The sequence below is a fragment of the Juglans regia genome, chromosome 6, assembly GCF_001411555.2.
Source record: "Juglans regia cultivar Chandler chromosome 6, Walnut 2.0, whole genome shotgun sequence".
Lineage (NCBI taxonomy): Eukaryota > Viridiplantae > Streptophyta > Magnoliopsida > Fagales > Juglandaceae > Juglans > Juglans regia.
Window position 1 is genome coordinate 7,699,899 of NC_049906.1, and position 72,089 is coordinate 7,771,987.

Genomic DNA, 72,089 nt, shown 5'->3' on the forward strand with positions numbered 1-72,089 from the left:
TTTTTGGTGGGGCCAAAGGGAGAACAAATCCAAGATGCACTGGAAGAAGTGGAAAGAAATGGGTAAGTCCAAGAAGGATGGGGGACTAGGCTTCAGGGATTGTGAACATTTTAATTTGGCCTTATTAGCTAAACAAGGATGGAGGATACTTCAAAGCCCCTCTTCTTTGGCTGCTCGAGTTCTACAAACCAAGTATTACCCCAAAATTGATTTTTACTCTACTAAGGTAAAAAGCTATGACTCATTTGTTTAGAGGAGTATCAGCTCAGCTAGACCCCTCTTGACTGAAGGACTAATGTGGAAGATAGGGAATGGAGACAAGGTGAAAATCTAGAAAGACAAGTGGATTCCATCCCCTAGCTCTTATAGGATCCAATCCAACCCAAAAATCCTTGAGGAAGGAGCAAAGGTGGTTCAGTTAATAGATCAAGACACACTGCAATGGAAGGTTAATTTGGTCCAAGAAGTATTCAGCAATTCTGAAGCAGAAATCATTCTTAAAATGCCTATTAGCTCTTGTAGAAGCCCAGATATGATGACTTGGAGAGGCACTCCTAATGGCATATTTTCAGTGAAATCTGCATAGCACCTTCAAGGAGCTATTTCAGAAAACAAGATGGGTCAATTCTCTTGGAACATCCCAACAACAGGTCTGTGGCAAAGCATTTGGAAATTAAAAGGACCTAACTCTGTCAAGATGTTCATTTGGAAATCAGCCAAGGAAATACTTCCTACTAAACTCAACCTACATAAGAGGAAAGTGGTTTAAACCCCTACCTGTCCCATATGTTTATGCCATCTTGAAACTGTAGCTCATGCCATGTGGTGGTGTAAATCAACCCAAGCTGTATGTAGTCTAAGCTCGAGGAGAACTTAGAAATGCTACATCATGGATACCTCTTTTAAGGAAGTGTTAGACCACCTCTTCTCTACTCTATTTTAGGAGGAACTCACTGAATTTGCCATGACAGCTAAGCACATATGTCATCGTAGGAACACTTGGGTATTTGAATCCAAATTCACTCCTCCTCGTCAAGTCTCCTTTTTAGTCACAATGAACCTAGCTGAATTTAACATATGTTGTGACCAAAGAACACAGAAACTCCACTCTACCTCGACCCTCATGCACTGGTGTTTGCCTCCCAATAATCACTTCAAAGTTAATTGAGATGAAGCCATTGACAAAGTTAGGTGTAAAGTGGGTGTTGGTGTTTGATAAGAGACTAGAATGGGAAAGTAGTTGCTACCTCAATGTCCTCTCATGATCTTTTCCCTGAACCGCAGCTGGCTGAAGCATTTGTAGCCTTGAAAGCAGTCATTCTCTGCTCAAACTTGAAGCTTCCCAACATCATACTAGAAGGTGATTCTCTTCGTGTGGTCTAGGCCATCAATGGTACTACAAGCAACTGGAGCTCGGTGGGTCTATTGATTAGAGATATTAAGATTTTCTTAACTTGTATTCAAAGCTAATCTGTTGGCCATATTCCTAAGATTATCAATGCAGTGGCACATTGCCTAGCTAAGAAGGATCTCACTCTTCTTGATGAGAGCATTTCTATAGAGGATTATACTCCTAGTATTCACAATCTCCTCCATAGGAGTTTTTAATGAAAGTGATCCATTCAAGAAAAAAAAAATGATATATGGATTGAGTATAGTATGTGTGCGGGTTCCAAGAGATTTTTATATTGTGTTATGTGAACTTAGTGTATGGTGTTTACATGGAGCAACAAGCATGTTAGTAACTTTATAAATTAGATTGTGCATGTAACATCCCATTCCCGGAAGTCCGAAGAGTTAGCTCCTAATACTTAAAAAATCTCCAATAATCAATAATAAATAAACAGAAACTCCACATAATACTTAACTTATTTGTTCGATCCAAAACTTTGTGTCCCTCCACAAAAACATTGAACAAAAAATCTAAATAAAATAAAATAACATCACCATAAAGACTCAAATTATTCATAACTTGACATACCAAAAACCGCTAAAGATAAAACTACTAAATATAATCCTCCCAAAAAAAAATACTTGTACCCTTAGCACTTATTCAATTATGATCATTAGACTTTTCCAATACTTCCTACTCTTGTTTTCCAGCTGAACTATAAAATATCTGGAAAATTTTATAGAGATAAGAGATGAGTTATCAACAACTCAGTAAGTAGAGAACATATACTAGTATGTAAACATATGCTTGTACCCTTAGCACTTCTTCATTTATGATCATTAGACTTTTCCAATACTTCCTACTCTTGTTCTCCAGCTGAACCATAAAATATCTGGAAAATGTTATGGAGATAAGAAGTGAGTTATCAACAACTTAGTAAATAGAGAACATATGCTAGTATGTAAACATGAACATTTTCATAGGGTTCAAAATGCAGAAACAAAACATTTCAGTTTCAATATGCAAATCTCAAAAATACATATTATCAAAAAATCAGAGCGACACTTCAAACATTTCATATCTAGACACCAACTTTTCATATTCAAAGATCCATTTGGCACAACATGACTGAACATCTTCATCTTATTATATCATATCAGAGCATCATATCATAACAGAGGTCATGTTTAACTCCTATGCTAGGGTTGTGCATTCTGTGGAAAGTCAAGTAGAACATAAATCACCATGTTATCAAAGCGATTGCACTCAGAGCAAAGACCATTATTATATTCCTTGGTAGGGCCAGAGGTCACTATTATATCCTGTGACAATGCTAGAGGTCACTATTATATCCCATGACAGGGGTAGAGGTCACTATTGTATCCTGTGATATGGCCAGAGTTTACTATTATATCTTGTAGCAGGGCCAGATGTCACTATTATATCCCATGACAAGGCCACATATCAAAACAAAACAAAATCAGAATCACCATATCAGAACCAGAATCAAAATCAGAGTCAGAACAGAATCAGAAAGTCATGCCAAAAGTTTTTCAGATGCCACATCACATCAAAACCGAGTACTGAAATTCAAATCATTTCACATTTTCCAAAACAGATTCAGAACATCTTCACGTCACATGCAAAAATTATCAAATTTTCATATTCGCTCATTTTTCTCAGTTCAATATCAGAATGCCAAAAGCTCATTTTTCTCAGTTCAATATCATAATGCCAAAAATAAACTCATGTCTACATCAGTCATGCCAGAAAATACTTTATTCTTATACAAAATTTCATGAGTAATGTAGAATAAATAACTGTGGTCGTTTTAGATTTCTTCTCGTAACAAAGCATGCATATTTTTCAAAAATCAACCTCAGCCCATTTTATTTTTATGCGAAGTCTATTATAGGAACCCCGCTTACCAGAATTTTTTAGCTTTTTAGAGATTCTTCACAATAGCACTAAACAAAAATCAATCGTCACCTATAAAATATACACGTAACTTCCGTAAATCTCAAATTGAACATGTACTTGATAATTCAAACCCGAAATATTAAAGAAAAATCTCTATTTTCCTAATGACTAAAATCCTCGAAACCCTAAAATATCTTTATCTTCCCAAAGTATTTTGATTTTTATATAAATTCTCCAAACAAAAAAGACAATTAACGCCTATGATCATATTACTCCATAAATTGGTCTTATTATATTGTCCATGCGAATACGTGATCTTGACCCCAAAGTATACATGGCCCAACACTGAAAAAACACCCCAGCCCATTTCGATATACCCAACCCATCATACAAGCAAACCCAACACAATAATAGATCATGACTGGAAGGGCAAGATCGTAATTACAGCTAAACTTTTCTTCTATCTAATATTTGCGTAAGACCCTAAGGCAAAAACAATTTAGTTAAAAAAAAACACCAGGTAGTCATTCGTGGTGGGTAGAGGGCAGCTGTGGGCTTACCATGATCAGCAACGAGCGGCGGCCAATGATTGGGCACGACGGGAGTGCACTCTGGAAGTAAGAGAAAACGTGTGGAAAGAGAGAGGGAAAGTGATGAAAGAGAGGGAAAGGGAGAGAATGGTAAGGAGGCTGTGGCACTTTGTGAGCTTACCAGGTAGTGGTCCCGGCGGACCTCGGTGCACGACCGGCATCCTCTAGTTGTTCCCGCTTGAGGCTAAGCAGTTGGCGGCAGCATTGTGGTTCACTAACGGTGGCAAAGAAAAGCTCACTGTTTGGAGAAAAAGGCTCTGATTTTGGGTATAGAAAACAGAGGATTTTGGCTTGGCAAAAGCCGTGGGTTGCTGTTTCCCATGGCTGTGGAACTTGGTTTCCAGCGGTTGCTCTAGGCATCGGTTTTATGTGGAGATGGAGGTTGGGGTGGACAAACCGGGCGGCAGTGGTGACGCACACGTTTGGGCTTTCGTGAGGGTGTTGGATGGCAACCGGGATGGCTAAAAGGTGTAGAGATGACTTTATGAAGCAATCATGTGTCGCTGTGCTAGCAGGTGTTGGGACGCAGCGACTAGGAGACGTGGGGTTCACGGTTTGCCAATGGGCTAGGTGGTGGGGCTATCACACGACCGTTTTTTAGTGGAAGACAATGACAATTACGCGAAGGAGATGATTCACTGAAAATAAAACTAGGTTGTGACAACTTCTTTTGTAGGAGAGAAAAATGTGTATTTATAGAGTTGATTGAAAAACCTAGATGAGAACAAAAAGAAAAAAATAGGAGTAACCGTGCATGGGAGATGTGCATGGCATGAAACATGAAACATGAAACGTGCATGACGTGGAAACTGGTTCTTGGCTTCATGAGCTTTGATTGGGCTTTTTCTTCGAGTTTTAAGCTCTCAATTCAACCTCTAAAATGATCTAACTTGTCCCACCAATTTTCCCTGGCCCATAAAAATATTTTACCTAATTGAAAAATATTTAATGATTCTAACCTAAATAGCAAGTCCAATAAAAATATAAAATTTGGGCCCATAATCCATTCCAAAAATAGTACTCGTTAAACCCAAAAATTTTAGAAAACAGCTTGGTGCTGGACTTGGGTGTTACAGTGCATATGGAAAGTATGAAGAGGAATTTGTGAATTGGTTCTAAGTAGTCAAGTGTATCATGTAATGAAGCAACTACTGAAGTTTGGAAAACAATGTATATATGTTGATGATTGTAGTGTGGACAACTTTATATATGTAATGTATTCAATATAACAAACTAAGAAGAAGTGACTTGTTCTTTTGGATTGCAATGGAGTGAGTGATATGAATTTTGACATATTTATATTATGTGCTATCTTGGTGTATTGTCATGTTATTTATGATGCCAATGGGCTGTTTAGCGAGCTAAAATTGATTCAATTTCAGGGTTGGACATAATTGTAGTTATTATGCATATTGTATATGGATAAAGCTTGTAAAACAAATGAGTGCTTGAAATGCATTGTATATTGATCTGATGTGATAAACGTGGTAAGGTACATGTGTAAATTGATTGGTTGCATATATTGGACAAATTTGTGTACTTTGACTTTACTATGTATGAATGGAGCTTGTAAGAACAAGTTGATACATAGATGGATTGTATATGGATCTTACGCGATAAAGGGGTATGATACATGTGTATGTTTGGTGGATTGTATATGTATGCTTGGTTTGTTTGGATTGTATTATATGTTCATATGTGAAGAAGTGAACGGGAACTTGAGTTGATGTGGGATTTGGATTGTGTATCTATGGAGGAAGGTTAATGTACTTGTAGTTTGGAGTTTATGGGTGAAGTGTGATTAGTTTCTAAGCCATGTTAAGCAATGCTTTGGAGGTTAAAGTGAAGAATGGGAGCTCACTTTATGAGTTAGAAATGAAGTTGGGCTTTTAGGTTCATAGATAGGCTTAGAATTAATTAAAAAGGGGTATGTACAAGTAAAATGGAAGGAATGTATGTAGGATGGATTTGGAAAATAGCATATATCTAAGTGAAGGAAGTTTAAGTAATGGTAGTTTTATTCAAGTTTAATGACTTAGTTTCTTGTGTAAATGAAAAGGGAATGACGTAAGGTTATGTATGAACGTTGGTTGTCATATGACATGCACATAAATGGACTGCATGGAATGAAAATGGCATGGAGTTCAGGTAAGTAATATGGTCATACTCTTGATTTTCTAAAAGATATTAAAATAAAAATGAAATGTTTCTCTTTATAAAAAAATGAAATGAAATGTTGTTATAAGAAAAAGGTTATTTTTATGCGATGAAAGAAAAGAAAATATTTTCTTAGAAATCAAATGATGTTTTATGAAAGTATGCTAAAGTAATAATATTTTAAAATATACGCATGTAATGACCTTTTTTGGCAACCCCTTTTTATGCACACCAAGAATAGTTGTAAGCATGTGAAATGGATGTTATCTATAGTACATATTGTCTTTATGTTTTATGAAATGAAATGGTTTAATAAATGAAATGAATAAAAGGAAAAGACAGGAAGGAATGAATAAAAGGAAAGGAAATGAAATGAATGTTTTAATATATGAAGCTACGTAATAGCTATGACTGAATGAATAATGGTATCAATGGACTGGGCAGATTGTCATGCTTGATAAGTAGTACTGGTAGTGCACCCAGTGCTGCCCCCAATTGAAAGGGATTCCTAACTTGTGGCCATGGGCAGAATCTGAGTCTAAAAGACCACTAACCCCAACACACGGGGACGTAACAGTGTGTACCGATCAATAGAAAGTGATAAGAGTTAATTGAATATATGAAATGATTTAGTTCTTCATGAAGAAATGTAAAAGGTGTAGGAAATGTTTTATGTAAAATATATAGAGGAATGATAAATGCATGAATTAAAACTTATGTTAGTATATTTTCACAGTATGAAGTAATGCTTACTAAGTATTTGACTTATTTTGTTTTTCTATGTGCCCTGCCTAGGAACGAAATGAGGACCAAGCAATAGGAGGACATGCCAAAGGAAAAATATGACAGAAGCCTAGGCAGGTTTTATTAAATATATGAACTCACATTTTGTAAAAGGACTGTATATTTTAGTTAAATGAATTTCGCTACAAACTCTCTTTTAGATTTATAAAACAGGTTTTATACTTTAACCATATACTCTTTGATATCTTAGAGAGGAAAGTAAAAGTCTAAAAAAGTTCAGTAATTCTCGTCTCATTTTTTAAAAATATTTGTTAAAAGTCCCGCCACAAGAAAGGGCATTACACATTTAGATTATCAAAATAAGTTAGATGATCTTCTGGATCCTTATGGTCAAAAAATTCACTTCGAACCATTTTTCTTTATCTTTTATAGATCTTTATTTAGGTCAACCAAATATTTAGATATACGACATATAAGTGATCAATGTCCTTTCATACCACACATGTGATATTTATATTCATATTTCTTTATAGGTTAATTCTGCAAATCTTTGTTTTCATCGTGCTTTATTACAATGTGATTTCACTTCTGGTGGTATGTAGAATTTCTTTTTGAGAAAATTTGAATACACTCCCCTTGATTTCTATAGCTTTTTCTACTACTTCCACGTTCATGACCACTATTTCCTTTATTACGATGAAATGAGATTTGATTCGCTTAAGGGACTGGAATAGACCCAGTTGAACGAGAGTGTTGATTTTTCATTAGTTGCTCTATATTTTCTTCAGCCACTAGTAAACAAGATATTATTTTAGAATACTAGTGAGCTTTCGCATTCGATATTCTTTGTTGTAGGAGCACATTTGAGACATGAATATGTTATTTGTTTCATTTTGAACATATCCTTGTTAGTGGCTTTTTCTCTACACAATTTTAATTGAGAAGTGTTTTTTTTTTAATGTAGTGTTTTATTCACTAATAATCTTGCAACTTCAGGTACATCCAATGTTAATGAGCTTTTGGGAGGGTCATTTAAACTATTCTTTAGAATTAATAGATTTTCAATGGTGGGGGACGTAGTTTTTAGTTTTTTTATACAGATGGTGGCGAAAAAAAATCATTGCTTTAGCACGATCCTTCAAGGATGCTTCATTTCCTTCCTTAATAGTATTTCTAGGATTTATTGCATCAAGATAAATCTCAGCATCAATCATCCATGAGGAATAAATGTTGTGAGAAACATTTGAGGGCAACAAATTCAAGTTTTGTAAGATTTGACATTATCTATAACAAATATATTCAGTATTGAATGCGAAAAAGTATTTAAAATCAAACTAATATATAAAATATAAGAATATTCATCACATTGATATAATAATATTATACTCTATATATATAATATCACATAGATTATATCGAGATTTTATAAAATAATTTATACCGTAATAAACAAATATCAATATTTATATAAGAGAAAGTTATGGTTTAGAAAATGTTACGTAAGTATCTTATCAAAGGGCAAAGGAACAAAATGGTTAGTTAGAGTAGCGAGCTGATAACACATGAAATTAAAAAGAAGTAACAAGATAATTGAAAGACTGTAATATAAGATTTTTGTGTTCTACAAATGATTCAAAATGCACCATTTCATACACATCGGAAGATAATGAATATAAAAAGTGATAAATAAATTAATGACGTAAATTAATGAGATGCATTGATGAATTTAAGAATTAAAATGGTTGATACATTAATTGGCTAGAATTCTATGATGTTGAATCTAAATGATCATCCACCAAGTTTATGTATATAATTACAATACTATAAATTTTTTTACAACCTTTTAGGACTCATTTGGATAGTGAGATGAGATGAGATAATTTTAAATGAGTTAAGTAAAATATTGTTAGAATATTATTTATTATTATTATTATTTTGGGATTTGAAAATTTTGAATTGTTTATTATATTTTGTATGAGAATTTGAGAAATTTGTAATGATGAGATGAGTTGAGAGTATTTCTGTATTTAAACGGAGCCGTTTACAACCATATTTTAAATTGAGGAAAATTCTATAAAATAATATTATTTTTATAAGTTATTTTATAAATATATCTATGGTTTAAAATGTAATTGTGTAAAGATTTCTATGTGTATCATTTTCCTTGTTTATCAAATCTTGGGCCCCTATACCATAACCACCACCTATTGCATAAATTAAACCACCTATAGTTTAATAATTTTATATTATTTTTTATATTTATTTAAACTATTTCTTGAAACATACCCATTTTTTTATAAATCAAAACTAGCCAAAAATTATGTTCACATTTCATGTTTACAAATCAAAATTTGATCTCTCTATTCAAAAAAATATGAGATTCATCCAAATTTCGACCCAGGACTAACACACGCACATTTATAATCAAAATAGGAACATAAATATTATACCACATTTATAATCATAAAAGGAAAATAACTAATATACCACATAATTTGTAATCCATGACGTTATATATATAGGTGTCATTTGATCCTTGAGTTGATAATTTTTTTTCAATTAGAATCCTTCGACAACATAAGTCTAGACTAGGTCACAAAACCCAAGTCGTGCGCCTGTGTTTCAAACCCAATTAGTACTGCACCTGTTATTCAAACTTCTGAATGCGAAGGAAAGACTGAATGTACTGGATTCTTAACGTGCGATAAGAATGTAAACAAGATAAAACATAAAATTCGTATCTTATATCATTTTATTATTATAATTTTTTAAAATTTTTATATAAAATATAATAAGTAATTAAAATTTTTTAAATTTTTAATTAATTTTTTAAATTTTTAAAATAATAATAATATTAAAAAATAATATTTTAAACTTTTTTCGAGTGTGTTTAGATGTTGAAATGAATTGAATTGAGTTGAGATGATAAAATATTGTTAGAATATTATTTTTTAATATTATTATTATTTTGAGATTTAAAAAAATTAAATTATTTATTATATTTTATATTAAAATTTAAAAAAATTCCAAACATAAAGTTAAAAATTCTTGACTCACCAAACCTATCATAAATGCGGTCATGTATCCTTGCAAGAGGGGAACGTCTGTTTTACTTGACTTAATTTATTATTGGAAAAGTACAACTTGTTTTGGGGGGTCCAAGTCTCAAGACTCCGACGGAGTACGGACACGCTCGTCTTGACCGACAGGCAGGAGAGATCTGCTTTGATCCACATAAATTATTTTTCAATAAACTTCTCCTAGAGAAAAGAGAAAAGAGCCATTTACCTGTTTTTCGTTTCTCGGAAGGTAACGATACCATTACTATTTATTTACTACTTATTTATTATTTTTGTATATTTAATTATTTTTTAAAATTTTTTTATTTTATTTAATAATTAAAGAAGCAATTATTAATAAAATTATATATTTTTTTAATTTTTTTATTGATTAAGAATGTTAAAAAAATATTTCAAAAAAATAATAAAAAAATTTCAAATACAAGTAGGAAATTGATAGTAATTGGGCAATCACCCTATCACTACCCTTTTTTATAAATCAAGACTAGCCAAAATAAAGCTCCTTGACGTCCTTAAGGACCTCAGGTCCCTCTCGGCCCTCTTTACAATCACACGAGTTAGTACTTCATCCTCATAAGTCCCATTTCCTTTTAATTGGAACTTATTTTATTACTCAAAACTAATCTTCGTTCCATAAAATTATGATTGTAATAAATGAAAAGAAAAAATGGGATTTCGAATTTAAAATCTGAATTTATCTTGATTCCGGTCATGATTTAAAACCTATGTTTCAGTCTGGGTATACTTAATTTCTCGGGTTGAAGCTTGAATAAACAGTCTTTAAAAGAAATAGACTTTCTAGCTCTTCATTAGACTATTCGTTACGACCATTTACCCGCTCTTCATTTCTCTATTCATTTTTTTCCAAGATTGAGATGGATAAGATGGAAAATTTGGTAACAATACTTGACCTAGAATGCGTGGAGAAACAAAAAGACGCAATTAGACCATCACGAGCCAAGAATATAGCTGAGATGCTTTTGCGTCAAGAAAATGATAGTGAAAGTCATCACGCTGTTAATCTCTGATTGGCAATAGTCCTTTTTGTCTGTCTGGGGGGTACCTAGCCTTTGTTTTTCCACGTTTGCTTGTAAACATGGTTCTGTTTTTCTCTTCTTGTTTTTATGTTCGTGCTGAATAGTACAATATGGCATTTCTTGGTTTTCATTCGGAAGCCTAATTTGTTTATTTGGGAAGAGCTATTTCTCGTGGTCAAGGTTGGCATTTGATTTAGAAAAATTCTATTCACAAGCTCATCTCTGCACATTATAGACCACATTCTTTTTTATTTTTTTTATCAAATATGTGGTATATATATGATGAGTAAAATAATTCAAAAAATTTAAGAATAAAAAAAAAAAAAAATATGAAATGTAGTGTGTGGAGATGATGAGTAGAAAACTCTTTGATTAATTAATTCTTTAAGAAGTAATTAGCTAGAGACTCCCTAGACTGCCTCGTTTGTTTTCAAAAAATTTCTCAACTCATCTCATCTCATTATTATAACTTTTTAAAATTTCAATACAAAATAAAATAAATAATTCAACTTTTTTAAATTTCAAAATAAAAATAATATTAAAAAATATATTTTAATAATATTTTATTTAACTTTTTAATTTTAATCTCTACTAATCTCTTCTCATCTTAAAAAACAAATGAATTTATTTGTCACGACTTTTCAGAAATAGATCACTAAGAGCACTCTCATTGGAATAGCTAAATTAAAGTACATTTTTTATGAATGTAAGATGAATTTAACTTTTAACTATTCCATTTATATAAATCTCCACATTGGAATAGCCATTTTTTCATTATATGACAATAAAATAATATAAGATGAATTTAACTTTGACTATTCACATCAAATCTCCAAATTGGATTATCCATTTATTCATTATATAGTAATGAGTAATTAATAATTTTGAAAATTTTTTAATATTTTTAATTATGAATTTATTTTATTTTATCATATTTTACTATTCATAATATTATATATTAATTTGTAATTGTATTTTAATTATATTTTTTCAATTGTTATTTAAAATACAGAGAGAAATAATTAATATTAAAAGGAGAGAGAAAGAAATAATATAAAAAAGATTTGATAAATGAATAGTGTGTTTCAAATTTAAAAATTAATTTAGATATTACTGTAACTATATTCCAAATATTTGGAATATAGTTAATTCAATGTGAACAATTTATTAATCTAATAGCTAAATTCTCATTGGATTTAGCTAAAAGCTAATCCAATAAAAATGCTCTAACATATTCTAATCAAAGTTGAAACATTATCTGTAGACTGTAGTACAAAAAAAAAATAGTAGCTTTTAACACTTTAATGATCATTAGTTGTCCACGTTGATCAAGTTGATGAAATTTTTGTTGAGATTTATCTGCTGGGATTATTTAAGTACGTAGTAGTAGTACTTCTCGTTTCTTTTCTTATAAGTTTTTATTTTTATTTTTTATAGTTCTTTTATTCTTTTTTATTAAGAATATAATATATATAGTAAAATTTATATTTTTCAATCAGTTTAAAGATGATTTTACACAATATCAAAACAGATATCCTAAATTTTAAAGCTGCTTAACCTTTTGAAGTGACATGTGGTGAGCAGTGATTTTACACTTTTTACCTTAATACATATTTATAATCAAAATAGGAAAATAAATAATATACCACATTTATAATCCACGATGTTATATATATAGGTCACATTTTCATTAAATTATTGAAAATTATTTTCAATAAACCTCTCCTAGAGAAAAGAGCCATTCTCTTCATTTTTTCTCCAACCCGACTAACATTCATTATTTCCCTCAGTTTTATATATATCCACATGCATACCACATCCAATATATTCGTTTCAAACAAGTTTTTATAGCAATAGTTGCCAAGGTTTGCATACCATGGGTTCGCCATTTCTGTTCCTTCTATTGTCTTTGTCATTTTCTCTCCCGTTATCTTCAAGCTTGGATACCATTCGTGAAGGCAAATCCCTCTCAATTGAGAAATCAAAAGACGTTCTGATATCAACTAATGGAGTTTTCTCTGCTGGCTTTTATTCAGTGGGTGATAATGCCTATTGCTATGCCATATGGTTCAATAAGCCATCCCGTGGCAAGAACCAGACTGTAATCTGGATGGCAAACCGTGATCAGCCAGTTAATGGAAGGAGCTCCAAGCTCTCTCTGCTCAAAAATGGAAATCTTATCTTAACCGACGCTGGGAAGTTCACAGTTTGGGCCACAAATACTCAGTCACTCTCCTCAGTGCACTTATCTCTCTACAACACCGGTAATCTTGTCCTGCAGAACATGGAAGGTGTTACTTTATGGGAAAGCTTTGATTTCCCAACAGACACCCTTCTTCCCCAACAACTACTCACTAGAAACACAAGGCTCATATCCTCTAGAAGCCAGACCAACTATTCCTCTGGTTTTTACAAGCTCTTTTTCGATAATGACAACCTCCTCCGCCTTCTTTATGACGGTCTTGATGTTTCCAGCATATACTGGCCAGACCCGTGGCTCGTGAGCTGGGATGCTGGAAGGTCCACGTACAACAACAGTCGGATCGCAGTGCTTGATACATTCGGGAACTTCAGTTCTTCTGATGATTTTACTTTCATGGCAGCAGACTATGGGTTGGAGCTTCATAGAAGACTAAAAATTGATTACGATGGTGATGTTCGATTGTACAGCTGGGACGAGGTGGGGGAGAAGTGGGTTGTGTCCTGGCAGGCCATTCAGAGACCTTGCAATATTTATGGTATTTGTGGGGCTAACAGTCTGTGCAGCTATATTGTTGGTTCTGATAGGAAATGTTCTTGCCTCCCAGGATTTAAGATGAAAAATGTCACGGATTGGTCTTACGGGTGCGAACCCAACTTTCATCTTTCTTGCAATAGAAATGAGTCTGGCTTTCTACTGTTACCCCGTGTTGAGTTCTTCGGTTATGATTATGGGTTCTTCCCTAATTACACGTTGGATCAATGTAAGAATTTATGTTTGCAATTGTGCAATTGCAAAGGGTTCCAATTCACCTTCAAACAGGAAGGTGGTTCTTCAAACTGCTACCCCAAGACGTTGTTGCTTAATGGATATCGTTCCCCGAATTTCAAGGGTGACCTCTATTTGAGATTGCCTAAACGCAATATCTTCTCCATCGCAAAGTTTGTACAAGATTTCAACCTGGTTTGCTCAAGCAAAGGTACAGTGCAACTAGACAGAACTTATTATAAAAGTCGTGCAAATGGGATAGTGAAATTCATGCTCTGGTTTGCATGTGGAGTAGGCGGATTTGAAATCATCTGTATCTTTTTGGTGTGGTGTCTATTGAGTAGAACCCATCAAGGTTCAGGTGCAGACAAGCAAGGCTATCTTTTTGCTGTCACTGGGTTCAGAAGATTTACCTATGCTGAGCTCAAGAAGGCAACAAAAGGTTTTAAAGAGGAGATTGGAAGAGGTGCGGGAGGAATAGTATACAAAGGGGTATTGCCAGATAATCGAGCTGTAGCAATCAAGCATCTCAACGAAACTAACCAAGGAGAAGGTGAATTTCTAGCAGAAGTAAGCATCATTGGAAGGATTAACCACATGAACTTAATTGAGATGTGGGGGTATTGCGCAGAGGGAAAGCACAGGCTTTTGGTGTACGAGTACATGGAATATGGTTCTTTGGACCAAAACCTCTCCTCTCATGCATTTGACTGGAAAAAGAGGTTTGACATTGCCGCTGGTACAGCGAAAGGCCTAGCTTATCTGCATGAAGAGTGCTTAGAGTGGGTTTTACACTGTGATGTAAAGCCTCAAAACATACTCCTAGACTCTAACTATCAACCAAAGGTGGCAGATTTTGGGCTCTCTAAGCTACAAAATAGAAATCTCGAGAATTCAAGCTTCTCAAGAATAAGAGGAACCCGAGGGTACATGGCACCAGAGTGGGTTTTCAATCTTCCTATCACCTCCAAAGTGGATGTTTATAGCTATGGAATTGTTGTATTGGAGATGGTGACAGGAAAGGGACCAACAAGGGGTGTCCATGCTATAGATAGTGGAGGAGAGCCAGAACCCAAAACGTTGGTTACTTGGGTGAGGGAAAAAAGGAATGGAACGGCTACAATGGCTTCCTTGCTTGAAGAGATTGTTGATCCAGTACTAGAAAACAATTATGACATGGGTAAGATGGAAACTCTAGTAGCAGTTGCTCTGCAGTGCGTAGAGGAAGAGAAAGATAGAAGACCCAGCATGAGCCAAGTAGCTGAGATGCTTTTAATCGAAGAAAATGATAGTGACAGTGATCATGGTGTTAATCTCTGATTGGTAATGGTACCGATTTTCTTAAGAGATCGATGGTTGTTTTTGCAAATCCATAGTCACGAATAAACCTTTTTCTTGTAGTGGTAGAGCTATAGGTGTACTTGTAAGCCTGGTTGGCAATGTGTCATCCAACAAATTAGGGTCAAACTGGAGGCTATTGATCCTAATGGTTGTGCATGTGTATTAACTTCTTTTATTCTCTTTTTTTTTTTTTTTCGTTTTGAATGACTTGTATGTTTTGGGAAATTTACATGTCTGTCGCTGGTGTCTTAACTTTGCATTATGAAGTGAATTAGGGTTTTGTATATTTTTCTTTTATTAATTATGTTTAAGAGAGTTTTTCGGATACTATAAATTGATTTGGCCTCCATATTGTAGTGAATTCAATAAGTTTAGTATGGTTGCATATGAATGGACCATTCATGAGAGTTTGGATCTTTTTTATAGCCAGTAGCCACACACATAGCGGTCCCGTCCCAAATTTATTAATAAGTCATTACTTATGACGGAGAAAAACCGTAATAACATTATTATACTTGGGGGCTTACAGGATAAAACACTATAAACTAACCCAAAACCAAGTGTCAAAATAAGCCAAAACCAAAACAAATTATAACAAGCCTAAGCCAAACGTGTAATCAAAGTGACGTAAATCATCGTGAATGCAAACGCAACTGACCAACGTGAATGCAAATCAGCGTAGATGCAGCTTATTCTGAAGACCTAAGACCTCAAAGAAGGAAGACCTAATCTATCCACCTATAAAATACCTTTGAGCTTCCACAGAACATCATCAAAATTTATCCACATATCAGACTGATGATGCGAAGCCATACAAGCAAGAAAATCAGCCCCTGAATTTCCTTCTCTATAAACATGGTTGATCTTGACTTGCAAACTCGACAAGACCTATTGGATTTCATCCCAATAGTCTTCAAGATACCACACGCCACATCTCCCTTTTGTCAACCAGTTAACAAGTAAAGAGTCAAGCTTAATCTCAATTCTTTGCAAACTCAACTTCTTGCAATGTTTCAGCCCATAATAAAGAGCTAATAGTTCCGCTTCGTTATTAGAGCCATGAGCCAACTCCTTAGCAAAAGCCAACCTCAAATAGCCCCGATCATCCCGAATAAGGCCCCCTACCCCCATGCAACCTGGATTTCCAATGAACTCCCATCAACATTCAACTTAAACCACCCCCTATTTGGCTTACACCACTTTACCAAACAAACCGGCTTACGTAAAGGAGCTTTATCCGGAATTGAGAAGGCCTCCAATATTCTAGCGTCACCATTATCTAAGTTTTAACTCGCCCTCAGACGTAATCATACCCATGCAATTGCCGCTTTGATCACACTCCACAACGACTGCACATAACCATGTTTCCCATCCATACGAGCCTTACACTGCCACACCCAAAGAGAACACGTTAAAATAATGGGAATCAAACCAAGCAACCTACCTTTTTGGGATGAATGTGAGGCTCGTCGAAACCAAAGCTCCATAGTACTCTTCCAAGGGCTGGATGGGTCATAAAGCATCCCCAAACTCAAAGACGCCCTGCGCCAAATTTTCACTGCTAAAGTACTTGTGGCCAGGACATGATCCAGATTTTCCAGAAAACCCTGTACACAACATTCATATTTAGAAACCAAGGGAATGCCCAACTCTTTAATACGCGCATCCACACTTAGGCAAAACTTCAAAGCCTTCCACATTGTAACTGAATACTTATTTGGTAGCACAGAATGCCAAATCCAACGAGGCCATTCTGTTTTTGGGGCCCTAACATGAATACATTCCCATGCCAACTTTGAGGAAAAAATACCATCCAAACTCGGCTTCCAAATCAGAATATCTGCCCCATCTTTATGCTCACCTAAAGATGTCAAGATTTCCTCAAGTTTGGATTCCCTCACCAGTCTTTTGAGAAGGTCCACATCCCACCCATTATGAATGTGACACTCCCTTATTATGAGAAGAGGAAGATCTGAGATCTCACAAGAGTCTATAATAGCACCTGATGACAACCAGTTATCCCTCCAAAAAGAGACACGACCATCCCTTACCTTCCACATGACATTACTCAACACCTTAGGTAACACGAGTTTGGATCATTACTTTGATCTATAATGCGGCAAAACAATATTGTAATGCTAGTTGATTTAGTAGGATTGCTTGACATGTTACAAATGGATAAAATGTTTGTCCCTGATGTACCCAAAACATTCCTTACTGCCCTAGAACACCCCCTCCAAAGTTCCTTCCAAGTCAACTGCCACAAAAAATATATATGAAAAGAGTATGAAGTGAAATTATCCAAATGTCCCTATAGCGTAATACAAAGATCTACCAATTCACTCAAAAAATTGATTAGTCGTAACTATGCAATTATTTAATAATAAACCAATAATATAGAATAAATAAATTACATAACACCAAAATTGGTAATGAAGGAAAACATTTTAAATAACTTTTTAAAGGTAAAACCTGACATGGCAATCAAATCCAGAAAATGCAATTTTATTATTTGAAAATTAGTTACAAGCAAGTTTCAATTGTAGCACCTGGGCCCATTAAACCCAAGGCCGGTCCATTGGATTCTCTTGTTTTTTTTTCTTTCTCTTGTTTTCACGCAGCTGAGTAACCTCCCCTACCCCACGACGTCGTTTGCGGCGAGCTTCATCTTGCTGCTTGCATTTTATCTTCTCGACCATTTTTCAATTTCAGTTTCTGCATTTTTGAAGATTCCTCCACCCAATCTCCCTTATCTCCATGCCTAGGCAGTTTGAAGTTTGAAGTTCCTTCCCCTTTTTGAGTTCTCTCCTTTATTTTGTTTATGTCCATCACTCGAGTCTCTCTCTCTCTCTCTATTTATCTATCTTCTCCACACCAAGTCGCTAGGCACCTGGAAACTCCACCATCCAACCACCACGGGTCTACCCCCACTGCCCAGAACCTCTGTGTCCTCAACGAGAACCTGTCCCACTTACTCGTCAGCCTTCGCTGAACCAGTCAAGATCATGCCAAAAAGGAATCAGCGTTGTTGCACATCTATCCCTCCTCCACGAACCAGTTGTTGCCGACATGAACCCGAGATACCCACCAACCTTCTCGACGGAAGCCACCAATATAGCCATGAAGCCCAGTTGTGTTCAAGCATCGTCAACCACTCACTATTGAACCACCCCACACTATGACACCTTGAGCCCTCCTTCACGCCTCCTCCCTCTCTCGGTTTCTTCCCCACGACCCAAGGGCCAGCAAGACCACCACAGAAGTTTTCGCTCAGTCTCGGTGCAACAAAGAACTCCACCACCGCGCTGCCCCTACACCATCAAGCCGTCATTCAAGCCACTGTATGTCCCCTGTTTTTGACCCCTGAAACAAAGAAATAAAACCATTTTCCCCCGTCTCTGTTCTGCAGCCCCAGGACACCTCGATGAAGCTTAACGACGCTCAACAACAACCCTTCCGCCACCCACGTGCCACTCCATGATCTGCTGCCGCCCCAACCACCCTATCACCGTCTCTAGCTGCCTCCATAAGTATCTCGCACGATATCCCTCTCACCGTGTTTCCTCTCTCTGATTTCTCTCTCTCTCTCTCTCTCTCTCTCTCTCTGTGCGCTTTGTGTTGCTGATCGCTGTATCTTTGCACCATATCATGAGTATTACATTAAGTGAATATCGAGGCATTTGAGAATTTTTGATATTTTAGGATTTCGAGAAATTTAGATTTTTAGGAAAATAGGTTACTTAGAGTCTCAAGTAAGTATTGAAAAAGGTGTTGATTTCATATACTTATGGAAATTACATGATTATTTTTATAGTTGGCAATTGATTTTTTGTTTAGTACTGTTGTTGAAAATTTTTGAAAACCTAAAAGGTTCAGGTAAGCAAAATTCATATGCTAGGCTTTATACGAGTTATTAAGACTGAGATTGACTTTTTGAAAACTTTGCATATTTTGTGATGAAATGAGAACTTGGGAAAAACCAACCTCGATTGCTTATTTGCACCACTCATGAAATCTATATGAAAAAGGAAAAATATTTTCTGACATGCATTGTGTAGACATCAGCTAAATTTTGTCATGTTGTCTCTGAAATCTGAGAAAGAGCAATATTGGGAATCTAAAAAATTGTGCATTGATTTAGAAAGATGTTACGACCTTTGTTTTTAGTATGTGAGAATGATTTATTATGTTTTGGTAATCAGTTTTATTTTGATATGGCATTTGAAAACCTTTGGCATAGTGTACTGATCTTGTATCTGCTCTGCTCTGCTTTGTTATGCTCTGCTCTGTTTGGGTTGGTACCAACTTCTCTGTCTCTAAGTGCACCCACTTTAGAAACAAAGTGGTTTTATTATGGTCTTTCCTGTGTACACACTTGGGGCTCCAAGAGTAATAAAAGAAAGATTTCACCTCTATCTTTGTCCAGTTTGGCCACCGAGATTAGCACAGCCCTACCACGGGAGTGAAACATGGTCTCTGCTCTGTGAGATACTCTATTTTGATGTGATAATCATGCTCAGGTTACGTTATGCCAAAGTACTCTGGGTTTATATGTCTTAAAACCATAGTTCTGTTACGTTTGAAAACATGTTTTGTTTTGCATGATAAATCTAGAAAATATTTTGTTCTGTATACTGTACTCTGTAAATACTCATGCTTGCACGCTAGTATATGTTCTGTACTTACTGAGTTATTGATAACCCACCCCTTATCTCCACAACATTTTTCAGATATCTTGGATACTTCAACGGAGGTTCAAGAATAGGAAGCATGAGTAAGGCTTGGTGAGCATAGTATTTTAAATACAAAGAGGGTATTTGTTACTGGAGAATTTTTATTAAATAGTTTCGTTTTACTCTGTTGAGTTAGTACTTTGGAAAGTTGGCATGTATGCTGAGACTTCATCATATTCTTAGTTCTTTATTTTGGAGTTAATGGTTTAAAGCAATGAGGTCTATGAGTAATTGAGGAATTTGAGTTTATATTTGTATAGTAAGATATGATTTTGGGTGTTAAGAGGTAACTCTCTGACCCATCCGGGACCGAGGCGTTGCATACTTGACCAGATGCCTCTACCGTAGTAGCAGGAAGAACCTCTGACAATTTTCAAACATTGATTTTTCACCTAGAACTCCAGTGGTTGAATTATGATCACTCTATCTCCAAAATGGAGCACGATCACACTCAATGAGAGAAAAATGACTAGAAAATTCTTATTTTCTCACATGTAAGCATTTGGAAAGACTCTCCAAAATCTCCTAGGATGAAATGTCTACAGATCCTAACCAGTAGATCTTTTAAATAAACAATATGATAGGAATTTGACTCGCAGTAGATTCTGACGGAACAAATCTTATAGGAGTTTGAGTCGTAGTGAAACTCTGCTGACAAATTCTACTGACGAATTTTGCCGACGCCTGATATTTATCTTCTTAGCATTGACAATTTCACATTCAAACTCTTCTTTAGATAAGATTTATCTCTTGGAACATGACTTCTACACTTTTGACTTATTTAAAACACTTCCTACCAACCTCAAATCAAAATAGCCATAGAAAAAGTCAAAGTGTTTTACATTCATCCAAATTACAAAACTAAATATAAGATAAATTATATCATCTTATTCACTTAGTCGTATCCAAACTTATCAACTTAGTCACTACTCTTAGCCAAACTTTTGCATCTACATGAAGAATTCAAATCTTAATTATCATTGATCTACATCCGCACATATTAATGCGTTATATTTGAAGTACTTATCTATTTAAGTGGTAGATATATGAGCTGCTTAAAATGTATCATACCAGTAAATATGATAGGAAATGAAAAATCTAAGATGAAAACTATCATTGCACAAAAGGAAAAGTATAAGAAGTTGGTCATAGTTGACCATCCGGCCATAAACAGATAGCTTTCCCCCCGTCGATGTTAAATTTGGCCTGTAATAAAACCATGCATAGCTTGGTTGGCACAATCAAAGCAACGCTTGGGTCACAACCTAAGCCTGACCTGGGTCAACACCTAAACATTGCTTAGGCACGATTGACAATACAACTGTTCTTTAAGTATTTTTTAGATATTTTTATATATTTCTTTCTCAAATATCAATCAAATATAAAATATTTTTAATTTTAAATCTTTAATTTTTTTAAACTCCCAAACAAAATACAAAAAATAATATTATTTTTTCAAATTTTAAAATAAAAATAAAATAAAATAATTATATTCAAACAAATTTTTAATTTTATAATATTTTTATTCAACTTTTTCTTTCTCATTTCTCAAAATTTACTAAAATATTTTAACTCAAACTATTTCGCAATTATTTACAGATATACAAAGATATTCTAAATGTCCAAACATGGCCTTGTTTTTAATGGCACGTGGTACTAAGTCACCAGTGTTAATGTAGCATTTAAAAGGACTAATAACGGTGTGCTAAAAAAAAAGATTTATACGATCAAATTGGAAGCAGAGAAGGTAAAATTTTAAAATAAGAATATAGGAATTGATCAGTCCAAAAACCAAATCATGTGTATTATTTTAGTATGAGAAATGCTATGCATCAGCCCCACACCAGCACACACTTCACATCACTTTTTTTTTTTTTTTTTTTACACTCAATAGGTTGAGTGTGTGCTGGTGTGGGGCTGATGCAAATATTTTTCCTTTTAGTATTTAACTCTTCTTATTATTCAAACATATATGTATGTTTATTCTTCCAACTTAACAACGCCAAATTAGAACTCTCTTTATAATTAGGTGATACTCGAAAGATCAATTTTGATAATTGATGATGTGCACCCATCTTTAGACTTGGATTTTTTAAGTGTGACAGAAACCTAACATGAAAAATTAACATAACTCGACTACAAGTAATTGAATAATATATATATATATATATATATATACTAGTAAGATGTATATATATATATATATATACTAGTAAGATGTTACGTGCCTAAGGCACGTATGCGCAGTTCAAAGTACTAATATATTTTATTAAAATAAAAATAAAGTACATATATTTTATTATTTTATTATTAATACATATCTTAAAAGCTATTAAAAGATAGGCTATTTGTAAATTATTATAATGCTTTCCTATTATAATGAATATGAAAAGACAAATCTACATAATTAAATCTGTTTTCCTATTATAACGTATTTTCAAATTGGAAATTGAATCCATGATTATTATTATAATAAATCTGCTTTATTATCATATTTAAATATATTAATAGTGGAATAGAAACCAACAGAAATCATAAAATTAGCCATAAATAGAATGTAAATGAAAATACAATTATATCTCTGTGTTCTGTAATTATTACAAACGGATGGAAAGTTAATGAAAATCAGCATATTCCGTTAAGACAAGAAATTTCTGTTAAAACAAAAAAATTCGATTTCATAGGCTCTTTATATATATCTAACATTGATCACGAAGAGTGCAAGCACATGTTTCGAATTGAAGAACCAATTAATATCCTAATTGATAAATCAAAGAGCACATAACTAGTCATCATCATAGTAATTTCCTAATTAATATCCACTATAAGAAAACTGCTTATTTGCGACCAGTTAATTCCAGCGAAATGACTATTTGCAACTAAAATTAGTTGTGAATAGTCTTTTGGTTACAATAAATTTGTCACAAAATTTCGTTTTTCTTGTAGTGATCATAGATTATACTTTTAAGGGATTAAATAATGTAATTTGCGGAATATTCTTCATGTCATTTTTAAATATAACTAGTCATCATAATAGTAGTAAATGACAATTGTCAATTCTCTTGCCACCCATTGGACATGGTGTTGATTGTTTGGAGATAATTAAGATATAATATTGCTTCTCATTGACAATAATATTTATGATATTGCTTCGTCTCAGATTAAAACAAAACCAAAAACCAAACAAGGATTGATAAAAAAAAGAAATTAACGCAAAGTCCTTGTAATCTCCTTGTAATGTTTTATTTTTTCATATGTTTCTTCGTCGCGTATGGAACATGCATGATATTAAAAAAGAAAAAAGCATAACCCATGCGACGTAGAACCATTAAAAAAACCAAAGTGCCTTCCCACATAAAAAAATGGACTAAAAATTGTACATCCATATAAAATGAATTTCCTTTACCAATAAATTAATTCATGGTCAGTTTATAATAATGACAAATTAATACACAATGCGGTGCATGCCTCGCATTATTTGAGTTTTCACACAAAATACAAATTGTGGAGAAAGAAGTGGGAATGAATTATTCTAAGTTATAGTGGATGCACGTTTGTTTTGATGGAACAAACAAAAGAAAATGAAGGAGAGAGATCTAGAGAGACACAAGATTTTATAGTGGAGAAATTCAAAACGGTTTATATGACGATTTATTTTGACCAAACAATATATAGGTTGAGATAGTGTCTTTGAGTGGAATCTTAAATCGATTTATATCTATCTTTATATATATGAAAAGAAATGAAATTTAAAAATTACAACAGTTCATAATAAAACATTACTTTTAAAAAATTACTCATTTCAATTGAATCAAATGGCAGAGATTAAGTTCAGCTTTTCTGTAACAAGATACCACAAATTACACCCAGGCCCAACTAGTTGGGAATTAGGATAAATGTTTTGTTGAAATGAGTTGATAGAGGAGGCTTTTCTGGAAAAGGAGGGGCAACAGGATGCTTCGGTTGGGACTCGAATTTCTTCACCGGGGGCTACAACGGAAATGAGGGGAGGTCGAGGGGGATGAGGGGCTACCTCGCAGCGAGGACTCGATGCCTGTGCTAGTGCCAGAGGAGGCGACGGAAGAGAAGGAGGGGCGGTTGCGGTGCTGCATTGGACTCCATTTCTTTGAGGGCTGCGCTGCGACCGAAATGAGGGGAGGGGCTGTCGACGGGGATGATAGCTACTTGGCCGCACGGAATCAATGTCGGTGCCAGAGGAGACGATGGATGAAGGCGACGGGAGGGTTCTGAAATGGAGCAGAGAGGATTTTTGTGATTTTGAAATTTCTGAAACGCAGGATGTTGTTTCTGTTTCTCGCTTCAATTCATTTTTTATGCTTTTTTTTTTAATATTAAAAGGCATGGCACTTGGGCATCCATGTAAAGCGGGACAGGGGCAGCGGGGGCTGTAGAATTATCCATGGGAAAATGAGATCATGTATGTCGTCTCCCTCTGCCATTGCCTATGCCATATTCCCCTCCCACTCTTGTCGTTTTCATGTACCTCTCTCTCTTAATATATAATTTCTTATTTCCCACACCTTCCCCTTCTTCATCATGTATATCTAATTCCATCAAGTCTACCCATCAGTTTCCATCCAAAAGCAGCAACGTCTTCAGGAAGAGGATTATTTTCACTGGTTTTGTAGCAGATTCAAAGAATATTGTCAAATGTATCGGCAACACAAACATCAAATCTGAAGAAAAGGAGAATGAATAGGAAGCCGTTGATTTTGATTGTCTTGGGACAAGGTAGGATGTTGAGTGCGTTGTCCCCCTTCCTCGTCCACATCCAATTTTATAGAAACGGTTGCTCTGCCCGACGATAATTCGGTAGCACTGGGAGCAGTGAGGGAATGGGCGTTTCGACTAGCCCCAGACCTACAAACATTTCATCAAGAGCTACATGGTGAAGGAGAACTTTAGGAAGATTGTCGAATGTACCAAGCATGTGAATGTCATCTCCGGGTTACCGATGGACACCAGTATCGAGAGGCTCGATATGTTGGATGAAGACCGACACATCACCGTGTTCAGTATCATTGGAGGGAACACAAACTGAAAAATTACTGGTTGATCACGTCGATGAATGGGTTAAATCACAACGGGAAGATTGGACCATGGTGTTGGAATCTTATACAGTGGATGTGCTAGAGGGGAACACCGAGGAAGACAGGCGTCTGTTTGCAGACATTGTCGTGAAGTTGAATCTGCAGAAGCTGGCATGCGTTGCCGAAGCCATGGCCCATGACCCGTAACGGTGAAGGTAAGTCTGAGGCCTTTTAACCTTTAATAAAAATAACATGGATTTCAGAAAAACCCAAGAACACCTAAAAAAAAAAAAAGTGGGGATTTTTCTTCGTCTATTTTCTTTCTTTTCTCACGGAAATTGAGTTTTGGGAGCATTTTTTACCTCTGACATGTAAAATCACCAAAATATCTTTGCTTCAAAAATAGATTGACTGGGGCATAGCATTCGCCGCTTCACGTAACCCCTTTGGACTCACCGCTTGGTCACCTTCTCTTTTCAGTTGGTGCAAATCTCTCTTACACCTTTTCATTCCCAAATTTTATGGTATGAATGCCAAGTCAACAATTGAAAACTTGGTTTTTATATAATTAAATAGATATATATATATATATATATATTTGTGTGTGTGTTTGTGTTTGTGTGTGTGTAAGACTATAAGGCGGGGGAGTTTGTTCGGTTGTAATGAATTGTGGTATTCTTCACACCCGAAGTGAGGAGATACTTAATTACTATATCATTTTGTAGATTTCTTGTATCATCGTATTAATTGGTATCAAAGAAAGAATGCCTAACACTAATAAAAAAAAGATTGAGAGGTTAGAACTAGATGTGCAGGCAGTACGTGAAGGGTTGCTAAGACTTGAAACCAGGAGTGCTAACAAGATGCAGCAACATTATGAGGTTGTAAGGGAAATCAAAGAGTTAGTGTTGGGTTGTCTAGTTGTCAAGGGAAGACACCAAAGAATCAAAGACAAGGAGGGTCGACGTCGACCTTTCATCTAACAAGTAACAAATGAGGAATCCTTGACCTTCCAAAGTTTTCAGGAGATGATCCTATTGAATTGTTGAATAGAGTATGTCAATATTTCAAGTGTCAAGGCACTAGACATGATCAAAAGCTTCAGATGGCAGCATTTTATTTAGAAGGGGAAGCCAACCAATGGCTCCAATGCTTACAAAAGGCATACAAAGAGGAAGTGCAAGTTATCACTTGGGAGATATTTGAGCAACAACTTTGGGCATGATTTAGGACAACTAATTATCAAAATTTTGATGAGGCTCTTTCTCACTACAAACAAAGTGGGTCTTTACGAGGTTTATCAAAGGGAGTTTGAACGATTGGCCAATCGAGTTGATAGATGGCCACAAAATGCACTAATTGGGTTGTCTTAAAAAATAAATTTCTGAAGAAGTTCGACTCAATTCCTTGAGGGAAACCATTATGTTGGTTAGGATGAGGGGATGAACGTTTAAATTGAAAGAGAAGGAACTATAAGATAGAAACCAATAGAGCAATTGTTCTGATTAAAACATCATTAGTCTCTATCCAACGGCCGAAGTCAAATGTCATATAAGCAAAAAGGATTTCATGAGAGGAAATGCAAAGTCGAAGGAAACCTTGTAACGCCCCGTTTCCGAAGGGGTCGGAGAGTTATTCCTTGTAACTTAAAACTCACATTTGATTAATATACTTACAGACTCCAAAATATAAAGTCATCAGAATACTACAAAATCTCTTAGTAAAATCTGCCAATTCTCATAAATCTTTTTATGAGTAATCCACTATGATTAAATAATCGTCTCACCCATGCTCCATAATTATAATCCTTAACTGAACTATTCAAAATCATCTGAAAAATATTTGGAGATAAGAGGTGAGTTATCAACAACTCAGTAAGTAAAGAACATATACTAATGTGCAAACATGAGTATGTGTAGAGCTCAGAATGTGAAACAAAATATTGTTACTTTCAGAATGTAGAATCAGAACATATTATCAAAAATGTCAAAGCGAAAATTTCAAAAAATATTCTTATTCAAAGTTTATTTGGCATAATATAACTGAATATCTTCACTTATCATATCAAATCAGAACAGAGACCATGTTTAACCCCCATGGTAGGGTTGTGCATCTGCGGATACCCAAGCAGGTGCATATAAGAACTGAATAGATTACCACTATTCTTTCCCGTGGCAGGGCCATATCACATCACATAGAAACATATACAATGTACATCCCCCGTGGTAGGGTCTCTTAACTGAACAAAGTAGAGATAGAATAAGATTTAGAACCAAATAGTTATGCTAAAGATTTTTCAAATATCACATCTTATCAAAACAGAGTACAGACCAAAATCATATCACCTTCATATTCAAAAATATTTTTATTCAAAATCTTTTGGCATAACATAATTGACCACCATCATACCAGAACATTATATCACATCAGAGACCATGTTTAACCTCCGTGCTAGGGTTGTGCAAATCCTGGTATCTAACCGAGCAGAAACAGAATGTAAATCTTCTCCTTATTTATTCTCGGAACCTTGAGTGTGCACACTGGAAAAACCATTAGAAAAATCATTTTGTTTCCAAAGTGGGTGCACTAGAAACAGAACAGTTGGTACCAACCCAAACAGAAGCCACTATTAGTACCTGTGGTAGGTCAAACAGATCACCATCCACAAACCAAATCCAGATTCAGAATGTCATGCCAAAATTTTTCAGAAATCACATTATATCATATCAGAATATAGAACATCTTCAGAACAAAACATAATCAAATAAAAAAAAATACAATTTACAAACAAAATTTCATATTCGCTCTCTTTTGAACTATTTAGAAATGAGATTCCAGAAAATAAGCTCATGTTTGCAGCAGTCATGCCAAAAAATACTTTATTCTTATACAGAATTTCATGAGTAAGGCAAAACAAATAGTTGAGGTTGTTTCAAATTTCTTTCATAACAAAACATGCATATTTTTCAAAAATCAATCGTAGTCCATTATATTTTTATACTAAGTCTAGCATAGGAACTCCGCTTACCTGGACATCTTAACTTTCTGAATTTTTTCAAAACAGGTTTGAACGAAAATTAGTCGTCGCCTATAAAATAGTCACGTGATACTCATAAATTGCTCGTCAAACACGTAATTCAATATTTAACCTAAAATGTTAAAAATTGACCTACTTAATTCCTCAAAACTTAAACTTTCTCTTAACCCTAGAGTATCATAACTTCCCAAATTCCTCAATATCCACATAATTCATATGACTATTATACTCTAAATCATTTCTAAATTGCATAATAATATTATACTAAATACAACTATGCCACAATAATACATCTCTAGTTTAAAAATTCTCTTAACATAATTATAACAAAACTAATTGAAAGTTAGGAAAGTAAAAATTTCATTTAACAAAAATAGACTACTTAGTTTCTTTTTAAAGGATTTAAAATAAAATCTTGCACTTACTATCTACTCCTAAAAATATATTATCACTAATAATATATCTCAAATCTTTATTTATTTTCTTTATAAAATCTAGTATTTAAAACAAAACCTACTAATATATATAGACCAAAACATGATCAACCTATAATTAGTATGATGATAATGGTATTTTAGGGATTAAACAAAGCACATAAGAGCTCTTTTGGAATAATGGAGATTCATATCCATAACAGTATAACTTCGTATGGAGCCATACTCACCGAGCGATGGAGGGCACGAAGGCGGTGAGTTGGGTAGCTGTTTATGGTGGCGGGGGCGGCGGCAGAACACTGGTTAGAGAGAGAGAGAGAGACCAACTAATGAGAGAGAGAGAGAGAGAGGGGTTACGGGATGAGCAAGCCGAGCGTGAGAGAGAGATGAAGCTCACCATGATCCTGAGGTGGCGTGCAGCAAACTGGGGATGGTGGAATGTTTTTTGCCGACGGTTTCTATTGCATCTACGGTGGTTTCTGGTGAGTAATATGGTGGTTTGTGGCACTCGGTGGGGATAGTAACTCGGTGGGGATAGTAATTCCTCTATTTTGAAGAGTAAAAACAGGGGTCTTCAGTTCTCTATACAGGTGGCTGCCAGTCTCGCATAAATTTTGGATTAAATTGACAGCTTGGCGGGTTATTTCTAGACATTTGTTAAGAATTATGGAGTACTTTCCAAAACGCTAACAGATCTTCCCGAAAGGGGACTATTTGTGTGGAATGAAAGACTACCAACTTTGAGCATATCAGTAATTCTAATTCACTTCAATTTATTTTATCTAATTATTATAATTTTTTTAAATTTTTACATAAAATATAATAAATAATTTAACTTTTTCAAATTCTAAAATAATTTTTCAAAATTTCTATACAAAATATAAATTCTACTATTCAGAAATCATCTCAACTCATCTCTAAATCCAAACTTCTCCTAATAAATTGTGGTGTTATACATTCCCGAACAGTGGTGATATTTAATTACTATTTCATTCTATGGATTTCTTATTGATTCTACTATAAGGGTACAGCAATGAACGTGCACCACAAACTGGAAGGTGAGGAAACATGGGTGACGTTCAGCAGCAAGGATGGATAGCTATTAACGGTTGTTCACGTTGGCAGCGAGGGACGGTGGAGATTGGCAGAGAGAGCCAGAGAGAGAAACTGAGAGAGAGAGACTGAGAGGCATGGGAAGCAGTTGCACGGGAAAGGGAGAAAATCGCAGAACTGCAGACACAGGAAATCAGTGGGGAAGAAGAACAGTGCAGCAAAAGAAAGTAAGATACACTCAACAAACGGCGCTGTTCGGCCCTCCCCCCTTTCAAGTGATCACAAGGGCTGGGCTTTAAGCGCCCGACTGGTTTCAAAGGGGCTGGGCCTAGAGCCCGGTTATTACAGCATCTGACCTGCTTTTCGTTTCTCTTCATTTTTCTCCAAGCTAGCCCACCAACATTCAATATTCTTTCCCTCAGTTTTTTATATATATATCCACATGCAGCCAAATCTTATTCATTCCAGATGACATTTTATAGCAGAAGTTGCCCAGGCCTCCGATACCATGGATTCTCCAGTTTTGTTCCTTCTATTATCTTTGTCATTTTCTCTCCCATTCTCATCTTCAAGCCTGGACACCATTCATGAAGGCACATCTCTCTCAATTGAGAAATCGGAAGACATTCTGATATCACCTGATGGAGTTTTCTCTGCTGGCTTTTATTCCGTGGGTGATAATGCCTATTGCTATACCATATGGTTCAATAAGCAATCCCGTGGCAAGATCCAGACTGTAGTCTGGATGGCAAACCGTGATCAGCCCGTTAATGGAAGGAGCTCCAAGCTCTCTCTTCTCAAAACTGGTAATCTTATCTTAACCGACGCTGGAAAGTTCACAGTTTGGGCAACAAATACTCAGTCACTCTCTCCAGTACACTTATCTCTCTATAACACCGGTAATCTGGTCCTACAGAACATGGAAGGTGTTACTTTATGGGAAAGTTTTGATTTCCCAACAGACACCCTTCTTCCCCAACAACTACTCACTAGAAACATAAGGCTCGTCTCCTCCAGAAGCAAGACCAACTATTCCTCTGGTTTTTACAAGCTCTTTTTCGATAACGATAATCTCCTCCACCTTCTTCATGACGGTCTCGAGGTTTCCAGCGTATACTGGCCAGACCCGTGGCTCATAAGCTGGGATGCTGGAAGGTCCACGTACAACAGCAGTCGGATCGCAGTGCTTGATACATTCGGAAACTTCAGTTCTTCTGATGATTTTACTTTCATGGCAGCCGACTATGGGCCGAACCTTCACAGACGACTGAGAATTGATTATGATGGTGATGTTCGATTGTACAGTTGGGACAAGGAAGGGCAAACATGGTTTGTGTCTTGGCAAGCCATACAGAGACCTTGCAAGATTTATGGTATTTGCGGGGCAAACAGCCTTTGTAGCTATATTGTTGGTTCTGATAGGAAATGTTCATGCCTCCCAGGATATAAGATGAAAAATCTAACCGATTGGTCCGACGGGTGCGAACCCGAGTTTCATCTATCTTGCAATAGAAATGAGTCTAGCTTCCTGCTGTTACCCCGTGTTGAATTCTTTGGTTATGATTATGGGTTCTTCCCCAATTACACATTTGATGAATGTAAGAATTTATGTTTGCAGCTGTGCAACTGCAAAGCGTTCCAATTCACCTTCATTCGAGAAAATGGTTCTTCAAGTTGCTACCCCAAGACGATGTTGCTTAATGGATATCGTTCCCCAGATTTCCAAGGTGACCTCTATTTAAGACTGCCTGAAAGAAATCTCTTCTCCTACGCAAATTCTGTACAAGATTTCACACTCGTTTGCTCAAGTAAAGGCACAGTGCAACTAGACAGAAAGTATAAGAGAAGCCAGGAAAATGGGATAGTAAAATTCTTCCTCTGGTTTGCATGTGGAGTGGGAGGACTTGAAATCATCTGTATCTTTTTGGTGTGGTGTCCTTTGAGTAGAGCCCAGGAAGCTTCTAGTGTAGACAAACAGGGCTATCTTGCTGCTGTCACTGGGTTCAGAAGATTTACCTATGCTGAGCTCAAGAAGGCAACAAAAGATTTTAATGAGGAGATTGGAAGAGGTGCAGGAGGAATTGTGTACAAAGGGGTATTGCCTGACAATCGAGTTGTAGCAATCAAGCGTCTCAATGAATCTAACCAAGGAGAAGGTGAATTTCTAGCTGAAGTAAGCATCATAGGGAGGATTAACCACATCAACTTAATTGAGATGCTGGGGAACTGCGCAGAGGGAAAGCGTAGGCTTTTGGTGTACGAGTACATGGAACATGGTACTTTATCCCAAAACCTCTCATCCCATGCACTTGATTGGAAGAAAAGGTTTGACATTGCCACAGGCACAGCAAAAGGCCTAGCTTATCTGCATGAAGAGTGCTTGGAGTGGGTTTTACACTGTGATGTAAAGCCACAAAACATACTCCTAGACTCTAACTATCAACCAAAGGTGGCAGATTTTGGGTTGTCTAAGTTACAAAATAGAAACCTCGAGAATGCAAGCTTCTCAAGAATAAGAGGAACCCGAGGGTACATGGCTCCAGAGTGGGTTTTCAATCTTCCTATCACCTCCAAAGTGGATGTTTATAGCTACGGAATTGTTGTATTGGAGATGGTGACGGGAAAGGGACCAACAGAGGGTGTCCATGCTATAGATAGTGGAGGGGAGACAGAACCGAAAAGGTTGGTTGCTTGGGTGAGGGAAAAAAAGAATGAAGCCGCTGCAACGGCTTCTTGGCTTGGGGAGATCGTTGACCCAACACTGGAAGGTAGTTATGAAAAGGGTAAGATGGAAACTCTGATAACTGTTGCTTTGCAATGTGTAGAGGAAGACAAAGACGCAAGACCAAGCATGAGACAAGTAGCTGAGATGCTTTTACGCCAAGAAAATGATAGTCACGGTGATGATCATGGTATTAATCTCTAATTGGGAATGGTACCCATTTTCAACCTTAACTAATAGTTGTTTTAATCATAAATAATTGATCATGAATAAGCGTTAATTTTTCTTGTAGTAATGAAGTTGTGTACTTGTAAGCATGGTTGTGAGTACATCATCCAATAATGGGTCAAACTGAGTCTATTGATCCTAATGGTTGTGCATGTGTTAATTTCTTTTCTTCTCTTCTTGTTTTCGAGTTGAGTGATTAATTTTTATGTTATGTGAAATTGTTGTGCCTTTCGTAAGTGTCTAACTTTGCATTATGAAGTGAATTTGGCTTTTGTATATTTCTTTTCATTTTTTATGTCTTTACATACTATTAATTAATTTCGCAGCTTAGTAATATGCATGGCAGCTTGGACCATTAGGACTTTGCTCATAAGCAAGAGATACCTCTGCAAATCCGAGGAACACTTTTTTCCCTTCATAATGACTTGCATAAAGACTTGCATAATATTGTATGTACGTTGCATCAAATCATGTATTGACTTTCGAGGTTAGACCTTATTAGAAATTTTGGATCTTTACTTTCTATAACATTGCAACAAAACAATATTTGTAATGCTAGTTGATATAGTAGGATTGCCTGACAAGTCACCATGTACCCAAAACATTCCTTAGAGTCTCTTGATCATCACACACTGCACAAAAGGACAAGGAACATTGCACAAAACATTCCAATTCACCCTCCAAAGTTACTTCCAAGTCACCACTTCTTATCATTAAGGGTCGTGAATGCTAATGATCAGGTATATGTATTTGAAACACTTATCTTAAAATGTATCATATCAATAGATATGATTTTTTTATTTTTTTTATATCAATAGATATGATTGGAAATGACAAATTAATATATTGTCCAAAGAAGTAAGTATAAGAAAGTTGTCATCGTGATGCGAATAATCTGTCATGGCCCATTCCTCCATAAACATAGCAAAACTTGTTTTGCATTCCTCATTCAAACATATATACAAGCTAAAACATAACATACTGTATTGCCTGACAATCGAGCCATAGCAATCGAGCATCTCAATGAAACTAAGTGAGCATCATGGGGAGGATTAACCATATGAACTTAATTGAGATGTACTGGGGGTATTGCGCAGAGGAAAATCATAGGCTTTTGGTGCGCGAGTACATGTAATGTAAGTAACCAAACAAGGATAAAAATAAAATTAAAAAATTAAAGCAAAGTCCTTATAATAATCTCCTTGAAAAAAGGTCAGATTTATTAACTAGTAGACGCCCTATATAATGTTTTATTTTTTAAATGTTTCTCCCTCATACGTATGGAAGATGCATAATACTATATGGAAATTTAAAAATAAATAATAAACAACACAACTCATACTATGAAGAAACTAAATTCACCTCGTTTGTTTAATTCAGAGATGAGATGATATTAGATGAGTTGAGATTAAAGTTAAAAAGTCGAATAAAATATTGTTATAATATATTTTCTAATATTAGTTTTATTTTGAGATTTGAAAAAAGTTGAATTGTTTATTTTATTTTTTGTTGGAATTTGAGAAAATTGTGATTATGAGATAAGAAGTTTTCAAAATTTTTAAAATTTTGATTTTAGTCTTGAAAGCAAACAAGGAAGACATCACCAAGTTGGGAAAAATACAAGATATATGGTCATCTCTAAAATGATAAAATTTGATTTGGGTCCATTAATCTGGTTTTACTGTATTAGATTAAATTAATTAATTTCTGCATTATTGCTTGCATATATATAAAACTTGGTAGGACCTGAAATTGACAGCTTGCAGCTTAGACCCAATTGAGATATTATGTGCATAAATTTGGGTTTTCCACCGATTGAAGATTGTATGACCAGTGGACTAATTGAGGCCCTAAATTGAGTTGAAGACTATTTTGCCCAATTTAATATTGTTTAAATTTATGGGTTAACTTGCGACGTTTGTATTTGGATTCAGAGAGTTAATTTGTGATTTTACAAAGCAAAGTGGAGTTTTCAACTGGATTTTGTGGTTTGGATTAATTTAGTGGTTTGGATATTAGCATGTGGCTGCTGCCTATTAATATTCTTTGTACACACAAGCAAGACTTCATATTCTTAAATAGATTAAGCCCTTACTTACATGGTCGTGCCAAGCCAATAAATTTATAATGTAGGCCAGGTCTTTTTTTGTTTTTTTTTTTAATCCTGGTACCTGTCGTGCGTGAAGATAAGATCAGATTTAGTTTTAGTTTTATATTTATTTTTAATCGGATTCTCATCTTGTAGTACGTACTTGGATTGATGCCTAATATTCTTGCTTTTGTTCATTGGGATTTTTTTTTTTTATATATTATTAACGAACAAGCTATGCTGTGAACAGTGTGTGGTGTAAAAACTTGAAAATAGCAATATTATTAAGGAAGAGCTATTAATCAGAGTAATGCTATATATAGTCGTGGAATGCACAAACGTCGTGCAGTCGTTTTGAAAAAGAGTGGGGTTCACTATTAAAAAATTAATTTCTTTTCATGTGGCTTCTATATTTATTCACTTTTTTTAAAGTGACTGCACGACGCTTGCACACTCACGACTGCAAGTATCATTTTTCTAATAGTTAAGTTCGGTTCGTAATTTTACTTTTGCAAAGAAGTCAACTCTAGCAAAAATTTTAGCAGAGGTTGCTGCTAGAATTTAGAGAGAATGACTTGATATAATCACATTCCAAAAGCTAGAGATTAATGTGGTGAACGACTATATATTAATGGGTCACGATATAGATACAACTATTTCACAATCAACAAATAGTACCATAGTGTCACTTTAATAAAAAGAAAATTTAATTTTATAAACTGACATTCATTTAATATACCGATAAAATAATTATAAAATAGTTGTAACTTAATTAATCAGTTTCCTATACCGATAAAATAATTATAAAACAATTAAGACTTTGTATTAATTATTGATGATGACAATTAGACCAAATTTTTGTAATTTTGGTCAACAACATAGACAAAAAAGTAATTTGGTATTTCTTGAAATAATACTATTAATATTAATTATAAAAAGAATTATTGTTTCCTTATCAACAAGCATTTTTATTTAGACCAATTCAAGAAGTGCTCGATTAACTAACAGATGACAATCCTTTCTCGCCGATGTTAAGAAACTGATCAGGGTCCTTATTCATTTAGCAATCAAAATAAAGATAGCAGGTACGTATTTTCAAATAATAAGCTTTGCAAATACTTGTACCAAATGGCTAGAACCATCACCAAAATGAAAATGGACATCAATGGTTAACCTTTGCTTTTCCTGATTACACCTGCTAATTTATCTTTGGTCTCTCTCTCACTACAAGAAATATGAGTTTTTGCGGCGACAGAAATCTAGAGGCAAATGGTAATGTTTTACTGTTCCCAATTTTTGCTCTTGGCGATTCTTAAAGTCATTGCAAAACCAAACCTTTTGCGGCGAAAATCCATTGTGGCAAATAGAACCAACTGCAAATAAGGATGTTTTTTTCCTCGTTATTTTATAGTGACACAAATTCACCGATAACACTGTATCTTTTTGCGACGATATTAAAATGCCACAAAATACCTTAAATATAGATTGCGGCACTTTCTCTGTTTATTTGTGGTGAGATTTCATCACCGTAAAAGGTCAAACTTTTAAACAAAAGGGAAATAAACCTAGGGTCGGTTGTCTTCATTTTTCCCCTCCCTTCTATGCGATGTCTCCCTCTTTCTCATTTCCTTCTGTTGCATAGAAACCCCCCTGACGGCTCCCTTCCAGTCTATGTCTTCATCTCTCTCTCTCTCTCTCTCTCTCTCTCCTCTGTGCCTTTCCCTCTCTCTATTTCACTCTCCGCTACATCTCTCAACAAAGACTCCAGCTCATTGGCGTTTATCGTCAATGTTGTGTACCAACACTGAGACCATGCTCCTGCTCGTCGTTCATAAGCCATCTCTCCTCCACCGTCTCTCTCTCTCTCTCTCATCTCTCTATTTTGTGCCGCAAGTGTGCATAAGAAAGAAGATTAGTGTGTGTCTTTGTTGTATGTGTTCGTGGTTTAAAGTTGTGAGTTGCTTTGTAATGGAGGTAATCAGAACTGGACTGTAGTTTAATGGGTTTGGGTTATGAACATGAAGTTAGGATTTTGGTTGAATTTTTTGTGACTAAAGTTGGTGTTACACTGTGAGTTCTAGGGTTATTTTTCTTATGGATTTGTTTTTGGGGTTTTCGAATTTTACTTTGCAATTGTCCTATTCAGTTTTTCTTTAGTTTAGCATATTGGGTTTTCTCTGGTTTTGGAAAATTTGCATATTGTCGTGCACTATAATGCTGCAAGGTGATCTGTCTCTAATCTTCATCATCAATCCTTAATTCAGACTACCACAATATCTTCTAATAGAAGTTTTCTCAATCATTGTGTGTTCAAGAACGTCCATCTTGTAACTAGATATGCTCAACTTGATCAATTCTTTTTTCTCTCTTCTAATGCAGCTAGTGGGGATGAAAACCATTTTTATTTTTAATGGTCGGGGATGACAAGCACTGAAATAGGACAATTTGAGCTGATCTATTCATTATTTATAGAAGTCTAAATTTTTTTTATAAGAAAATTGCATTAAATTAGAAGCAGATGTACAAGATAAGTCGATGAGGATATCACTACAATGCTTGCAGCATCTAAAAGAAAAAGAAATGCAATTGAGCAATTTTCCAAGAACTTGTTCTTTTACCAATTAGGAGGTGACTGCGTTAAGCAGTTTGATGTCATCTAACAAGTAGAACGAATGGTTGTGATCAAAGGTCACAACCAAATCACTACACGGAACCATTTTGGCTTGTTTGTTGGATTTTCTCACGTCCACTATCAATATCTATGTCGACGGTTCAAGCAAAGCAAGAACATATATAATCAGATGTCAAGAGTCGAAACGGCAAGCTCTTGGTGAATCACTTGTGTCACACGACAACATACCGGCACATGGGGATCACACACTAGAGGTGAAGGCTATCTTTGGAGGCCAATAAGTCAAACGGTATGGCTTGTGTACCATGCGGCAACTCTAGGCTTTGGCCAGCGCATACGGCTCATATGTAAGTGCTAGGATGGAGATTACCCCATCCTAGCACTTATGGTCGGGATAAACAAAAACATACTTAACTTGACCTGAAAGGCTGTTCCCTAGATACACAAACTGTACTCGAGACAAAACGTGACATGAGATGGAAGGACAAAACCCCTAACATAACGTGACATGACGTGAATGTGAGACGAAATAGATGACATAATATGAGATAGACAACATTTCGTAGTATAACATAACATGTAACAAATAACATTTCATAACATGACATAACATGTAACAAATAATATTTTGTAACTCATGTCATAGAAAATATTTCATGACATCACACACGTGTGATAGCATTACATGACATGACATACATGTAATAAACATTACGTGATATAATGAATTATATAACAGATAAGTATTTCGTGACAGAGTGTAATATATAACAGACATACATGAGCTGACATGGCATAGAAGATAACATAAATACATAAACAATAGTTCCCTTACCTATCACACATACACAGTAATTTGATAGTAAGTTAAGAACTGATAGGCGATTGTCGCGTTTATAGGAAAAAATATAAAATATGAAAAACTGTAAGTAGGGATTCTAAATGTTAGAAACTAGTCACTTATAACTTATAATCATGAAAACTGCTAATTTAGAGTAAAATTATCATTTTACCCCTAACTTAAGCATTTCACATTCTAACTCCAAAAATCACTAAAATTTACATCACTTGTGTAAATTTTGTCCTAAACTCAAATATCAACTTAGAGGAATTTAAAAAATTCACAATCAGAAAAATCACACAAAGACCGAAACACCCTTTGGTTATTTCTCTTTGATTTTTGTTGCAATTTTATTCAACTTCAACACTCATACTTAAACCAAAACATTGGAACATATATCATCACATCCTATACTTAGAAGTATGCTTAAAACAGCCAACAAATATCCACTTCACATAAACATGAAACTTTTTAGTAAAATGATCCAAACTTTTTAACTAAAATACAAACCCTTGAATATCAAGGTTTTGACTCTCTTTAAAAATATCTTCAAGAACTCAAAAAATTCAAAACTTTCTTCTAACATATCCATAACACACATATAAGAATTATCATGCTTTGAATCAACACATAAAAGTCTCCAAAAATCAGAAAACCTCACTTCAAGTACTCGGCTCCTGCACTTGGACAAAAACAGAATGTTGTCAACTTTGGTTTTGATCACACCTTTTGATCCGAGACATATCATGATGAAAACGACAAACTAAAAACATCATATGCTTTAAAAATATGTCCTAAAGTAGTTCCAACCATTAAACTTAAAATCACATGGCTAAAAATAGACCAAAACATGGATCTAGCAAAAATCATCACACTTTTGACCCAACCGAGTATTCACTTGCATAAAAATCATACCTTCACAAATCAATACCTAAACACTTTAAACCAACATGGAAACTTCCTAGCATGTAGATCAAAGGCTTTGGATAAAAAAATAAAAATTTCAAAGTCATTGGAGTAAGATTAAACCACAAAAGATCCAAACTTTCACAAAACAAAAAATGTTTAATCCATCCACTTTCTAAGTTTCTAGATCTAAGAAAGTCTTTCATCAAAAGCTTTTATCGTTCAACGAATCCTTAACAAACGTTCATATAAACATGTTAGCAACAATCCATAAAAAGTTCGGACCAAGATTTGTCTATTAGTTTGGTCAAAAACTTCAAAATACATGACACTATTGAGTTTATCTCCCAGAATGACATTTCCATGATTAAAACAATTTTTGACTGATCAAAAGACCATGGAATCAAACACAAAAGGTACCCACTTAAACTAGACTCAAGACTTTCATGAAAAAATCATTGTGAGAAAATACTTACAAGGGTTTCAAAAATTGCAAGCAAAAACGCTCAGAAAACTCCTTGAGAGAGCTTGTAAGTTCCTCTCTAGAAAACGTGTGGGAAAAGAGATGAAATGATAAAGGAAATGGTCTGCACTTTTCTTGAAAAAACTGAAGAGTGAAGTGAGGTCTTGAGTGATTAGGGTTGTAATCAAGCCGAGCCGAGCTGAGCTTAGACAGTCTTTAGCTTGCCGAGCTTGGCTCGACTCAAAATACTCGAGCTTGAGATTTTTATTTATTATTTATTCAAGCTCAACTTGGTAAGCTAAATTCTAAACTCGAGCTCGTCCAAAAAATGAACTCGAGTCAAGTCTAATATTGATTAAGATTTTTTTAATAGGATTTAATAATTAATAAATTAGATAAATAAATCTAATATTGAATTTGTACAACTAACAAGTAGAAATATAAGATTTTAAAAATTTATAAATAATTAATATATAACTGATTAATATTTATCCATAATAATAATATATTATATGTCTACATAAATTATTAATAAATACACATAATATGATAGAATATATCTATTTTATATATGATTCCCACATGCTAGTATATGAAATTATTAAATCTTATCGACTGATTCTTGTACAAATTATAAAATATAACTATGAAGTATATTCAATATATAGGCATAAGTAATTAAATTACATATTATATATTAAATTATAAAAGTGCTATGCTTATATTATTAGCTAATACATATATATGTATATCTTTATTAATATACGAATGAGTTTTAATCGATTTGAGCTAACGAGTCAACTCGGGTATAAACGAGCGGGCTTTAACGAGCTTTAGTCGGATCAAATCAAGTTTTTTCGGGTATGCGTCATTTACTAATTGAGCATGTATTTGCTTTCACAAGCGAGCTTTTTTTTTCATGAGTAGAGTTCGATTCGATTTTAACCGAGTGAGTACCTAGCAGGCTTTAGATCAGACTAGTTCATTTACAACCCTATGAGTGATGGAAGTCTTGGCCACAACAAGGGGTAAACTGCCCATGGTATGGGCTGCCTTGAGATGCCCTGTAGGTGGTTGTGGTGAGGTGGCCTTCCCATCAAGGACTATTTGAGATCTGCCTTGAGTAGTGGGTGGTTAGCCTTGGATGTGTGGAATCTTCCTAAAGAAGCTTTGTCAAGGTGGCCAAAATTTGTGGGCCTAATGGGCGTTAATTGAAAGAGCTTCATTTTAGGGTTTAAAGAGAGTTTGGTTAGGATTTGAGATTCTATCAGCACAAATCCAATTCCAGTTTTTATTGACCTAATCAAATTTTCAAGATTTAAAGGATTGAATAATGATGTCATAACATGAATTTGAGAGATTAGTAGCATCCGAAGTGATTTAATCGAATGAGTAAACATAATACTAAAAATCATATCCAAGGATTTTGAAATCAAGTTTGGGGTAATCGTTTAGGGTTTCAGTTTCCACCAAACTTTTTGGGGTTTTAATTGGATTTTAGGTATTTAGGGATTCTAGATGGAATAGTGTTTTGCTTTGGTAGCATGACCTCACACCTTAATTTCCTTCACATTTCTATCTCATGATTCCTCTTGGTGCCGGTGTCCAATACCATTTACCAAGTGTGGCTAAGATCTTTCCAAGTGTCCAAACAGAACTTCTTAAACCTAATTTGGACATTCTACACGCACTTAGTGCTACTATTAAGGTTACTATTCACTCTGAGAAAAGTGAATAAATTTTGCATTGTAAAATACTAAATATTTGTACTAAATTGATAGTGCAAATAATTTGTTGAAATTCAACCTCAAACTGCCTCGAAATAACCAAAACGCATTTTTCAACAATTGTTTTGTTTGAAAATTAAAAATGGACTTATTGCACTATAAAATTCCAAATCATCAACTGAGTCCAATGGCATAGACCATAAGGCATTCCGACACTTCTAACTACCTCAAATAAATAAAATCTCATTTTTTTCCCAATACTGAGTGGTAACACTAACTATGCTGACAGACAACAACGTACGTGATTGGTCGATTAGTGAAAACTTACGCAGTTTTCAGGAGATTTCTAAAAGCCATAGAAATTCCACCATTGAATTTCTAGTGGCTCTTACATCCCTGGGCCTCGTCCAACAGCTCGGGCCCAAACTGAATGGGTACAAAACCACGATTCTAGTTATCCCACAAATTCTTACCACATGGGTGTGGGGGGAATTTTAATCTTCCCAATGCTCCTGAACGTTCCCACTTCCCCCATAAATTCGATGCATGGTTGCACGCTCCCACGTCTTAGGAACTAACGTAGCTATCGCATTCGCATTTCTCGTTGGGGTTTCCCAACCGTTACCCATTCCCTTATTTATTCTTCCTCTTAGCCTCTGTAGCTGCCTCCCTTCAACTTTGGTGCTACATTTCCTTTGATTGCCACTATCCCTTCCTGCCTTATTGCCCGTCCAGCATCTTCTCCCGCACGCTAGTCTTTGATGGCCTCCAGGAACAACTCCCATAGTGGGTTTTCCTCCTATGATGGATCTTGATGGTCTTCAGTCCTTAACCTCGCGGCCTTCAAAGTGCTGTTGGGACTGAAGTCAATCTCACAGTGTGTTGTCTAGGACGTTCCCGAGGTTGGCTGCGCGGCTTTCAATTTTGAGTTCAACGCCAAGAAAGTAGCCTTGCACGTCATACGCCTGGAGGATATTGTTTTGATGTTTTGTGGCTTGGCATATGGTTGGCCTGGAGAGGTCGCTGCCCAAGAGTTCCCCATTTGATCTGGCTAGGGGTTGTTCCTGACAATAAAAATATTGGGTTCACCTATTAGAGAGCGAGCGGTCCTGCATCTAGTTGGTACCAACTCCTGGGTCCAAGAGCACGAAGAAGAGGTAGGGATCGGTATCCTCTTGTCTAAAGAGATCATAGCCCGTTTCTTGATCATGTTCACCTTGTACAAGTTTGGTCGGTGCTCCCGTGGGCATAATGCTGCCCAAGGGCCTCTATCATAACAACCCCGTGGTAGTGAGCGAGGATGGGTCTTCAATGTCTTCACCTCCCTCCGAAGCGACAATCAAGCATGATACCTCCCCGGCTACTGACACCGATGAGCTGTCTCAATCATAAGATTCCTCCGACGGCAGCCCCTCCAGGCGACCACAGCAGGTGTCAGCCCACACAGATGGGAGAGAGACGTTTGGCACAATGTAGGCGCCAGACACCCCTCACGCTTCTGCCCTCAGTGCTCCTAGGGAGTTAGGGCCTTGGGGAGGTGAATGTGCCTCATCCTCCAGCCTTGCCATAAAGTCTACAAAGGACGTTAGGTCCGAGGTGATTAAGGTGATGACCAATCAGCTAAATGACATCTTCTCTTCGGTAAGTTTCTCCTCCTCCCCTTCATTTTGTTTGCTGGTGAATCCTCATGTCCTAGTGTTTTGACTGCTCTTTTGTTGGCAGGTCTAGCTCTTGGCAGCGTGGGTAATGGACGGGCAAGTCGAGGTGGAGAATGAGGTGAAGGCCTTGCATGCACTAGGAGGTCGAGGAGGAGAACGAGTTCTTCTAGAAGCTCATCAAGGACCTCTGTAAGGTGGAGTCCAGTCTTCGTGCTAATAAGGAGGTGTTGGGGAAGGAGGTTTCCCTCCTCCAGTTTGCCACAAGGGCAACCAAAGAGGAGAGGGGATTGGAGCGAGCGTGAGGGTTGCATCTCGAAAAGGAGGCAACTAAGGCCTAGAACCGCTATGAGGAATATGTTTCCACTTTGACAAAGGAGACAGACGTCAATTGCAACCTAAATGGGTGCCTCAGCAAGCATAGAAACTGAATCTTCAGAGAGACAAAGAGGCAACTGAGGCTCAACACTTTAAGCTGTCGGCGTCCTATCGGCTGCTTTAGGAGAAGCTTATATCCCAAGAGGGTCAGGCACTAAAGTTGGAAGCCGAGTTTGCTGCAGCCAATGAGAAGCTTGACCAGATCACCAGATCACTTCGCAACTCGCGATAGCCAAGAGTCTTCGCAACTTGGCCTAGGGTGGCGAGTATTCTTGCAAGCTGGAGAGAGTGAGGGGGACTATGGCAATTGAGATAGGTGTTTCCCACCTTCATCGCCATGGCGCAAGCACGAAGAATTGGCCTAAAGAACCAGGCAGTATTTGGTATCAACCGCTCTTGATGGTGAGGGGGGCTAGGGTACTTGTGAGTCATGTTGCCCCGTTCGTCACCAAGGAGCAAGCGTGTAATATCAACCAAACAAACTAGGCGAGATTGGAACTAGGGCGGATCTGAAATCGACCACATTTGGTGGTGAGGGGGACTAGGGCACTTGGTAGAGGTCTTCCCCCACTTCCTCATCGATACGCGTGCACAAAGTATCGACATAAGGAACTAAGCAGGATCGAATATTAGTCGGGCTGGGTGGCAAGTGGGACTCAGGTACTTGGGAGAGGTGTTCTCCCCTTTCATCTTCGAGGGACTTAGAATGATCTGAAATAGACCTAAGGAACATGGACTGATCTGAAATCGACCGTGCTATTGGCAGTTGGTCCTAAAGGTTCGAGCATAAAGCATTGACCTAAGGAACAAGGCAAGATCTTATATCGACTGTATCGAATGGGAATGGGGGACTGGGAACTTGGGAGAGGTGTTCCCCCTTCGTCGTCGAGGCACGAGCACAAAGCATCGGCTTAAGAAACTAGGCAGGATCTGAAATCGACCGCATTGGAAGGCATCTGGTTACCAGATTTCAAGAGCGAAGCATCTACCTACGAAACTAGGTGGGAGCTGAAATTGACCGCGTTGGCTAGCTAGGGGGACTAGAGCATTTGGGAGAGGTGTTCCCCCCACACCCTCTCGTTGTCGAGGTGCAAGCATAGAGCATTAGCCTAAAGAACTAAATGGGATCTAATACCAACCGCACTTAGTGGAGAGAGGGGACTGGGGCATTTGAGAGAGGTGTTCCCCCACCCCCATAGCCGAGGTGCTAGGGCAGAGCATCGGCCTAAGGAACCTGGTGTGATATGAAATCGACCATGCTAGGTGGCGATTGGTCGCCATGGTTTGAAAACAAAGCATCGACCTAGGGAACTAGACTGGATCTAATATCAACCACACTGAGTAGAGAGGGGGCACTGGGGCACATGGGAGAAGTGTTTCCCTCCTTCGTCGCCAAGGCCCGAGAGCAGAGCATCAACTTAAGGAACTAGAGAGGATCTTAAATCGACCACGTTGGAGGGCAATTGGTCATCAAGGTTCGAGCACTGAGCACCTACCTACAGAACCATGCAAGATCTTAAGTCGACCATGCTAGGTGGCTAGGGGACTGGGACACTTGTATTGCATATATGTTATAACATGTTGGACAAGTAGCAAAGTAGGTAAATTCTAATGTTTTATGATAATATTCTAAGGAAAATTGTCATAAAAATTCTCAAGTATATTCTCACCACAGCACAACATCTAAACAGAGCACCCTATTTTGAAATTAAAAAAGCAAACAAGGTCTTGGAGTGTAAAAAAAAAAAAAAAAAGTGATGGAACCTATGGTTTGATTTGGTACCAAGGTCATGGAGCCATTTGAAATGTGTTCAAAACCTTAAACTTTTAAGTGTTGTGGCTGGATGATATTCTTGAGCAGTGGAAAGGTAGACATATTGCACGATATTAAATGATTGATTATATATATTATGTACCTAGGTTATAATGCCATAAAGCCTTCAGAGGGATAGATAAGAGATCTTTAGAGGGATTTCTTAATTGCCATCTCTGTCTGTGCTATATCTGAATTCATTGTGCAAATGGATAGGGGTGTGTGTCTCTGTGTGTGTGTGTAGGGGGGGGGGGCATTATTTTAATGGGGGTTGAGATGGGAAGGACCAAGTGCATGGATGCTTTTAGGGGTATATACTGGCTTTGAAAATTTAAGAATCGATACAGACTAATTCATCACCAAAACTGAAACTTTCACTTTTTTTGATTTCTGTCCAGTCTGGTTTTCTAGACATACCATTTACACATGTGACACTATATATGTTTAATATTATATTTTTTTAATAATAAACTTAATTGTGAGAATTTATTATTTATTATTAACAATTACTAATTCTTTAATGTTCAATTATAGTAGTATAATACAAGTAGTGTAAAACTTATTAGTGAGATTAATAAACTTGAATAATAAGATTAAAATAGTGTAATTAGTCTCTAATTATATTAGTATATTAATTTTATGTCATAAGATTGATAGACTTGAATAAAAAAATTAGAATTTCATGTTATATTAATTAGAAATGTAGCATATAATATATATAATAATAATATAAAAATTATATATAATATAAAAAAATAAAAATATATATGTACCCATTCGGTTTAAACCGATTTTCAAAACATGAAAACGGGTACCGCACCAATTTAGGACTAGTTTTTATTTTTATGAACCGGTACTATACCGAACCAGTTATAAACCAGTGAGTTCAGTTCGATCTGGTCCAATTCAACTGGTTTTTTGGTTTTTTCTTACACACTTAGATGCTTTCATGGAATCATGGACAAATGCCCCATACACCTACACATGCATATGCTTTTTTTCTCTACTTTTTTCCCCATTTTTGTCTATCTTTTGCACCCACCAAACCCTTCGACATTATCATATATATTTAATTTTCCCCACCCCTTTCTTTCCACAAGGTTAATCAAACATGCTTCTCACCATCTTTTTGTAGTCTTCTCTCTACCTTTATTTCACTCATAGGTTTCATTTTAGATCTGCTATTCTATGAATAGTAAGTACTCTGAAGCTTGTGATAAGAAACTTTCCTATCCCTTTTGCTTTGTAGAGGATAAATTAATCAAACTTGTTAGTGCAATCTCTTTTATATATTTAAATTTCAACCATAAACTTCATTTTACACCTACCATGCATGCATATTCTTTCAACATTTTCCTACTTTAATTTAATCCAATTTACCACCTCCTCTAGCCCTATGAAAAATAGAGTGATCGAGACATCATTCCAATTTGGACAACCCTTAGAAACAAACCCTTGTACTAACCCAACATGCCCCCAACCTCCCTAGTAGCTTCAATTATTTTCATGGCTTCTTCATTTTTGCATTTGTCTCATTAAAAAAGTAAGAGGAAAAATATTAATAGAAGAAAATACTCTATATGACATGATTATTCATTAAAATTCTAAATTTATTATTTTAAAAAATTAAAAAAAAATAATGTAATAAATGTACGATATGAATTTAACATGAGCAACCACAACACTCTTATGACCATAATAGAAATACATACATGCCATTTTGGAACACAGAACATATATCATAGGCACAGGCATAAACCAATTATCAGACACAAACCCACACAAACAACAATAATCATGAAATGCTTTCAAAAGTAAAGACAAGCCATTGCCCAAAAAGCCGAACGCTAGTGCACTCTTATGACCATAATAGAAATACATACATGCCATTTTGAACATAGAAGATAAGTCATAGGCATAGACACAAACCACACAAAGAATAATAATCATGAAATGATAATAATTTAGGAATTCATCAAATTCAGACAACAAAATTAACAGAAACCAAAAGGCACAAGAACCTAAACTAATATAGAGCAACAAAAAGAAAGGCTTACCTGGTAGGAGGTATGGGTGCAACAATGTTTATGCCTAGACCTGGGAACAGAGGTGCGTGGCTTGTAAAGGTTAATATGGGTGGGTTTACTTCGTTTGGTCATCCCTAATTTATAAACTATTTTCCTCTAGAAAAGACGATTGAGGTCCCCTGTGCAGATTGCGAAAATCTCCGTAAAACCACACGGAGCTAGTAGGTCTTGGCAGAGGGCTGAGCATCCATGGGACAACGCATGACCAAATATGCACTGTTGTTTATAAATTGGAACTTTGCACAACAAAGGGAAGGTAAAGGCAAAGATTCGCACAACAAAGGGCAAGTTTTGGGTAGAGATTCACATTGCAAACTACGGAAATAGTGTAGGTGCATGTGACCTCCTCGCCAATGGATAGTAACTAGACTTTATTGGGAACCCCAATCTAGAAAGGGGGTGCTTCCCAACACACGGGGAGAGTTTACCTCTCACACTACAAAGGGAGGAAGTCTGAGATGGTTTGCTTTTGTGCGAGTATTACGTAGGGATGTGAATCAGGGTTGCTTTTAATTTTGGGGTCAAAATCCAAGCCTCAGCCACCACCCCCACCATGCTCCTCCCTGTTCGACGCCACTACAATGGGCTCCTCCTCCTCTCGGTCTCTGTCTTGCCCCACACACCACCTTGTCCTTGCACTCTTTTCTTTTGACCCTTTCTATCTCCACTACTTGCTGCCTCTCTCTCCTTGAAGCTTTTCGGCAGCTAGCTGCCACCACGAAGCCCTGCACAAGCCACCATAGGCTCCCCTCCATCCTTATAAACTAGCCCCACCATTACAGCAAGCCTCAAACTCGTACGCAGCCCCTGTTTGCCACACTTGAAATAGAGCAAGCCACATGCTTCCCTCGCTGCTCAGCCCCTCTGTGGCATAATTTCTATCTCTTTATTTTAAGGAGTATTATGTTTATGTAGTTGGTATGGATGTTGTTCGTGTTATGTTTGAGTACATGGGAATATTTATATTTATGTTTATATTGTTGGTTGTGATAGACTTAGAAGAAGTGGGGTGTAGTTTGTGATGTGGTTGTATGCTATGCGAAGTGATGGGATTAAATGTGTAGTTTGTGTTGTGGCTATATGTTGTATGAAGTCATGGGGATTAATGTGTAGTTTGTGATGTGATTTTGTTAGTTTGTCGCATGTTGAGTTAAATGATATATGGATTGAGTATGAGTATGTGTACGGATCCCAAGAGATTTTCATGTGTTATGTGAACTTAGTGTTTGGTGTTTATATGGAGCAACAAGCATGTTAGTAACTTTATAAATTAGATTGTGCATATGGAAGTATGAAGGGGAATTTGTGAATTGGTTCTAAGTAGTCAAGTGTATGATGTATTGAAGCAACTATTGAAGTTTGGAAAACAATGTATATATGTTGATGATTGTAGCGTGGAAAACTTTATACATGCAATGTATTCAGCATAACAAACTAAGAAGACGTGAGTTGTTCGTATGGATTGTAATGGAGTGAGTGATATGCATTTTGACATATTTATATTATGTACTATCTTGGTGTACTATCATGTTATTTATGATGCCAATGGGCTATTTAGTGAGCTGAAATTGATTCAATTTGTGGGTTGGACATAATTGTAGTTATTATGCATGTTGTATATGAAATGAGGACGAAGCACCAGGACAGACATGGCCAAAGGAAAAATGTGACAGAAGGCTAGGTAGGTTTTATTAAATATATGAACTCGCATTTTGTAAAAGGATTGAATATTTTAGTTAAATGAATTTCATTGCAAATTCTCTTTTAGATTTATAAAACAGATTTTATACTTTAACCATATAATCTTTTATATCTTAGAGAGAAAAGTAAAAGTTTGAAAAAGTTCAGTAATTTTCATCTCATTTTTTAAAACTATTTGTTAAAAGTCCCATCAAAAGGAAGGGCATTACGCAATTAGATTATCAAAATAAGTTAGATGATTTTCTGGATCCTTATAGTCAGAAAATTCATTTTAAACCATTTTTCTTTATCTTTTAAAGATGCTTCATTTAGCTCAACCAAATATTTAGATTACGACATGTACATGACCAATGTCCTTTTATACCACACATGTGACATTTATCTTCATATTTCTTTATAGGTTAATTCTGCAAACCTTTGTTTTCATCGTGCTTTATCGCAATGTGATTTCACTTTTGGTGGTTTGTAGAATTTCTTTTTGAGAAAATTTGAATACACTCCCCTTGACTTCTATAGCTTTTTCCGCTACATCCATGTCCATGACTACTATTTATTTTATTATGATGAAATGAGATTTGATTCGCTTAAGGGAATGGAATACACATCGTTGAATGAGACTAGTGATTTTTCATTAACTGCTCTTTATTTTGTTCAACCACTAGTAAACAAGATATTATTTTTGAATACTAGTGAACTTTCGCATTCGATATTCTTTGCTGTAGGAGCAAATTGGAGGCATGAATATGTTATTTATTTCATTTCGAATGTGGCTTTTTCTCTATCCAATTTTAATTGTAAATTGTTTTTTTTTAATGTAGAGTTTTATTCACCAATAATCTTGCAACTTCAGGTATATCCAATGTTAATGAGATTTTGGGAGGATCACACTCTTCTGGTACACATATCTCTCCTTTAAACTATTCTTTAGAATTAATAGATTTTGAACGGTGAGGGACTCAGTTTTTAGTTTTTTTATACAGTTGGTGGTGAAAGAAAATCATTGCTTTAGCGTGATCCTTCAAAGATGCTTCATTTCCTTCCTTAATAGTATTTCTGGGATTCATTACATCAAAATGAATCTCAGCATCAATGACCCATGAGAAATAATTGTTGCGAGAAACATTTGAGGGCAACAAATTCAAGTTTTATAAAATTTGACATGATCTATAACAAATATATTAAGTATTGAATGCGAAGAAGTATTTAAAATCAAACTAATATATAAAAGATAGGAATATTCATCACATTGATATAGTAATATGATACTCTTTATAATATCACATAGATTACATCGAGATTTTATAAAATAATTTATATCGCAATAAACAGATAACAATATTTATATAAGAGAAAGTTATAGGTCGGAAAATGTTACGTAACACTACAACAAAAATTAGTTTTTGTGACGGTTTGAAAATTGTGATTGTGCCCAAACCGTCACAAAAAAAGTATTTTTTGTGACGGTTTGAGAAAACTATCACTGAAGGCAGCTGGGAAATTATATTACGTTCAAACATATACATATTAAGGTTGGAATGTTCCCTAGACATTCGAACATGGGGGCTATTTACGTGCGAACATGAAAATTTGTAGCGCCAACGTTCTAATATTATTGATTCTCACGTGCAAACGTTAATTGATTTAATATTAAAGGTGGATATATCAAATTAAAAAAAAATTAAGAATTGAAATGTAGTGATTTAATATTAAAGTTGTATAAGCTAACGTTACAAAAGATTGAGAATTGAAATTCAAAAATAGTAGATATATTAAATAATATTGTTCATTACATGATATAATAAAAATAAAGTACAAAATACTCATAGTCGTTTGTCACATATTTTTTAAATCGTCAGTTTTTGTGTTTAGGATATCTATCTAATGGAGAACATTGGTGACAAAATCTCCAACACTCTGTTCTACTGATGCGATCTTTTGGTCGATGTGCACAATAATCTTTGATACCATCGTATCAACCCAAAGAGGCTACGCATTTTCCATAGATGTACCCGTTGGTGGCTGACTAGTACTCTCAACACAAGGCTCAGACTAGGTCAGAGGAACAAGATCTGGTTGCCTTAGCGAACAATCTAGCACAACTATAATACACAAAATAAATAACCATTATGCAAAACAAAATCATTTTGTTGACCATCAGTTACCTCCCAAATGAAGGATTTGTTGCAATACATGTCATGGAAAAGCTCAAATCTTGCAACTCTGGTGGTCATGCAGGTGAAGAGTAACGTACGATGGCTCAGGGCATCTGTTACGCGGTTTAGACTTCATGATTGGTGCCTCAACGAAAATGTGAACTCTTGCAAGTAGGCCACCCACTTAGCATGTCGCCAGCACAACTTGTGCTAGCCATTGATGTACTTTAGGGCCTCATGGTCACTAAAAAGAATGAACACCCTCTGCACCATGTAGTGACGTCAATGCTTTAGGGACTGAACTATGGCATAGAACACCAAGTCATAAGTGGAATAATTCTTCTTCGACCCTGACAGTTTTTCACTAAAATGGTTATGGGCCATCCCTCGTGACTCAAAACACCACCAATGCATCACAATTGACTTTGAATACCTTATCAAAATCTAGAAGTGCTAAACCTAGTGCTTCTGTCATCTCCTGCTTGACCAGTGGAAGTCACGTCCCTTGAGGCACTCTGTGATAGGAGCAATCAGAATGCTGAAGTTTCTAATGAACCATTAATAGAAGGATTCTAATCGATAGAAACTCCTAACATTGTGTAAGGTCTTAAGTTTGGGCCACTCCAAGACCGCATTTATCTTTGTCTGATCTACATGCACACCATCAATAGACACAACAAAGCCAAGGAAAGTTACAAAAGTAGTAAAGAAAGAACACTTCTTCTGATTGACAAACAAACGCACTGTTCTCAACATACGAAAAACAGCTTGGAGGTGATGAAAGTGTGACGCCCATGTCGAACTATAGATGAGGATACCGTTGAAGTAAACTACAATGAGTCTCCCCATAAAAGGTCGTAGAACCTGATGCATAAACCTCATGAATGTACTAGGCACATTGGACAACCCAAAAGGCATGACCATCCATTCATACAACCCCTGCTGCATCTTAAATGTTGTCCTCCACTCATCTCGAGTCTTATTCTGTTCTAGTGGTATATGCTTTTAAGGTCAAACTTTTAGAAGACCTCAGAACTAGATATTTGATCCAGCATGTCATATAGGTGTGGAATAGGAAACATGTACTTCATTGTGATCCTGTTGATTGCTCTATTGTCAACACATATATGCCAGGAACCATCTTTCTTCAATACCAATGTAACGCCCCGTCCCCGAGGGTCCGGAGAGTTAACTCATATAACCTGATAATCAACTCTAACAAGGCTAGAGTACTTCCAAATTCAAGAATATATATTTTCTCAAACCTCAAATCAAACGTAAATACTTCAATTAAATAAACCATATAAACTCATCTATCCAATTTTCAATCCAGCAACTCAAATAAAATCAACTCTTGTTCATGTCTCAAATAACAAACTAAAAATAATAAAATATTAACATAAGTCTCCATAAACCGTCTAAATCCATTGAAGCAAACTTAAGAAATATAAATAACTCCCAACATCAACACTAATACCACAAGATACCCAACAACCATTCACTGCTAATCTTCTCCATAAACTCTAATACTGATCCTCAGCTGAACCATCAATGTCATCTGAAATATTATGGAGATAAGGGGGTGAGTTATCAACAACTCAGTAAGCAGAAAGCATATACTAGCATGTAAACATGAGTATTTATAACATTTAATAAGCAGAACAAAACATTTACTTTCATAATGCAGAAACAAAACTTTGTACAAAAGCATTAGAGCAAAATTTCTAGAAAATAAACTTATTCCAAAAAGAACATCCGTTGACATTTCCAAACTGAAACATTATAATTAAATCATCTCTTAGCATCACATCGGGACAATACCATGTTTAACCCCCGTGGTAGGGTTATAAACCACCATTATACCCGTGGCTGGGCCATATTCCATGTTTCACCCCCGTGGTAGGGTTATAAACCACCATTATACCCGTGGCTGGGCCATATTCCATGTTTCACCCTCGTGGTAGGGTTATAAACCACCATTATACCCGTGGCTGGGCCTTAACAGAAACAGAACGGATTTCATCGAAAATCCAGTTACACACATATACAAAATCAGAATTTCATGCCAAGATTTTCAGATGACACATCATATCAAAACAAAACACTGAAAAGCTTCAGATCATTCCACATGTTCGAGATAAACATAAACAAAGTATTCTCATTTGTTCATAACAAAACTTTTAGAATTCCTTATTCGCTCTTTTACAGAGTTCAGAAATAAAGTACACAAAACTAGCTCATGTCTACACCAGTCATGACAGAAAACACTTTCTCCTATATTGAATTTATGCATATGCAGAATAAACATCTGAGGTTGTTTTCAGATCATTTCTTTTCAAAAACAAACACGTTTATTTTCCAAGTCAACCTTATTTTATTTCTTTTATGCAAAACTAGTATGTGAACCCCGCTTACCTGGACTTCTTAGCTTTTTCAGAATTTTCCTCAAAAAAGTTGAGTCGACTATAAATCGTCACCTATAAAAATAATCACACAATTTTCATAAGTTTTCAATCAATCACGGATTTCGATATTTAAGCCTAAACTTCTAAAATAACCTATTTTAATATCTCAAAACTTAAAACCCTCATAATCCCAAAATATACCATCACTTCTTAAAAATCACCAATATCCACCATGACCAACATCAAACTCAAAACACCAATATTTAAACCCGAAACAGCCAACAAATTTCAAAGCATAAGCCAATCTCACACAAACAATTCCATCATCCAATCCAACTGACCCCTTACTCCTCGGACTCAGTCCGGCACAACCAACAAATTCACAGTAAATATAAATTAGCGCAAAAATACATTTAAATCTCAAAAGTTCTTTGGGAAAAATACTTACAATGTTATAATATAATTATTGAAAGATCACGAAGGTGCTAGAAGCGGCAACGCAGCAACAAAACAGTGCGAAATGCACTGTGGCCGTGGGTCTCAAAAACTCACTTTTGAACAGGTGTAAACGAAGACCCGAGATTGATAGGATAGGGCTTAGGGATGTCGTTGAAGCTAGTGGTGGTGGTGGTTGGCCGTGGGTGGCGGCGTGGGCAGCGATTTAATGCCAAAAATCTCAAATCGAAGATGGAGATAGATGGGCTTCACCGGTGATAGATTGGAGCCAAGGATGAGTGCATTAGGTTGCTAGCAGGTCGATGATGATGTGGTGAGAAGATGGTGGCCGGAGGTGGTGCGACGGTGGCGCGGCGGCGCAAGGAGTGCTGCGGCTTGCTGTGGTGCGTGGGGGCTAACGACGGCGTGAGGAGGGCTGAAATTGGAGGGGTGAGGTCACCGACCGGTGGGGAGCACGATGGGGTGGGCGGTGTTGCGCACGGCGGCGGGCTGGGTGAGGAACGGTTGCATGGCGAGAGAGAGAGAGAGAGAGAGAGAGAGAGAGAGAGAGACGTCTGCGCAGGAAGGGAAACCAGGGGAGAAAAAGAAAAGAAAAAAAAAAAGAAAAGAAGAAAAGAAAAAGAAAAGGAAAAGAAAAAATTGAGGGAAAATAAGTGAGGTCCAAAACTCACAACTTGGGTCACAAAATTCCAACAAAAAAAAAAATATATTTCAATACCACAGTTTTAAATAAAATAAATTTACATACAGTGACTAAGTAAAATAAAATAATTAAATCCAACAATACAATAATTTTTAAAACCTACAAACTAATTTAAATTAAGAGAATTTAAATGCATAACAATTATTAATATTAAGGAAACTTGTCAAATTTAATTTTCACAAATTAAAAAATCATAACAAAATATACACAATAAAATCTGAAAATTTAAAACAAGATAATCAAATTTTAAATTAATAACAAATAATCATTCAATTAAAAAAAAATACACTAAAAAATACGGGGTGTTACAACCAGTATGGCAAAGACTGCACATGGGCTCATGCTCTCACGGATGTAGCCCCCTTCCAATAACTCCACCACCTGACACTACAACTCTTCAGCTTCCCTGGGACTGAGGTGATACGTAGGTCAGTTTGGTAAACTCGACTCCAGAACAAGGTCGATTTGATGCTGAACATCCCTCATAGGCGGTAGCCCAAGAGGAAGATCTTCTGGCATCAGGTGAGAAAACTCTACTAGCAGTTGCTACACCTTGCTAGTAAATCTGGAGTCACGTCTGCTGCACTGTTCCCACAAGGCAGCAGGGTGCAAATCACAACTTCCCACTCAATCTCCTCTTGAAAATTGGACATAGAAAGAAGTTAGTACTATTGGCTACCGGGGTAGGAGTGGTTCCTTCCCGGCAAGGTGCCAACACAATCTTCTTCCCTTTGAAACTAAGGGAATATGTATTCTTCCGCCCATCGTGAACAACACTGCGATCATACGACCAAGGCCTACCTAAAAATACATGACAAGCATCCATAGATACAACGTCACACTAATCATTATCAAAATATTTTCTGCCAATAAAAACCGACAATAGGCATCACCTATCTACTATTACCTCACTGCCTTTATTCAACCACGGCAATTTGTATGGCTTAGGATGACGATCTATCTTCAACTGTAATTTCTGGACAGCTTCTTCAGACACCACATTCTCACAACTGTCACTATCATTGATCATCTTGCAGACTTTATCGACAACAGTGTAGGTCGTGTGAAAAATATTGGTTCTCAATCAATTGTCCCTTGAATCACCCTTGGGAGTCAGTAGACACTTGCAAATGACTAGAGTCTCATGGCCATCACCATACAACATATCTCCATCCTCATCATCATCGTACCTAGGCTCTCCAATTGCCTTAGTTTCCTCTTCCATATCTTCCTCAATTAGGAGAGTTTTGCCATTTTGATTAACAGGCTTCCTGCAGTCAGTCACACTATGCACCTGTTCACCATTCCTGAAACATTGAATATTAGAGTTAGAACTTTGACCCTACAATGACTGCTGGGTGGGAGCGGTTCTTAAGAGTGAACTTCTCGACTATTTTGATCGTTTTTTATCACTGGCCTCATGTTCTACTGCTTCTCTATGATGAGTGCATGCTGGTATGCTTTAGAAACTGTCCACAACAAGTGAAGGCTGAGGACATCCTGCAGGAGCTACCGTAATCCTCGCAATACCACGCCACTATCTGCTCTTTCATCCCATATAGATCATTCTAGGCGATCAATTGATAAAACTCTTATGTGTAATCATCAACCGATCTCGTGCCCTGCTGAGTGAAGTCGCTGAAATAGAGTTTTGAGTATAGCCGAAAGGAAGGAAATGACCCTTCATCTTCTCCCAATCAGTAACCTTGGCCTTACCATGCTTGTCTCATGATCGCCTCAACTGCTTCCACCACGTAGATGCTCTGCCTTTGAGTTTGATGGTGACCAGTTTCACTTTGACACGATCTGGGACCTCCTTATAAGAAAAAATCCGCTTCACTTCATTCAACCAATCAATGAACCCTTCAACCTGTAACGTACCAGAAAACTCGGGCAGATCCACTCGAAAATCAAGGTCCCCGTGACGCTCCTCTCGACCACGGTGCTCCCGAAATAAAGGATGAAGGGGATATGGGTTTTCAAAACTGGAATCGAAATCGTGATCTCCCATCTCACGATCGTAGATATCCTGCACCGTTAGACGTCGGGTTAACTCTGCAACTTGGCTCAACAAATCTTCAATCGTCACATTCTAAATGCTACGATCACAGTAAGGGACTTCCTTGTTCGGAACTTGCCCACGACAACCACAACCACAACCATGACCACCAACCATGGAAACTGATGAGATATCACTCTAGGAAAGATACTAAAGCTCTGATGCCAATAGACGCCGGATAGAATAGTGATTATTCTACAGGCTAATTTTAATAGATAATTCACAGGGAATGAAGACAAGAGAATTTCCCAAAATATAGAGAAAACGACTCTGATGTTCAATTCAAAATTATAAATATCCAAGAATGACCAAATCAACCGACAAGCTGGGCTGTAATAGTTGAAAATTGACCATATTAGAATTTTACCAAAAATAACAAAATTCCAATAATCACACCAAAAATAAATATGTAATAAAAGATGTAACCTGCCAAAAATATGGCCCAAATCGAATTTAGAATCACTTCCTAAATGATAAATGAAATATTACCATTAAAGGCAAAAAAAAAACTAAAAATATGGATTTAGAGGGGAAATAATAGAATTTGGCCTCGAAAATTATGCACAACAAGTATAGCTTGCCGACGATAACGTCTGCGCCAAAAAGAGCTTTCTGAAGTAGCATCATATGCGCGATTCTGATACCCGTAGCCAAATTTATGGCCAAAATACCGAAATGTATCAAAAACTGCTCCAATCAAGGAAAGATCACGATTTCTTGCTATCTTTGACCTGATCTACCATCTCAAAGTATTTTAGCACATTCAACTTGCAATCTAACAACTCAACATCATCGGACTTGTATCCTCTTGCATCAACCATTCACCTACTATTCCTTTCTCCTTTCGTTTTTTCCAACATTATGAGATTGGTAAGATGGAAATTCTTATAAGATTTGCTATGCAAGGCGTAGAGGAATAGAAAGACTCAATTAGACCCATCATGAGCCAAGTATATAGCTGAGATACTTTTGCGTCAAGAACATGGTAGTCAAAGTGATCATGGTGTTAATCTCTAATTGGCAATAGTCCTTTTTGTTTGTTTGGCAACTAGCTAGCCTTTTGTTTTCCCTGTTTGCTTGTAAACATGGTTGTGTTTTTCTCTTCTTGTTTTTATGTTCGTGTTGAATGGTACATGGAATTTCTTGGTTTTCTGCACTTATTGGTGTTATATATATTGTAAACACTCATTGTGGATATAATGCACTCACAAATACTCCCTGAGAGAGTTCAAAAAAAAAAAAAAACTCCCTGAGAGATGAACGGTTCTTTCCTTGTATAATATTTGTGGTCTTACAAGTCATAACTTCATACAACCCTTGAGCATACAAACTCTGTGCACTCCCGTTGGAAAGAACTGGAGTCCATAATTAAAAAAGTTATTTTTTTCATATTGGTCTCAAATTTAACCACTTTTTCAAAGTACTTAACACTTCACATTCTAAGACTGTAAATATCATTTTTCATGCTTGTATATTTGAAGAAATACTTGTCCTCCAACCAAAATTCTTTTAACCAAATTTGTCAATGTTCAATTGGTTTCTCATGTTGTAGTTGGATTGTTCATTCGGAAGCCTAATTTGTTTGTTTCGGAAGAGCTAGTACTCGTGGTTAATGTTGGTTTGTATGCCATCCCACTTTTACATTGAGATTGACTTTCGCAGATTTTTTAGTAAAGGAGGTTGCGACTAGGATTTCAAGAGTATATATATATCTTGATGTAATGACATTCCTAAAGAAATTTAAGGTCTGTTTAATTTTAAAGGGCATGCTGCTATATATTACATAAGCCATAAGGTGTAAAATAATTAGTGTTTTTGTTTAGTTGTTTTGATTCGATTGGTTGCTGTGAAGGCGCAAGGTAGCTCACGTTAGGATTGTTGCGGATAAGTGTGGCAAGGAGGTTTTTGTGCAGTAGATCAGAGTCATGTGGCTATTTGTGGGTGACTTTTGCTGCGGTTGCTGCGTTTGAGATGGTGCAAAACATGACTGTTTGGGAACGTGCGTGGGTGGTCGAACCTAGGGCTGAGCGTTCAATGGGTGTTTTCTGTGTTTGCCTTAAGCTGTGACCGTGGGGGAAGGCGTGGGTTGTTGGGTTCGACAATGGTGGTGATGGGTGTGAGGACGGTTGGCTTGGCTTAGAACAAAGGGTTGTGGTTGGAGGTGTTGCAGGACAGAGCTCGGTAGCATAAGGTGGCATCTAGCATGACCACGACAGAGTCCTACATGGTCTGACCGTGTGTAGGCTAGGTGGTTCAAGGCCATGAGAAAACTTGTCATTTGTGGAACGTGGTGTCTATAAAAGAAGAAAATATTAGAGGGTAGAGAAAATTGGGTTGTGTGTGTGAGTTTGGTGCTGCCTGGACGTGGAGACGTGGGGGAGTGAACATGCGGCAGCCCTAGCTTGGGAAAGTTTCTACGTACATGAAGGTATGCATGTATTTATATAGGTAACTAAAACCCTAGAGAACTAGAAAAATAAAATGAAGAAACGTGCATTAGATATTGAGTAGTCCTGTTAGGCTTGTAGAATAAATCTTGGGCCATTACAAAAGAAATGCACACTTGGTCTATAAATTATTACGTGGGCTTTAACCTAATTACAAACTCAATAAAAATTCATACTCTACCAAAATAAATTAAAAGAAATTTTTGAGCCCGTAGCCTATTCCAAATTACTCGTTAAATCTCAAGTAAGCTTTTCATCCATATTGATCTAAAAAGATAAAAATTGGATACGAGCTTCATGTTGGACACGGGTATTACAACATGTGGTGAGTGATGATTTAACACTTTTTACCTTTAACACATTTATAATCAAAATAGGAAAATAACTAATATACGACATAATTTATAATATTCCACGACGTAATATATATAGGTCTCATTTGATACTCCTTGAGTTGATAATTTTTTTCAATTAGAATCCTTCGACAACATAAGTCTGGACTAGGTCGCAAAACCCAAGTCGTGCGCCTGTGTTTTAAACCCAATTAGTACTGCACTTGTGATTCAAACTTCTCAATGTGAAGGACAGACTGAATGTACTTGATTCTTAACGTGGGATAAGACTGTAAATGGGGGTCATGTATCCTTCAAAGAGGGGAACGCGTTTTTTACTTGACTTAATGTATGGTAAGAAGGTATTAATGGAAAAGGAGAACTTGTTTTGGGGGGTCCAAGACTCCAACGGAAACGCTCTTCTTGACCGACAGGCTGGAGATCTGCTTTGATCCACATAAATTATTTTCATTAAACTTCTCCTAGAGAAAAGAGAAAAGAGAAAAGAGCCATTGACCCTGCTTTTCGTTTCTTGGAACGTACCCATTTTTTTAAAAATCAAAACTAGCCAAAAGATTATGTTCACATTTCATGTTTCGAAATCGAAATTTTATCTCTTTATAATTTAGTGGAAGAATACGTGTACTCATTAGAATGAGATGACATTTGATTTCAAGAATTAAGGAAGAAATTAGAATTGTTCATTCGGATTGAATTTTTTTCTACTCCGTCGGATTTCAACCAGGAACAAATCTGGACCAAAACCCATAATTTATTTTTTTTCAGTTTGAATGTTGTGTATTGAAACTGAATTTATACATTTTTGTGTAATTTCATGCCAATTGGTACAATTTCTCAATTGATTTAGATCAGAGTCTCAATATTCAATTCCCATTTAATGCACCCTTAAACTAATGTCCTTGACGGTACTGTTCCTCTAGTAGTACTACGAAGTAGTAATACTAGTAAAGCTACTTGATGTCCTTCAGGACCATAGGTCCCTCTCTGCCCTCGTTACAATCACACGAGTCGGTGTGTAAAATTGTATAGAAATTCAGAACAGAAACAAACTAGAAACAGAGAACTTGGAAGAGAATGCAGAAAAGGAACTGCATATTTTTCATTATGATCAGAAAGTTTTCGTGTGTTAATAGGCTATACAATGACTGTATTTATAGACAAAGACTAATAGAGACCGCAACTTTCTCTCTAAACCCAGCTCATTCAGACCGGCTAGAGGGGGTGGGGGCTTCGGCTCCTTCCCCCTTCACTCTTTCCCTCTACTTCTCTGATTTTTCTTTGTATTTTGTTTTTTTCTTTTTTGTTTTTCAAGCCAAATAAAGGGAGAATCGCCGTTCATGGTATTCGGGGTCCCTATAGCCAACACGCGCCCCACCAGGAGGTTGCCCAGCCGCCGATCTACACGTCCACCGAACACGGCCCCAACTGGAGTGGAGCGTAGCCTGCATGCGCGGGACGAAAATTCCGAAGCTAGTCGGCGCGTGGCCCTCACGCGCCACCAAGGAGCTCTCTGCCGTTGCAACGCGCGGCAGCTCCCGAACCAGCGACTTTGGATCTCCCAAGACCGACCGTCGGTTTTCCCTTCCGAGGTGTTTTTTGTGTACTGTTTTTCCCTTTTTACAGTGTTTTCTCTATGTAATTTATTTATGCATTGTCTTTATTTTCCAGAAAACAAAAAAACCCAAAAACATTTGTCCCTTCGGACTTAGGTCCAAAGGGTGTTGTCCCCCCTCCGCTTAGTCGGTGATGTTGGGGTTTGGTTTCTCCATACTCAATCTAGTTGGGCATAGAGTTTTATATTTGGTTACTGTGAACTCTGTTGGGAATAGAGTTGTGCTATCTCTTAGACTTCAGTCTTTAGAGATAAGCCGTCTGGACTAGACCATGTCAGTCACATTAGTGTACTGAGATTCTACTAACGTTTGTAATTGACTTGTTGTTTGAAGTCAAAGATGTATGTCCTCTTAAATGAATGGAATGATATCCTTTTTATCAAAAAAAAAAAAAAAGACAAAGACTAATAAATATTTGTACAATGGTAGCCATATGCTGTTAACTAACTTAACTGATTATACACAATAGTCTTTTCATCTCATTCTTGTAACTAACTGTCAACTAGTTGTAGATGAATCCCTTTGCTTGGCTTCTCAGTATTTTAGTTCCAATCTTTCTATGTGGCTTTGTATATTCCAACACTCCCCCTCAAGATGAGAATGGATGTTAATCATTTCCATCTTGCGAATTAGATGATGAAAATTGAGAGATCCAAGAGGTTTAGTCAATATATCAGCTAGTTGATGCTTTGAATGAATATGAATTATTTTGATAAGACCTGCTTGTAGTTTCTCTCGAACAAGATGACATTCTAGTTGGATATGCTTGGTCCTTTCATGATGAACAAGATTAGAAACAATGTCAGAAGCAAGTTTGCTATCGGTGTACAATAGTGCAACTTGAGAATGATGAACATTTAAGTTAGCCAGAAGGTAAAATAGACATTGAATCTCACAAGTTGTAGATGCTAAAGCCCTGTATTCAGATTCAGCAAATGATCTGCTAACAGTAGGTTGCTTCTTTGATTTCCAAGAGATAAGAGAATCTCCTATAAAAATTGTAAAACCAATCACACTTATTCTAGTATCCAAGCAGCCACCCCAATCACTATTAGAATATGCTTTTAAATGTAAGGGAGATGTTGCAGACAAGAAAATCCCTTGACCTGGTGTGGCTTTGATGTATCGAAGTACTCTTTCAGTAGCTTGAAGATTTTTGGTGGTAGGAATAGCCATAAACTAACTTAAGGCTTGAACTGAGCAAGCTAAATCAGGTCTGGTTATGGTGAGATACAGTAATCTACCAATAAGTCTTCTATATGAGGTAGGAGCAGATAAGGGGGAAGAAGAATCACTTGCACTAAGTTTTAAAGTGGATTCTATAGAAAAGGCTACTGGTTTGCAACCAGAAAAGCCACTGTCTTGCAAAATATCAAGAGCATACTTCCTTTGACACAATGTGATACCCTTGGCTAATCTAGCTACTTCTATTCCCAAGAAGTATTTTAATTCTCCCAGATCCTTAATGGTAAAAGAATCATGTAAAAATTTCTTCACAAGATTGATTTGATCAATGTTATCAGAAGCAAGAATAACATCATCAACATATATGAGCAAACCTATGAAACATGTGGAGGTTTGTTTGATGAGCAGAGATGAATTTGACTTGCCTTGAGTAAAACCATATTGAATCAAAGAAGAGGACAGTTTGGAAAACCACTGTCTTGAGGCCTGTTTTAGACCATAAAGACTCTTCTTAAGTTTCCATACTTGAGGGTCATTAAATGATGAATACCCTAGTGGCAACTGCATCTACACTTCTTCATCGAGGTCTCCATGCAAAAATGCATTGTTTACATCTAGTTTATGTAAATGCTAATGTTTTATTGCAGCAACAGCAAGTAAAACTCTTATAGTTGTCATTTTTGCAACAGGAGAATATGTATCAAAAAAATCAAAACCTTACTGTTGAGTGTATCCATTTGCTACTAGTCTAGCCTTATACCTCTCAACTGTGCCATCAGCTTTGAATTTGACACGATAGACCCATTTACAACCTATTGCAATCTTATTTGGAGGTAAAATAGCATGTTCCCAAGTCTTGTTTATCTCAAGAGCTTTGATTTCTTCTGCCATAGAAATTTGCCATTGAGGATGGGAGATGGCTTGTTTAAAAGTTTAGGATTCAAAAGTGGAAGAAACAGCAGATACAAAGGTTTTATATTGAGAAGATAATTGGGAATTAGAGAGAAAATTGAGTATAGAGTAAGGCTTACCAAAGGAAAGAGGAGAAATACAACTGAGAGATGCTTGAGGTACTAAAGTTGTCTGAGTTGTTCTGACATAGTAAAAGTCTTGTATATATACAAGAGGGTGCCTGGTTCTTTCAGACCTTTTAAGATTTTCAATTTGGAAATTTGAAGACACGGGTTGTTGAGGCATATCAGAAGATGTATCAGAAGATATATCAGTGAGTGTACCAGAAGGTTGTTGAGTAAATGGCATATTGGATTTTGTTGAGTCGTAGATTTGAGGAAAATTAGGAAAAGTAAAAGGTGTATGGACAGTGTTCGGTATGGAAGGAAAAATAGATTCATGAAAAACCACATTCCTAGATACAAAGGTTTTAAGAGTGAGAAGATCAAGAACTTTATAACCTTTGATGTTTGGTGGATAACCCAGAAAAAGACACTTTGAGGCTCTTTGTTGAAATTTGTTTCAATGATTGGTGATTGTGCTAGCAAAACACAAGCAACCAAAGACCTTAAGATAGTTATAATCTGGTGGTTTTTGAAATAGAAGGAAATATGGGGTTTGATTTTTAGGACAGATGAAGGAGTTCGATTGATAATATATGTAGCAGTTAATACACAATTAGTCCAGTAAGAAATAGGTAATTTGGATTGAAAAAGCAATGCTCTAACTACATTCAATAGGCGTTGATGTTTTCTTTCAACCCTTCCATTTTGTTGAGGTGTTTCAACACAAGACAGTTGATGAATTATGCCATGTTCTTGATAAAAAATAGTCATTTTAAACTCTTGTCCATTATCTGTTCTAACGGTTTGAATGGTTGTCTTGAATTGAGTATGAACATAGGCAACAAAATTGGTGAGAATAGGACAAGTATCTGTTTTAGCTTCCATGAGATAGAACCAAGTGAAACGAGTGTGATCATCTATAATTGTAAGAAAGTAATTGTAGCCATAATATGATGTAGTGGAAAAGGGACTCCAAATGTCATAATGGATCAATTGAAAAGCTCTATTTGAATGACTGTTTGATACAGGAAATGGTAGTTTCTTTTGTTTAGCTAATGGACAAACTTCATAGATATGATTGTGAGTAACTTGTACAATAGGATTTAATGCACTAATGATTTACAGTCTTGCAGGTGTGATGTGTCCTAATCGAATATGCCAAATATCAAAATTGATGTTATAATTGTTGGCTAAAGAAGTAGAAGGTGAACTGATTGAATCAGGTACTTCACTCTTTGTTTTAACAGAAGACTTATGTAAGTGATATAAACCAGACTTTACTTCAGCAGGCCCAATCATCTTCCAGTTGTTGAGGTCCTACAGAACACATTTGGATTGAAAAAGAACAATCCAATAGAATTTTCTTTAGTTAACTTTGAAGCAGAAATGAGATTGACATTGAAAGAAGGAACATAAAAGGCATTATGCAAGGTTATATCAGGAGAAAATATGACATCTCTAGTAAGCACAATAAGAACAGATTGGCCATTTGGTAAATGAACTAAAGATAGTCTAGTAGGTAAATAAATCAAGTGAAAGAACAGAGGAGAACATATCATATGATCTGTTGCTCCAGAATCGAATCAAGAATCCATGAAGAATGATTCTTGAAAGATGAAACAGTGTTATAAGAAGAGGGATTACCTGAGGTAGAAGTAGTATTAGCTGTTGAATTGGGATTAATATGTGTACTAGATAGACTATTAGCAAGAGTCAGAAGATTTTGAATTTAGTCTTGAGAAAATATATTTGGGAAATTTGAATTTGACTCCAAGGAAGAAGCATTGTTTGCAATGGGCAACCGTGAATTTACACCTCCAGATTGGGTAGGAATAGATCTTTTTCCTCTTGGGCCCTTCCATCCAAGTGGATAACCAATGAGTTGAAAACACTTGTTTGCAAGGTGACCAGAGTATCCACAGTGGGAACAAGCCACATCTACTTTGCCTTTTGGTTTTGTGAATCGAGCACCATTTGTTGGAGCTTGTCTATGTGGTTGTGCAGTAAGCATGACATGCGAATCAAGAGGAATGCCAATAGCATTTGTCAAAGATCTTTGGCTTTCTTCTTGTAGTAATAAAGAAAAGACTTTGCTCATGGAAGGCAGTGGAGACTAAAGAAGTAACTAGCTTCACATCATTGAATAAGAATCATGCAGGCCAATCAAAAATTTCATCACATAGTCAGATTGTTGCCTTTCTGTAAGATTCTTTAAGATGTCACAAGAACATCTAGTAAGAACTCCACATCGACAGCTTGGAATGGACCTATAGCTGATGTACTCATCCCAAAGAGTCTTGAAATCACTGAAGTATTCAGTAACAAACTTGGATCCTTGAGAAATGGAGCTAAGATACTTCTCTAAAGTAAAGACTCGTGGACCATCACTTCGAAGATATCTTGTTTTCAATTCTTCCCAAATATCAAATGCAGTTGTAAAATATAAGAGACTGCCATGAATTTCTTTGGCAACAGAATTCATAAACCACGATAAGACCATGTTATTTGCTCTCAGCCAAGCAACTCGAACTCTAGGATTATCAAGACTGGGTTGAATCAAGCTTCCATCAATAATGGCAATCTTGTTCTTCACAGCATGGGCAATCGAAAGAGATCGACTCCATGCAACATAAATCTCGCCAATGAAAATTTCAGAAACTAGAATGACTCCAGGATTATCATATGGATGCAGATAGTAATAACTTGAGGAATCATCAGAAGGATTCCCCAGAGGAGAAGAATCATCAGAAGATTCTGCCATAGAAGCAAAAGAAAGAAATCAAGAATTTGCAGAAAAAGAATCAAGAGGGCAACAGAATGCTTTTACACGATGATACCATGTAAAATTGTATAGAAATTCAGAATAGAAACAAACTAGAAACAGAGAACTTGGAAGAGAATGTAGAAAAGGAACTGCATCTTTTTCATTATGATCAGGAAGTTTTCGTGTGTTAATAGGATATACAATGACTATATTTATACACATAAAGACTAATGAATATTCGTACAATGGCTGCCATATGCTTGTAACTAACTTAATTGATTATACACAATAGACTTTCATCTCATTCTTGTAACTAACTTAACTGTCAACTAGCTATAGATGAATCCCTTTGCTTGGCTTCTTGGGATTTTAGTTCCAATCTTTCTATGTGGCTTTGTATATTCCAACACAGTGCATCCTCATAAGTTCCATTTCCTTTTATTGCATTGTTGTTCTATAAAATTATGACTGTAATGAAAGGAAAAAAAAAGATTCTGAGTTTAAAATCCGGATTCATCTTGGTTTCGGCCCGAGACTTATCTGGACTAATCCAGTACAAGTTCTGGCTCGAGTTTGAAACCCGTGTTCTGGTCTGAGTATACTCGAGGTCTCGGACTGGAACCCGAATGAACAATCCTAAAAGAAATAGACTTTCTAGCTCTTAATTAGACTCTTCGTCACGACCATAATTTACCCGCTCCTCGTTTCTCCATTCATTTTTTTCCAAGATTGAGATGGGTAAGATGAAAACTTTGGTAACAGTACTTGTCCTACAATGCGTAGAGGAACAAAAAGATGCAATTAGACCCATCACAAGCCAAGTATATAGCTGAGATGCTTTTGCATCAAGAAAATGATAGTCAAAGTGATCAGGCTGTTAATCTCTAATCGTCAATAGTCCTTTTTCTCTGCGCTTGTAAACATGGTTGTGTTTTTCTCTTCTTGTTTTTATGTTTGTGCTGAATAGTACATGGCATTTCTTGGTTTTCAATTGGAAGCCAAATTTGTTTATTTGGGAAGAGCTAGTACTCGTGGTTAATGTTGGCATTTGATTTAATTCTTTAAGAAGTAATTAAAGACTCCCTAGACTTATTTGTCGTGACTTTTTCTTGAGAAATAGATCATTAACATATTCTAATCAAAGTTGAAACATTATAGACTGTAGTACGAAAACAATAGTAGCTTTTAACACTTTTATGATCATTAGTTGTCCACATTGATCAAGTTGATGAAATTTTTGTTGAGATTTATCTGCACGGATTATTGATCAAGTAATCCTCGTTTATTTTCTTACCAAGTTTTTATTTTTAGTTTTTTATAGTTCTTTTATTCATTCTTCGTGAGAATGTAATGCAAGTAGTAAAATCTATCTCTTTCAATCAACTTAAACTTTTAAAACAAGTGGCGATTTTACATGGTATTAGAGCAGAGATCCTGAATTTAAAACTCGATGCCTCGTTTGTTTTCACAACTTCTCACAACTTTTCTCATCTAATCATTATAATTTTTTTAGATTTTCACACAAAATAAGATAAACAATAAAAAATTTTTCAATTTCTGAAATAAAAATAATATTAAAAATATATATTCTAATAATATTTTATTCAACTTCTAATTTTAATATCAACCCATCTCATCTCATCTGCGAAAACAAACGAGATTGTGAAACCTTTTGAGGGTACATGTGGTGAGTGGTGATTTTACACTTTTTACCTTAATACACATTTATAATCAAAATAGGAAAATAACTAATATACCACATATATTTATAATCCACGAAGTTATATATATAGGTCTCATTTTCAATTAGAATCCTTCGACAACGTAAGTATCGACTTGGTCGCAAAATCCAAGTCGTGCGCCAGTGTTTCAAAGCAAATTAGTACCGAAGCTGTGACTCAAACTTCTCAATGTGAAGGAAAGACTGAAAGTACTTGATTCTTAATGTGCGGTAAGAATATACAGAGGGGAACGTGTTTTTTAATTTACTTAATGTATGGTAAGAAGGTATTATTGGAAAAGCAGAACTTGTTTTGGGGGGTCCAAGACTCCAACGGAAACGCTCTTCTTGACCGACAGAACTTGTTTAGGAGACCTGCTTTGATCCACATAAATTATTTTCATTAAACTTCTCCTAGAGAAAAGAGAAAAGAGCCATTGACCGTGCTTTTCGTTTCTCTTCATTTTTCTCCAACCCGACTAACATTCATTCTTTCCCTCTGTTTTATATATACAATATGCATACCACATCCTATATATTCGTTTCAAACAAGTTTTTATAGCAGTAGTTGCCAAGGTTTCGATACCATGGGTTGGTCAGTTCTGTTCCTTCTATTGTCTTTGACATTTTCTCCCACGTTCTCATCTTCAAACTTGGATACCATTCATGAAGGCACATCCCTCTCAATTGAGAAATTGGAAGGCGTTCTGATATCACCTAATGGAGTTTTCTCTGCTGGCTTTTTTTCCGTGGGTGATAATGCCTATTGCTATGCCATTTGGTTCAATAAGCCATTCCGCAGCCAGAACCAGACCATAATCTGGATGGCAAACCGTGATCAGCCAGTTAATGGAAGGAGTTCCAAGCTCTCTCTCCTCAAAAATGGAAATCTTATCTTAACCGACGCTGGAAGGTCTACAGTTTGGGCAACAAACACTCAGTCACTCTCCTCAGTATACTTATCTCTCTACAACACCGGTAATCTTGTTCTACAAAACAGGGAAGGTGTTACTTTATGGGAAAGCTTTGATTTCCCAACAGACACTCTTCTTCCCCAACAACTACTTACAAGAAGCACAAGGCTCGTCTCCTCCAGAAGCCAGACAAACTATTCCTCTGGTTTTTACAAGTTCTATTTCGACAACGACAACATTCTTCGCCTTCTTCATGACGGTCTTGCGGTTTCTACCGTTTACTGGCCGAACCCGAAGTTCGTGAGCTGGGAAGCTGGAAGGTTCACGTACAACAGCAGTCGGATTGCGATGCTTGATATGTTCGGGAACTTCAGTTCTTCAGATGACTTTACTTTCATGGCAGCCGACTATGGACCGAAGCTTCACAGAAGACTGAGAATTGATTCTGATGGTGATGTTCGATTGTATAGTTGGGACGAGGAGGGGGAGAAGTGGGTTGTGTCCTGGCAAGCCATTCAGACACCTTGCATGATTTATGGTATTTGTGGGGCTAACAGTATTTGCAACTATATTGTTGGTTCTGATAGGAAATGCTCTTGCCTCCCAGGATTTAAAATGAAAAATCTCACGGATTGGTCCTACGGGTGCGAACCCGACTTTCATCTTTCTTTCAATAGAAATGAGTCTGGCTATCTGCTTTTACCCCATGTTCAATTCTTTGGTCATGATTATGGGTTCTTCCCTAATTACACGTTGGATCAATGTAAGAATTTATGTTTCCAACTGAGCAATTGCAAGGGGTTCCGATTCTCCTTCTCCAAGAAACGTGGTTCTTCAACCTGCTTCCCCAAGAAGTTGTTGTTGAATGGATATCGTTCCCCGAATTTCAAGGGTGACCTCTATTTGAGACTGCCTAAACGCAATCTCTTCTCCTTCGCAAATCTTGTACAAGATTTCACACTAGTTTGCTCAAGTAAAGGTACAGTGCAACAAGTCAGAACGTATTATAAAAGTCCTGCAAATGGGATAGTGAAATTCATGCTCTGGTTTGCATGTGGAGTAGGTGGATTTGAAATCATCTGTATCTTTTTTGTGTGGTGTCTATTGAGTAGAACCCAGCTAGGTTCAGGTGCAGACAAGCAAGGCTATCTTGTTGCTGTCACTGGGTTCAGAAGATTTACCTATGTTGAGCTCAAGAAGGCAACAAAAGGTTTTAAAGAGGAGATTGGAAGAGGTGCGGGAGGAATAGTATACAAAGGGGTATTGCTTGATAATCAAGCTGTAGCAATCAAGCATCTCAACGAACCTAACCAAGGAGAAGATGAATTTCTAGCAGAAGTAAGCATCATTGGAAGGATTAACCAAATGAACTTAATTCAAATGTGGGGGTATTGCGCAGATGGAAAGCACAGGCTTTTGGTGTACGAGTACATGGAATATGGTTCTTTGGCCCAAAACCTCTCATCTCAGGCACTTGACTGGAAGAAGAGGTTTGACATTGCCGCTGGCACAGCGAAAGGCCTAGCTTATCTGCATGAAGAATGCTTAGAGTGGGTTTTACATTGTGATGTAAAGCCTCAGAACATACTCCTAGACTCTAACTATCAACCAAAGGTGGCAGATTTTGGGCTCTCTAAGCTACAAAATAGAAACCTCTAGAATTCAAGCTTCTCAAGAATAAGAGGAACCCGAGGGTACATGGCTCCAGAGTGGGTTTTCAATCTTCCTATCACCTCCAAAGTGGATGTTTATAGCTATGGAATTGTTGTATTGGAGATCGTGACAGGAAAGGGACCAACAAGGGGTGTCCATGCTATAGACAATGGAAGGGTGGCAGAACCCAAAACGTTGGTTACTTGGGTGAGGGAAAAAAGGAATGGAATGGCTTCAATGGCTTCCTTGCTTGAAGAGATCGTTGACCCAGTACTAGAAAGCAATTATGAATTGGGTAAGATGGAAACTCTAGTAACAGTTGCTCTCCAGTGCGTAGAGGAAGACAGAGATAGAAGACCCAGCATGAGCCAAGTAGCTGAGATGCTTTTAATCCAACAAAATGATGGTCACAGTGATCATGGTGTTAATCTCTGATTGGAAATTGTACTGATTTTCTTAAGAGATCGATGGTCATTTTTGCAAATCCTTAGTCACGAAAAGTGTTCCTAAGTCATGTTTTATCGAGCATGGCGTCTCATCTTTTGGCTGTCTTAAGTGTTCCTAAAAGTGTGCTTATGATGTTGAATAGACTTTTGAGCTCCTTTTTTTGGGGTGAGTCTGATGGTAAAAGCAAGAGAAAATGGGTTGCTTGGAATAATATTTGTAGGCCTATTGAGGAAGGAGGCTTAGGTATCCGGGCTTTTGGGAACATTCAGAAGGCTCTTCATTCGAAACTTGCTTGGCGTCTGATTACTAGCCAGTCTTTATGGACAGATTTCTTTAGGGGGAAGTATGTTAAGGGTAATCATCTATCTTTGTTGACGCCTAATTAGGGTATGCACTTCTGGAAATCTATTGTTAAAAGTATTCCTGATGTTCTTAATAATTCTAAGTGGCTCGTTCGTGATGATAGTATTTCTTTCTGGCATGACAATTGGATGGAGGGTGGTCCTCTCAGTAGGTCTTATCCTGTTATTGAGCAGCCTTTATTGAAAATTACTGAGTGTCGTCTCGACAATGGGTGGGATGTTCCCCTTCTGGAAAGGCTTGTGGGCCCCCAAAAAGCTTCTAATTTGTGTAATTTTTTTGCTAGGAGGAAGGTCAAGATGTCTTAATCTGGTTAAGTGACACGGTTGGTAATTTTACTACTAAAAGTGCCTGGAATTACATCCGTGTCAGGGCGCCTCCTTTACCTTGGGTTGATTGGATTTGGCACAAGAATCTTCCTAAGAAAATTTCTATTATGATGTGGAAAGCTAATCATAACTGCTTGAGTGCTGATGAGAAAATTAAATTTGTTGGTATCCCCTTGGTTTCTAAATGTCATTGCTGTTCTGGGGGTCAAGTTGAGTATTTGAATCATGTGCTTTGTAATGGTGATTTTGCTTGTCAGATTTGGCGTCTGGCTGCGATTCAGTTAGGTGTTCATATGGGCGTGTTTCAAACTTAGCAGGAGCAAATAATTTTTTGGTTTCGTCGCGCGAATAAGTCTTCCCAGGTTAGAACTATATTTGGTCTTCTCCCGTCCATAGTTTCTTGGAAACTCTGGGACTGGCGTTGTAAAGCTAGGTATGAAGGTAAGGTATCTAATGTGGAGTCGGTTTGGCATGTTATCATTTTTTGGCTTCGCAGGATTATGCAACTGATTATGAAAGTTTCTAAGCTTTCTAATCAGGATGTAGCTATCTTAAATAGATTGGAGATCCCGATTTTAGCCCCTAAACCTAAGCAGGTGCGTGTGGTTAGATGGTCTAGACCTCAAGATGGTTGGGTGAAACTGAATACAGATGGTAGTAGTTTAGGTAATCCTGGGATGGCTGGCGCAGGAGGTGTTCTTCGTGACCATAATGGTAAGGTTCGCATGGCGT

At 36.5% G+C, this 72,089-nt stretch overlaps 2 protein-coding genes and 1 pseudogene across 2 annotated transcripts; all 3 read left to right on the plus strand.

Annotated features, from left to right (window-relative positions):
* The first annotated feature begins 12,770 nt into the window (after positions 1 to 12,770).
* Positions 12,771 to 15,516, plus strand: LOC108987254 (putative receptor protein kinase ZmPK1). Its single transcript, XM_018960144.2, has one exon. It carries the CDS (start codon positions 12,798 to 12,800, stop codon positions 15,207 to 15,209), a length of 2,412 nt encoding a protein of 803 aa, XP_018815689.2. The 5' UTR covers positions 12,771 to 12,797; the 3' UTR covers positions 15,210 to 15,516.
* Positions 15,517 to 30,046: 14,530 nt separating this feature from the next.
* On the plus strand, positions 30,047 to 32,464 carry LOC108984953 (putative receptor protein kinase ZmPK1). Its single transcript, XM_035690640.1, has 2 exons — positions 30,047 to 30,911; positions 31,197 to 32,464. Exons 1-2 carry the CDS (start codon positions 30,047 to 30,049, stop codon positions 32,462 to 32,464), a joined length of 2,133 nt encoding a protein of 710 aa, XP_035546533.1.
* A 35,773-nt stretch (positions 32,465 to 68,237) lies between these two features.
* LOC108984954 lies at positions 68,238 to 70,656 on the plus strand (annotated as a pseudogene).
* Positions 70,657 to 72,089: the final 1,433 nt, after the last annotated feature.

Bases quoted from the DNA above. Each gene is read 5' to 3' on its own strand.
- LOC108984953 (XM_035690640.1), top strand. From the start codon at position 30,047: ATGGATTCTCCAGTTTTGTTCCTTCTATTATCTTTGTCATTTTCTCTC. The intron at 30,912-31,196 runs GTATTTGCGGGG...CCTTCATTCGAG, and splicing joins GAGACCTTGCAAGATTTATG to AAAATGGTTCTTCAAGTTGC.
- LOC108987254 (XM_018960144.2), top strand. From the start codon at position 12,798: ATGGGTTCGCCATTTCTGTTCCTTCTATTGTCTTTGTCATTTTCTCTC.